The 72,089-nt window shown below is 46.3% G+C and overlaps 1 protein-coding gene and 1 long non-coding RNA gene across 2 annotated transcripts; one reads left to right on the top strand and one right to left on the bottom strand.

The window, feature by feature from the left end:
* Positions 1-11,698: 11,698 nt before the first annotated feature.
* On the top strand, positions 11,699-14,341 carry LOC122371961. Its single transcript, XR_006254797.1, has 2 exons — positions 11,699-12,229; positions 13,932-14,341. It is a non-coding gene; the product is annotated as an uncharacterized LOC122371961 (long non-coding RNA).
* A 7,885-nt stretch (positions 14,342-22,226) lies between these two features.
* LOC122371963 (protein Wnt-8b-like) lies at positions 22,227-69,185 on the bottom strand. Its single transcript, XM_043348765.1, has 8 exons — positions 68,932-69,185; positions 63,648-63,681; positions 62,934-63,049; positions 52,460-52,602; positions 45,372-45,514; positions 42,594-42,733; positions 41,186-41,313; positions 22,227-23,444 (listed from the first exon to the last, which is right to left on the bottom strand). Exons 1-8 carry the CDS (start codon positions 69,012-69,014, stop codon positions 23,224-23,226), a joined length of 1,008 nt encoding a protein of 335 aa, XP_043204700.1. The 5' UTR covers positions 69,015-69,185; the 3' UTR covers positions 22,227-23,223.
* Between the last annotated feature and the right edge of the window lie 2,904 nt (positions 69,186-72,089).

The raw sequence follows: 72,089 nt of genomic DNA, 5'->3' as shown, positions 1-72,089 counted from the left end.
TGCTCTGGATCCGCCAGTGATCGTCACATTATGTAGTCGAATCTGGTTAATTCACTTTTTCAATTTTCATCCATAAATGTGACCACCCGTCCTATTCGTATGTCTAGTGTCACCCGTTAGAAAAACACAGCTTTGTTTTAACAACCGTTGTTAAAATTTACATAAAAGTTGAATATAAACGACAAACAGAGCCACTGCCTCGTCGATTTCGCATTAAAACTAGTTACGTTGCAACACACCTAGCTCCGTTGCAAAGCAACTAGGTAGTTTGCATCCTAACTAGTTAGTTTGCAAACTAACTGGACGGTCAGTTAGTTTGCAACGGAACTAGTTTCGTTGCAAACTACTTGGCCGATCAGGTAGTTTGCAACGAAACTAGTTGCGTTGCATACTAACGGATTTCGCATACTAACTGTAACATTACCACTGACAATGACGTCATCTAAGTGCAGGCCTTATTGCTTCGTCAATAAGCTTAAATTTCATCCGGGTAACTTCCTACTAAAGATGTCAATCGTATACCAGTTTTGTGGTACTCGTATAACGATACCAAACCAATACCGGCTTGATGTTTGGTTCTTCAAACATAACGCATTTGATATTTTTTGGTTTTATGAAGCACCACTTACGTTTAATATGCTCTGAATTTGATAAAAAGTTTTAATTCTATCGAGTTTACGAGTTAACTTGTCTTTCGGCATTTTCCCATTGTTTGGATTGGTATTTGGTTTGGTATCGGTAGCCACTGTTTGTGTCCTTGACAATACTACTTTTCATCGCTGAAGCTGACATCATCTGTCTATCCGCAGACACATGATCACATGGAACGAGAGCACGGGCGCCGCTATGAGCTCCGCCTCCGTGCGACACAAGCTGGGCTCCGCTGACCTTGACACGGCCGGCGACCAATGGCCGCGCAGCGCCAGCTTCTCCGGCCAATCAGCGGCGCAGCTACCAGTGACGTCACGCCAGCCGCCCACCAATGGCCGACAGGTGTGGCTACGAGTGACCAGTCCGATGGGAAAGGCTCCGCACTGCTCTTCCTTCTCCGATGGAGCCATGTAAGTCGTTTTTGAAATTTAAAATTTGTCATACATGTTTGTGAAAGGTGTTTACGTAAAAGTTCAGAAATATCTTTTAATGTTGTTTTTCACGCCGGTAATGGTTTTGAGCGTGTGATTTTAGCGTCTTTCTATTCGCTGAGCTAAGAAAATATCAAATAAATCTTCCAGTTCATTTGAACTTAAGTTTAGCCGGTCTGTATCTATATGTCTCCGGTGACGTCATTTGCACCCGGTCTGCATCTATCTCTCCCCAATGACGTCATATTTAGCCAGTGTATGTCCTTTTCAGGCACATACTGTCCGCCAGGCATTGATCGGTGTCCAATGGTCTCCATGTTGTCTTCGCTCCGTTTTCTGGTCGTGATCAAGGCCAACATTCACCAGAAATGATCCCATGACAGGTAGCGACAACTTTTGTCTTTCACCATGTGATGTGTTACCGGTGCTAAGTATAATGTAAATAATTCGTTTTAATAAGAAGTGTTTATCCACCCACACCATCTGAAATTGATAAGAATTCGCCATTTTGTGACTTGAATAGAAAGACAATTCAACAACTTTTATCGGAAAAAGTTTACTTTAAACTGTACACCAATGCATACGGAATCGAAAACCGAGTTTCTTTTTTCTTTTTTTGAATGTTTTTCGGGATATGTCAAGCGGCGTCTGTGACTGCCTTTCTGCGATACGCCTATGAAACGAGAGAAACAACTGCGAGCATATCCCCGTGGCAGAGCTGACTTGTATTTTCTTCTTTGCAGACACGTGGGTAACAACAGTAGCTGGGTTTATCTACTTCCCGGCGCTCTTCGGTGCTTTCTTGAAGCAAGAATCAAACAGAACACTCGTCTATCTCAATGTTTGAACAGGGTATTTGTGTCAATGTATCCGACGTATCTTAACCCTATTCCTGGCGGGGGGGCCTCAGGAGCCCCCCCCCCTGAGGTTTTTTGGTTATTTCTCCCAAACGCGTTGAGCTAGGAAGCTCAAATTTTCTGACTTTTCCTAAAAGGTTTCTACGCAACATGTCTGAAAATTTTGAGTTGATCTGACCTCAGGTCAGGTCACCAGAGGCGGTTTGGTGACCCTACCTCAGAAAAGTTTGCAATCATGCAAGAGCTAGAGTTTTTGACCGATCAATTTCTTCTCTTCAGGCTTTAGTTAGGGTACCAGTATGTGCAATTTGTATATCTCGGAATTTTGATATCGGTGACCTAAGGTCAGGTCAGTTTCGCGACCTCCCCATTATAAGTCAATGGGGGAAAAATCAACTCCCTGTTTTTAACACTAAAACGGGTCGGAATGGCCCCATATACCATACATGACTTTATATACGATCAACCTTCACTACCTTGAGGTCTGTTTTGCTGTTGGGCAGCTGTGAGGTCATGTGACGTCATCAAAGGTCACCAAAGGTTTTTGGCCAGTAACTCCGTACAGGAACAAGATACAGCCGCGTGGATGGTCTCATTGTGTTCAGCTCGTCAAGACGCATCGAATGATATACATGATGACCTCGAGGTCACGTGACCTGAGGTCAACCTTTGACCTTGACCTTTCGAGGTCAACATATATATCATTCGATGCGGATTGACGAGAGGATCACGATGATGCCCTTAGTTTGTTCCTATCTTGACTAATTCGAAAGTTATTCGAGAAAAACTCTCTCCATATCTAGCGCCGCCATTTTGACTTTTTCGACCCCTGTGACGTCATCTTTGACCTGACCTGAAAATGACCTTGGTAAAAATTGTAGATCTTGACCGTGCGTATCCGATGCCGTTTACCGTTTGTCGCTGCGATGTGTAGTTTTTGAGATCTGAAGGGGGGCCGAATCGGCCCCCCCCCCGCCAGTTTCTTGTCCCGGCGGAGCCCGCCAGGAATAGGGTTAAGGCCGCATAGTCGTAAACTAAGATGTGGATTGCTGACGTAATTTCAGATCTTCTCTAAGCAGTGCTTTCAGGGTGTGTTTGTATGGTGCTGAATGGGGTTTGAGCTCCATAAAGCGTATATTCTACATCTCAGTGGTGTGTTCTGTTAGTCTTGCTTGTCGATATGACGCTTGCCATTCCTGTTGCCATGGAAACTGTGCTCATGAAAATGTGAGGGTCTTTGTGTGTTGTTGTTCAGTCGTTATTTCTGGCACAAATTGTGATCTCAATCTTTCGCGTGATAATGGTTTGGATGGTTTCGTGTGTTTAAACATTATTAACCAGTATAACGCCTTTTGGGCGACTAACGGAGCGAGCGAGAGGGTGGGCCTTGCACGTGCGAAATTGCGAGGGGGTACCTCCAACTGACTTGTGCACGGCACCCTACTAACTGGTCTCTAGCGATGTGCCAAATTTGGGCACAATCGGCCCAGCCGTTCTCGAGATCTGGAAGCGGCACCCTGCACGTGCGCACGTGCAAAATGGGTCCCAACTGACTTGTGCACGGCACCCTACTAACCGGTCCCTAACCGTGTACCAAATTTGAGCGCAATCGGTCCAGCCGTTCTCGAGATCTGGAAACGACCCCTGCACGTGCGCACGTGCAGCAGCACCCCAACTCTGGCACATGTATATGCAGTGCCTAGTGGGTGCCTACCTACATGCCAACTTTCAGCGCAATCGGCCAAGTAGTTACCGAGATATTGCAACAATTACAAAAGTGACACCTCTTCGTTTTGCACGTGGCACGTGCATAAGGGGTCACCCACATGCATCGGGAATAGTCCAATACTTGGTAGAAGGAATGAAGCTACCCTACAAAAATTACCGCGTGTAAATCGGTCAAGTGGTTGCTGAGATATAAGCCTCGCAAAAGCGTGACCACGGCCGGCCGGCCGGCCGGCCGCTCATACTCAGAAATTTCCGTTAATCTAAGGAAAGACTACGCTCGCTTCGCTCGCTCCGTAATGATATTGTTAAAAATTTCTGAACCATTTAACGGTTCACGCAACTTCTACAAATTAATGTTTTAGGAGATGAGTGCATGAATATGAGTGAGTATGTGCTAGGAGTGCTATCGAGTGACGTTTCAAAACTGGGAGGCAGGATTACGTTGAATTCACATATGTTTTCGTGATCAAGTGTTACAAGCCTTATTTTTCATTAAATAATCTCCCATTTAGAACCAAGAAACAGGCATTTAATGTATGCTAATAGGCTGGGGTTGATGGTTATTGTATCTATACTTTCAAATGTTACATATCACTTTTGAGCCAACGCGTTCTTCACAAGTTGTCTTGCTGCAAGGTCACAGCGAATCAGTGCTCGCTCGGTGGCTAAGTTCCTCTATATCCTGCTTCTGTTCGCTTTCTTACCAATGACCTCTGCTGTCATGTATCATGAGATGCCGGATGCGTTTATCAGCTACTCACCCATGTCAGGTGTGATGACCGTCATCCCTATTATGTCAGGCGAGTCATCCATGTCAGCATGTCATTCATGTCAGGCGAGTGAATCATGTCAGCAATGTCAGTCATTACAACTAGGCCAGCATTGGTCGGCTGTGGAGCGCTTACTATGGATGGCTGCTGTAACAAAACCACTTTGCATATTTTGTTTGAATAAACTTCAAATTGTTACCTGCGAGCAAGGCTCTTTGCTAAATGTTCTGCGAATGTCCTTACTAGAGATGTCAATCGGATACCAACTTCTTGGTAGGTATACCGATACCAGACCGATACCAACTTGGTATTTGGTATTTCAATCGTAATGTGTTTGGTATTTTGTTGGTATCATAAGCCCTTACTAATGTATAAGAGGCTAAGAAATCGGTAAAAAGTTGGTATTTCCCTCAGTTTCCCAAGTTGGTTTGGTTTCGGTATTTTGCCGTGGTTTTGGTTGGTATTTGGTTTTGTATCGGTATTCCGATTTTCCGTAATTGACATCACTAGTCCTTACCTATGTTATGTTTTAAGATACCTAAATACTGAGGCGATTCCATGTTTGAATGTTCGATGTGATATGGCTGTGGAAGAATTTGAGGTAATGTCGACTGTTGCTTCGGATTGTCCATGTGCTATGCGTGTGTTAACGTCATCAAAATACATGTTTTACTCATTCAGGAATGTAAACGCTTTCTCCAAACTGAAAACAATGATTTGAACTCGGATTGAAACCAAAACGTTCTATCGCGACATCATTCAACGTAAATTTATTATGCTGAAAAGGCTGTAGCTTCTCATTGCCCCTTTTAGTGCCCATAATATCGGCTTTTGCGTGGATTAAGATTGGCCTTCAGAGACCATCGATAGCATCGTAGACGATTAGTTATCCCATGCTGCTTTCAGTCAGAGCCTTTGCGGCTTTAGAGATAACTGATTTGGGCTGTCGGTGCTTTGGGCTCATTACAGCTGAACACACGCACAACATCACACAGGCTGACACTGACATAGATTCCATTACAGTGACACTGACACTGATCCAGACACCAATACCACCAGTATAACGCCTTTTGGGGCGACTAACGGAGCGAGCGAGAGGGTGGGCCTTGCACGTGCGAAATTGCGAGGGGGTACCTCCAACTGACTTGTGCACGGCACCCTACTAACTGGTCTCTAGCGATGTGCCAAATTTGGGCACAATCGGCCCAGCCGTTCTCGAGATCTGGAAGCGGCACCCTGCACGTGCGCACGTGCAAAATGGGTCCCAACTGACTTGTGCACGGCACCCTACTAACCGGTCCCTAACCGTGTACCAAATTTGAGCGCAATCGGTCCAGCCGTTCCCGAGATCTGGAAACGACCCCTGCACGTGCGCACGTGCAGCAGCACCCCAACTCTGGCACATGTATATGCAGTGCCTAGTGGGTGCCTACCTACATGCCAACTTTCAGCGCAATTGGCCAAGTAGTTACCGAGATATTGCAACAATTACAAAACTGACACCTCTTCGTTTTGCACGTGGCACGTGCATAAGGGGTCACCCACATGCATCGGGAATAGTCCAATACTTGGTAGAAGGAATGAAGCTACCCTACAAAAATTACCGCGTGTAAATCGGTCAAGTGGTTGCTGAGATATAAGCCTCGCAAAAGCGTGACCACGGCCGGCCGGCCGGCCGGCCGGCCGCTCATACTCAGAAATTTCCGTTAATCTAAGGAAAGACTACGCTCGCTTCGCTCGCTCCGTAAAAACAGAGACTGACTCTAGCACAGATTCCATGACAGTGTCACTGATTCTGACACTTACAACGAAATCGACACTCCACGCACACCTACAACAAAACCGATGCATACACAGACACACCCGCATTGCCATCGACACGCAGCTACATCGAAACTAGTGATGTCAATTACAGAAAATCGGAATACCGATACCAAACCAAATACCAACCAAAACCGTGGGGAAATACCGAAACCGAACCAACTTTGATAGATGAGGGAAATACCAACTTTTTACCAATTTGTTAGCCTCTTATACATAAGTCAGGGTTCATAATACCAACAAAATACCAAACACATTAGGATTGAAATACCAAATACCAAGTTGGTATCGGTTTGGTATCGGTATACCAAAAAGTTGGTATCCGATTGACATCTCTAATCGAAACTGACAAGTGACACTGACACTGACACCAACGCCTGTCCGCCTGTCGCCTAGAGACTGACATTTCGAAATTTCGAATTCATCGAATCTCCTCCGTCGACCGAACGACTGGCGGCGGCGGCTTGGCGACGGTCGCCATATGTAGTAACGGCGAGCGGCGGTCTGGCGGCTAGACTGTGCCGGCAGACAGGCGTGTAGTGCGGGTTGCCTATAGCGCCCAAACGTGCTCCTAAAGGCCGTCGCATATGCAGTGGTGTGCTAGAGGACCTGAATGCGTGAGCTTGTGAAATGTGGAAAATCATTGACCCAGGGCTGGGAAAAATGCTGAATCTGCTACATACCAGATATTACGAGAAACTCTTATTAGCTACATTGCCACAAATGTCCCTCACATCATTTCTGCTAAAGAAAATGATTTTACAAGTCAACAGAAATTCTGGACAGAACTTTCCACTACCATTTTCTATCTTTTCTCAAAGTGAGCTTTAAATGTTTTGATTTAGTTGGCTGCACGCACAAAAAAAAGATAGTGTCTTGCTTCTGCCCCCTGTGAATGTTCTTTTTCTTATTTCTTACTCTTTGTAGGAAGCATACAAATACCAAAATAAGTTGCTGTGGGGCTTTCTCAGGGCAAGTTCCAGCACCCCCCGGAGCACCAGGAAGCTCCAGTGAGCCCTAGAATTTTCCTATCAGCATCCCAGCACCTTAAGGATTCAGAAGGTATTAGCCTACTCAGGCAGAAAGTATTTGGAAGAAATCAGGTTGATTTGGCTAAGCAGTCTGGTCAACAATTTACAATCATTGTGCATGCCGAACCCGCTGTACAAATGTTGCCAGTTGTCACCTATCAAGGTTTAGAGGTAACATAATAATTGAACATTAAAGAAGTAAATAAAATATTCTTTTCTGGGCGTTACTTGATCAATATTTCAATCAGATCTCACCTTCTGCGCAAATCCGATCATATCTCCCTATATCTTCACATCTTGCTTTGCGTGCTGGGTGGCTACCTTGCTCTTTAACTGGGTACTGCACGCCGCTATACGGACAACTGTCATTACAGCACTTGAAATAAGGCCTGGAACATCCCACTTCCCTAAACTAGAGGCAAAATGAAAGATACACTTGCCGAAATAATGCAAAAACACCCAGAAACACTCATCAAAACCCATCAAACTAGCCACGAGAAACGACAACTAGAATCGTCTCTAATGCGCCAGAAACAACGCATCAACCACTGCATCAACCAAACACACAAACATAAATGATGTTTTTGTATATTTTTGTAAATGTTTCTTAATGTTACTTACAAAAGAAGGTTATTTGGTGCTTTAAAACTCTTATTCTTTTCAAATATGTATAATTCAAAGAAAAATTCACTTGAAACTGACAAAAAATATTGTATGACGTCATCAAAAAGAATTAAAGACGTTGCAGGATACTGCTTCATAAAAGATGGCTTTTTAGAGCTGTCATGGGCAAAATGAGTTGATTCTTTTCGTATTTTTATTGATCATTGAACAATTCCCTTTTTAAGACAATTTGTTTTGTTTCGTAAATATGTCGTTGGAATATTTCACAAATAATGAAATTCCTTTTTGCAATATTTATAAGAAAGATAGCACATAAAAAGGCGTAGCAGATACCTTTAGCTACACGACTCAGAGTATGAAGAATTAGTTATGGCTACACTGGAAACTGCTACAAAGAGCGGCCAGATTCGTCATAAAATGGAGCACAAAGCTGACGTTTTGAACTTGTGTTGGCTTTACAGATGTTTTGTTCATATTCGCCGACGAGATCACTGACCGGTGGTACCTCTTTTTCGAAAATGCGCGAATTTTGATGTTTTTATTGTATTTTTCTTTATGATCTACGGAAGAGAGAAATGCTGATTTTGCTACAAATGAAGGAACAATAAACCGATATCTGCTACCTACTGGGGTATGAAAGTATGGGGGATTTCCCAGCCCTGCATTGACCTGGGTTGCATGAGCATTGAGCCGAGTAAATGCGTATTGCAAACGAGCTACAGCCGTGAGCGGATATGAAAATCCGTGCCTGGTACGTATTAGAGTTGCAAAATTTCCCTACCGCACTACCGGCATGCCGGTAATTTTTCACTACCGCAGGTTTTTTCGTGGTATCTGGCATGTCTTGCCGGTAGCATGCCGGTATTTTTGATTTTGCACAAAAAAAAATTATCAGCATATGATTCAAACTTTGGACACTAAGAGGCTATTGAATTGTAATAACAGCAATCTTAGCCACTGCAAAATACATTTTGTGGTAGAAGTTCCATTGCTAAGGGTAGGGGTGACACATGAACCTCAGCATTTCACAGGTTTGGCTCTAATTAGAATTGTCAAGAATCTACTGTGGTCTATCAAAGGAAGACAAAGAATACTCATTCATGTTGCAAAAGCACAACCAATTAGTAAGTCTGATGGTAGGTAGGTAATAGGCATAATACAATAACTAAAATAGATAAATGTTCATGACAACATTCCCTAGGCAAAAGGCAGAATCAAAACAACACAAAACACATTGTTCAACTGGCCTTGAGTCCTGGGATGTGGTCTGAGATACTCTACAAAGAATTTGACACTGAAAATCCAGCTGAAAAGGCAGGTGTTAGGTAGCCCTGAGTCTAACTTTGGTCCCAAAATGAAATGAAAATGAATTAAACTGGCATTTTGTCTTATCTTTACAAGAAAACACAACATGCAGACCAAATGAATACAAAGTGGCGCAATGTGGCGCAAAGGCAACCAAGGATTGACTTTTAACCCGCGCCCTGATGGGGGGGGGGGGCATTTTGCCCCCCCCCCCTGTGGTTTTTCTTAAATAGCGAGAAAACGGCGGCGCGCAGCGCCGCCAAATTTTGGGTACCTTACCGGGCATCAATTTGACACCTTCACACAAAACTTCAAGTCACAGGTCACCTCAGGTCAGGAGTTATTGAGGTCAAACTGAGGTCATGTTCGAGCAAAAATGAGCAAAAAACATGACATCTTGAAACGCTCACCAATTCTATAGTTAACAAGCAATTTTAAAGTTCTTTATGTGGTTGTGTAGAGAAAAGACGGCGCTACAAAACTGCTATCTCGGATTTTCGAAATTTTGGGATTTTGACCCCCAAAAATCAAAAAAATTGATTTTTTTAGAAAAACTCAAAAAAATTCCAATTTTTTTTCGAATTTCGAAAAAACCGGAGTATATGCAATAGTCCCTACGCTCTTCGATATACATACCAAATTTTAGATCGATACCTCTTTTTTTGGCCAAGTTATAGCAAAAAAAACTGTTAAAAATTTATGACGTCAAATTTTTGAACTCAATTTTTAGCAATTCTAGACCTCGTAGCGCAAAACGGAGACCACCATTGAACTCCCCGTGACGAGCTGCATCGAATCGATACCCATTTTATGCAAAAATATCAACTTTGAAATTTGACCTAAGTTGACCTGACTTTTACCTGACCTTGACCTGACCTTGACCAAAACGTGACCTAAGCTGGCCCTAAAGTCTGTCTGACCCACATAATCGCATTTGTCATGTAAAATGGACCATAAAACATGTATCACACGACACTTTCATATTGTGACCCCCCAGTGACCTGACCTCTGTGACCTGACCTGGTATCAGTGACCTCAAATAGCAAAACATGTGTTTGAAGAACATTTCTCCACCGATGATTTTCAATGAAATGCATTTTACTCGATTTTACAACGCATTTCTTGAAATGCCTGAAAACGGTGAAAATTCGACCTTTGACCTGACCTGTGACGTCATCGGTTTGACCGAGGTCAATGAAATTGGGTCACAAGGTAGTTCCCCGTTGGGACTATCCAACACCGTTTACCGCTTGTCGCTATGTTGCGTGGTTCTCGAGATCTGAGGGGGGGGCCAAAATGGCCCCCCCCCCCATCAGACCACGTTGCTCGGCAGACCCCATCTGGGCGCGGGTTAAGATCCTCTGTCCCCTAATGAAAGGATGTAAGCTGATGACGTAATATTTATTCATATGCCCTTTTGGTTGAATCACTCAAGAGAAATCAATTTTCTTGTAGTGAATAACACTCACAGTGTTGATTTCATTGGAATTCAATATCGTGTTGGATGATTTTTATGAATAAAATCATTCACGAGGCAGAAGTTTGCAGTCCTAAAACCTTTTTTGCAGTGTTTTAATCAGCTGGTTAAAAACTGTGTTATGGCGCATCTGTTTCGAAATCCTTTATAACCATTTGTTTGTTCCCGCGTTTGAGATGGGGGAGGATATTATATCGTTTTTATACATATTATTTGGTGACTTCTCAGGACAAGTGAGTTATTAACACATATTTTTACATGATTCGTATCTTACTCACGAGCCAGCAAGCCATGGCGGATAGGATGACCTTGGCGGATAGGAAAAAGCTGATGTTGTTCTCGCTTCCTCAGTTCATGAGTCCATGAGTTTGAGTTAGGAATATGGCCGAATCTGTAGTTTTTTATATCAATATTGTGATTTGTGACTATCTATAGTTCATTATTTGGTTGGTACCTGCAATATTTTAGGAGAATGTGGAAAATAAGAACGCTTGTGGCAAATGTGATTGCTGCTCACTGTGCAATCTTCAGAAACACATTTCAGTAATTCAAGTTCTTTTTGTCCTTGCTTTTTTGATGAATGTGTTAATGCTTTTTGTAGGCAATACCTTTTTGATTACAGGATATAATTAAACAGCTGTAGACTAGAATGGAGTTTCAAAATTGTGGTATTTGTGGGGCGAACTCAGCCAACATCAGGCTGCTGGTAGTTTTGGTTGGACAATGGGTGGCTGCTGGGTGGGGCGGCTACTGAAATTGCCAAAATGTTGCATCTCATGTAGGGGTAAGCCAGAATCAAGAATGCAGGTTTTTTGGTATGCCGGTAATTTGGCGGTTTTTTTTGCTTGGGGCGTGGTAGCATGCCGGTATCCCAGAAAATTTTTGTGGGGCGGGGCGGTGCCGGTAGCAGCCCATTGGGAAAACTTTGCAACTCTAGTACGTATTTACTTGCTCATGTAGGCCAGGTAATTCAGGGGGGTTCATTCCCGTGTTAAAGGGGATATTCAAAAGTGGCAATAGGCCAACTGGCTCGCTGATTGGCTGTCAGCCTTGCCACGTCATACTATCCCCTGCTGCACATACCACTATAGAAGCCCGTGGTTACTTTTTGACCTCGTTTAAAAAATATCCTTGAGTTTGATGCAAACTTGAGGCTTTTTATGAAAGTTAGTTTTCGTTTTAAGTGACACATGTGCACGAAACTAAATATTTCACTCTAAGTTTTACAAATTTTGGGATGAACGATAACCGTACCCCTGGTGACGTCATTTGTCGTTTTCCTGATTTACACAGAAGACAGTCCCCCTAGAAAAGGCCTGAATGGCGCATGATACAATGTCGGCGCAAACTTGTTTAGCTTTTGTTGCGGGTTGTATGTTGTATTACCCACCGTGATATTGTGAAAATATATGAAGTTATTACGAAGTTCTTTTGAAAATTTACTAGGCTTCTGTGGCAGGCATTGTCAAATTGATCATCACCATAATATTGACATGTAAATGTCCTGCCATACCTTTCAATTTGGGCAAAACAGGTGAGTATCAGTACACCTACATTTGTTATGTTTATATCTTCAGAAAAATTCCATCCATATCAATCTGTACTGCGGTGTCTATTAGAAAGGGTGTTTATTTTGTTATATTCTCAAAGAAAATGTGCTTGCTGGTTATTCTGGATGGGTGTTCAAAACTAGATATAAAACTATTCTAATTTGGAGTTCACATTAGCATTTGTCAGCTAACTGTTTGTTCTTTTTTAATGAATATGTCAACAAAACAAATATAACTCATGCCAGTCCATTTAAATAGTTGGCTGGATAATTTTATACTTTCTTTGATGCTACAAAAATAAAGATACTGATGTTTTCCGAGCTTGGTGTGCTAAGCGACTTCTCCGCAGCCCTGGTTCCTGAGCCTGTCCTGGACTCCATGCATGAGTGCTTGTTGTAGTACAAAAATGAAATTGTTAATAACTTTGTTGCCTATGCTTTATAAGTTACCATACTGAAAAGTGAAAATAGTAATGCTACCTTGCATAAGGATCAGTGAACTTTCTTTGCACCAATTTACACTGCACATGTTTGCTCATAACTGGCTCATTTTTAATTGAAATCCATAGGAAGCTTGAACAGTGAAAAAAAATAACACAAAATCTTAACAAAATCTTTGGTAAATTGAGTGCGCAGCATGCACCATATCTATTTTACTCTGGTTTTGTCTTTCTTAGCCATGCAACAATGATTTAAACCTGAAAGTCTTGAAACATAAAAATGCCACTGTCAGTGCGGAGATCTGATTCTTCTCCTGCTTCTTTTGTTATAGATTTGAGTCACAGCTTACGTTTATTCTGCATTTGGAACTGTCGCCGCACTTTGTGTAGGCATTATTTCAACCTTTCACTCACATATTGCCCCATCCACTAAACAAGCCATCATATTCCCTCCAGGGGCGGATCCAGAAAAACTCCAGGGGGGGGGGGTCATGAATCGAAGTGGGGCCCCTACCTATACCCAAAATTAAAACTTAACGGATTTCGGCCACTTAATTTTGTGGGCCTATTTTTGTGGTGGGCCCTATTTTTATTTTTTTCCTGTTTTTTTTTTTAATTTTTCCCCTGCCCCTGGGCCCTGACAGAACTGTGGTGCCCCTGAAAGGCCTGAAGTGTCCCTGACAGGCACGTGGTGCCCCTGACGGGCCCAAGATGCCCCTGCGAGGCCGGTGGTGCCCCTGGCTGGCCTGTGGTGCCCCTGACAGACCTCTGGTGTCCCTGACAGGCCTGTGGTGCCCCTGAAAGGACTGTGGTGACCCTGGGCCCTGACAAGCCTGAGGTGCCCCTGACAGACTTATGGTGCCCCTGACAGCCCCGTGGTGCCCCTGCTAGGCCGCTGGTGCCCCTAGGCCCTGGCAGGACTGTGGTGCCCCTGACAAACCTGAAGTGCCTCTGATAAGCCCAAGGTGCCCCTGGGCCCTGCGAAGCCGGTGGTGCCCCTGTGAGGCCAGGGGTGCCCCTGGCCCCTGCGAGGCCGTTGGGTGCCCCTGGAGGGCCTGTGGTGCCCCCGTCAGGCCTGTGGTGCCCCTAGGAATTGATAGGCCGGTGGTAGCCCTGGCAGGCCTGTGGTGCCCCCGTGGGGCACCGCAAGGGCCCCAAGGGGGGGGGCATGACCCATATGACCCCCTTGGATCCGCCACTGATTCCTTCTGCCTTGTTTGTGATATATGTGCTCGTGTCCCTTTCAGATCCTGCATTTCCTACATATCCAAAAGAACCAGTACCCAGTCCGCGCAGCGTAGAAGACCTGACAGATACCGGTGTCCCGTTCGCGCAGCGCAGCGCAAAAGAACCGGCAGACGCCGATGTCCGGCCCGCGCTTCAAGAACTGACAGACGGCAGATGCGATGTCCCGATGTGCCACCGGGGCAGCGCAGTAAACCCGACGGACGCCGACGTCCAGTCCGCGCAGTGTAACGCATAAGAACTGACAGACGTCGGTGTCCCGTCCGCTCAGAGCAGTGCAGAGGACCCGACAGTCGCCAGTGTCCCACTCCCGTCCACGCATTGTAGCACAAAAGAGCGGCAAGGTGGCATGACAACAACCAGTCACCGCGTCTAAATCAAGCTTGGCATGAAAAGCGCATTTACGACTGCGTCTCGCGAGATATCATTCTGCAATCCGGCGCCAGTCTGGACAGATGAGTAGTGCGTACATCATTGTCATCGTTCGATTACTGCGTTTTTACATTTAAATAAATTATTTTTTCCGTCACGCTCGACCTTGTCTTAATGTTTTCAGTTCAATTTGTTGTATATGTTTCTTGTTACGTGTTGGGTGGCCTATTGGGTCTTGTGAAGAAACCGAGAAGTCCCTTTGGGCTATTGAAGTGATCTTCTTTTGGTCTTTGTATTAGACGTCTAGCTCAGTTGGCCGGCTAGTTATTGTTCTTCAGTGAAGAGCTTCGAGCTTATGGACACGGCGCTGAATTTTCAATAAGCGCGAGCTGAAGCGAATCGATATAGATTACTGACAGGATTGACTGCAGCTGGTGTTGGCAGTCGCAGCCAACTGTCATTAGGCTAGGTTTAGCCAGTTGTCAAGCCTCGTCTGAATGTGTGGGCATTTTGGCTTTCAAAGCTCTCAGGAGTCCGGATTTCTTTTCAATTGGGAAGTGCCCTCTCGACAAGCTACCCATGACATGTCAATTATCAATCCTTCACCCGTCCATTCAAAACATTTGAAAAAATCCTAATAAAAGCGTCATCAAGGAAAAAGAAGCACCACAAGGGGCAAAGAGCACTGCAGCTAAACTACAGACGCACCGCACATCGCTAGTAGTGCGACGGCGAGTCCATTTACCGAAAGTATCATAATGTCCGCCTGATTGTCCCAAATCCAAATGCATCATCGAAAAGACGAGACATTTTTCTTCGAAATATCTAAGAACCATTTTTCACTAAACCTATTACTTTTTCCAAAAATACGTTAAAAAGCCTGCCGCCCGCCCGGCGTAATGTATTTACGGCGGGCGCAAGGGGGCCGCTAGGGTCTTTGTGACGTCACAGTAGTTCCGCGCTCCGGCCGGTAGGTGGCGGGCCGATCGGGCCTATTGCCAGTTATGGAAACCGGAGTAGCCTACCTGGTTATATAGCCTTGAGGTAATTGAATATCTAATGCCTGTGTCTGCTGCATATGGAAGGAAGATTAACCCGCGCCCTGCTGGGGGGGGGGTGTTTGAACACTCCCCCTTGTGGTTTTTCGCGAATATCTCAAAAACGGCGGCGCGGAGCGACGCCGTTTTTGGTACACCTTATCATACATCAATTCTACACATGTTGTGAAAATTTCAGACCAAGCTCATTCAAGGTTAGGTCACCAGGTCACTTGAAGTGACCTCACCTCATAAAAAGTTTCAATGTCTGTCATAGCTACACTGAGTGACCGATCGCTTTGAAACTTTCAGCGATTGATGAGAGCAATAGCATGTACAAAATGTATATCTCAGAATTTTGATATCGATGACCTAAGGTCAGGTCAATTTTGCGACCTCCCCATTATAAGTCAATGGGAGAAAATTGAAATGCGCCTCCTTTGGACGAAAGACATTATAAACACTCCCAAACACTGAATTGCAAGTGGTTTAGACACACTGAACATGAAAATGGTGTCCGTGACCCCCTGTTTATGCCCTGAGGTCATCTTAGGTCACTAACAGTTTTTCGCAAATAACTTTTGATAGAGGCATGCTAGAGCGATGAAAACGCCTTATATGTGTTCAGCTCGACGATACGGATCGACTGATATGCAACATGACCTTTTCCGGTCAGGTCATGACCTTGACCTGAGGTCAAATTTTCAAGTTGACCTTTCAAGGTCAAGTTATATTTCATTCGATGCGTCTTGACGAGAGGAACACGATGCCGGTAAAAGTAAGCTCGTACATTGCTTGGGCCAAAAGTTATTGCAGAAAAACTGTTTCCGAGAAGATCGGCTATTTTTGCAGTTTTTGCCCCCTGCAGGCAAAACCGTTGACGTTAGGTCAAATCTGAGTGAGTTACTCAGAAAGGGCGTTAATAGGGCTATTGAATGCGCTTTTCCGCGGCGCTGTAGCTCTACTGGTTCCCGAGTTATGCGTTGGCTTCTTGGAAATTTTCGACATTCGACCTGGAAATCGGCGAAATTTTGCCTTCAATGACCTCTGGTGACCTGACCTTTGACCTGACCAAAAATTGACCAAAGTGATTTCCTCATTATTTTTGACGCTCTTTCGAACACCGCCTTCCGCGTATCGCTACGTGGCCCAGGAGCCGAGTTAGAAGGGGGGGGTGTTCAAACACCCCCCCCCCCCCAGCAGGGCGTGGAAATCCAGGACCCCCGCCGGGCGCGGGTTAACAGATCAGTGAAAAAACAGATCATCGAGTATCAGTGAAATGCTGTTAACCTGCGCCCGGCTGGGGGTCCTGGATTTCCACGCCCTGCTGGGGGGGGGGTGTTTGAACACCACCCCCCCCCCTTGTAACTCGGCTCCTGGGCCCAATCTTATAAACGTCGTGAAATGGATATGGCAGCACTCTAAGGCTGGATATATAGTACGCAATCTTATAAAACTCTGTAAAATCGAAAACACGGCACGCTCCCTACAGCATTGGTAGCCGCCGGTTTTGAGGATGCCCTAGCATGCTTTTAACCGTGAGCAGCTGTGCACATCTCAAAACACCGACAATCATCAGCTGTTTGCGGTTTCAGCGGCGTCCATTTCACGCCAGAATTTGTGGCGTACTTTGACGAGCTTCTCAGACAGTTTAATTCATTTAAGATAAATTCAATGTTTTAATGATATAAGTATGCAATATTTTACGTTATGATATTTTTAAGATTAAAACATCCTCCACATATTAACTCATGGTTTATTATAATGATGCTTATTATACAGACAACGATGAATTTCAAAATATGTATTTTCAGGAACTAAATGCACACTAAAACACATAAAAACGAGTGGTCATCGTTAAATGGATTTATTTTTCAAATTAAAAGGGGATTTTTAAGAGGATTTTAGCACCAGTAATAGAGTTGCAAAGTTTTCCCCAAAGGCTGCTACCGGCACCGCCCCGCCCCACAAAAATTTTCTGGGATACCGGCATGCTACCACGCCCCAAGCAAATAAACCGCCAAATTACCGGCATCCTAAAAAACCTGCATTCTTGATTCTAGCTTACCTCTACAAGAGATGCCACATTTGGCAGTTTCAGTACCTGTCCCACCCAGCAGCCATCCATTATCCAACCACAAATACCGCCAGGCTGATTTTGGCTGAGTTGGCCCCACAAATACCCAAAATTTTGAAACTCAATTCCAGTCTATAACTGTTAAAATATCACCTGTAATCAAAGAGGTAATGCCTACAAAAAAAACTAACACATTCATCAAAAAGGCGAGGACAAAAAGAACTTGAATTACTGAAATGTGTTATGTGTTTTTAAAGACTGGACAGTGAGCACTGAGCAGTAATCACATTTACATTTCACAGGTGTTCTACTTTTCCACATTCTCCTAAAATGTTGCAGGCACCAGCCAAATGTTTAAAATCTAGATGGTCAAAACATAAACAAGTACAGATTCGGCCATCTTCCTAACTGAGGAAGCGAGATCAACATCTACTGTTTCCTATCCACCATGGCTTGCTGGTTTATGAGTAAGATACGAATCATGTAAAAAAATGAGTTAATACCTAACTCACTGGTCCTGAGAACAGTCACCAAATAATTTGTATAAAAACGATATCCTCCATCCTCTCCAACCTCAAACGGGAACAAACACAAGGTCTCAGAGGGCCTGATTTGAAACAAATGCGCCATAATAGAGGCTTTTAACCAGCTGAATAAAACGCTGCAAAAAAAAATTACGACTGCAAGCCACTGCCTCGTGAATGATTATATTAATAAAAATTATCCAACACAATTATAATGAAATCAACAATGTGAGTGTAATTCACTACAAGAAAATTCATTTCTCTTCAGTTATTCAACCAAAAAAGGGTATATGAATAAATACCTATTACGTCATCAGATTGCATCCATTCATTAGGGGAGAGAGCATCTTAAAAGTAATTCCTTGGTTGTATTATTTTGTGCCACTTTGTGTCAATTTGCCTGCATGATGTGTTTTCTTGTAAAGATATGACAAAATGTCAGTTCAAATCCATTTTCATTTAATTATGGGACCAAAGTCAGGCTCAGGGCTACCTAACACCTGCCTTTTCAGCTGGATTTTCAGTGTCAAATTCTTTGTAGAGGTTCTCAGACCACATCTCATGATCTCAGGACTCAAGGCCAGTTTCCAAACAATGTGTTTTTTGGTGTTTTGATTCTGCCTTTTCCCCTAGGGAATGTTGTCATGAACATTTATTTATTTTTTGTGTTATACATATTACCTACCATTAGACTCCTACTAATTGATCGTGCTTTTGCAACATGAATGAGTACCATTACAATTATTCCTTTTATAGACCACAGTAGATTCTTGACAATTCTAATTATAACCAAGCCTGTGAAATGCTGAGGTCCATGTGTTACCCCTACCCTTAGCAATGGAACTTCTACCACAAAATGTATCTTGCAGTGTTTAATATTGCTGTTTTATTACAATTTGAGAGCCTCTTAGTGTCCAAAGTTTGAATCTTTTGCTGATATTTTTTTTTGCACAAAATCAAAAATACCGGCATGCTACCGGCAAGACATGCCAGATACCACGAAAAAACCTGCGGTAGTGAAAAATTACCGGCATGCCGGTAGTGCGGTAGGGAAATTTTGCAACTCTAACCAGTAACCATCATAGATTTTCGGCAGCCACTGCATTATAGAATCGGTATGGGTCTTTAGCCTATTCTCACGTCTCACGTATGACACAAATAACGGGCACTTCATGGCTTCTGATTAGATATTTAAATTAATGATGATATACCTTAGTTTGTCAAAAAATTGTTAATTCCTACTCACTAGTGATGTCAGTTACAGAAAATCGGAATACCGATACCAAACCAAATACCAACCAAAACCGTGGGAAAATACCGAAACCGAACCAACTTTGAAAGATGAGGGAAATACCAACTTTTTACCAATTTCTTAGCCTCTTATACATTAGTAAGGGTTCATAATACCAACAAAATATCAAACACATTAGGATTGAAATACCAAATACCAAGTTGGTATCGGTTTGGTATCGGTATACCAAAAAGTTGGTATCCGATTGACATCTCTACTACTCACTATTCGTATCTCCTCACTTTCTGTCTGGCACAGTTAAGGATCAATGTGTTGTTTCTCTTCCTGCATCTCGATCTGACTTCTGAGCCGAGTATTTTTCTTGATATGCTTTGATATGTAGACTGGGTTCTTCAATCTTTTGAGGAATTGCTTTTTAGCTTTATGTTAGGTAACAGGTACCTAAGGAAAAATAATAAGAAGGAAAATAAGCTGTAACTTGACCTAATTCAGTTCATGTACGTAGTCTTCGAATTTTAGTAGTTTATCTTCAAGAAGGAAAATGTCAAGAGCTTATGACAAGAAGGAAAATAAGCTATACCTATCTTGAATTGATCCAGTTAATGTACGTATCCTGATGCTCAAATTGTAGGAGCTTCATTGTCAACGGCATTACTTAAATTACTGAAACAGTAGCCGAGCTATAATTAAATGACTATTTAAATAATTCTTTAACAAATTTATTGCAATGCCTTAACAGCAAATAAATGCAAATGATAAGTAGAAGAAACACTTTATTCACTCGAATTTCTGAGCGCGAGAATGCCCTCGCTGAAATTTATTTGGTCGGCAACCCACTTTTCAGGAGAATTCTTCAAGCATGTTTGTGTTTTCCATAGTTTGCTATCACGTTTTCCATAAATAGCTTATTCATTACACATATGTGTGTCTCTAAAAGAAATAAATGCCCCATAAAAGTTAAAACACATAACTTTTGCTGTTCGCAAACAGTACGCATAATTTCCAATAGCAACGGCGACAAGACATTGACCAATCACGTTGCGTGTTTCCTGCTGGCGTTGATATGTACTGTGGGCAAAATGGCGTGAATAGAATTACCATACTATTCTCTTTATAAGATTGCGTGAATAGGGTGCCGTAAATAGAGTGGGGTGGAATGATAGTACGCCATTTGGTAGCACAACCTTTATAAGATTGGGCCCTGGGCCACATAGCGATACGCGAAAGGCGGCGTTCGAAAGAGCGTTAAAAATAATGACGAAATTACTTCAGTCAATTTTTTGATCAGGTCAAAGGTCAGGTCACCAGAGGTCATTGAAGGCAAAATTTCGCCGATTTCCAGGTCGAATGTCGACAAATTCCAAGAAGCCAACGCATAACTCGAAAACCAATAGAGCTACAGCGCCGCGGAAAAGCGCATTCGATAGCCCTATTAAAGCCCTTTCTGAGCAATTCCCTCAGATTTGACCTACGGTCAACGGTTTTGCCCACAGGGGGCAAAAACTGCAAAAATAGCCGATTTTTTCGAAAACAGTTTTTCTGCAATTACTTTTGACCCAAGCCTTGTAAGAGCTTACTTTTACCGGCATTGTGTTCCTCTCGTCAAGACGCATCGAATGAGCTATAAGTTGACCTTGAAAGGTCAACTTGAAAATTTGACCTCAGGTCAAGGTCATGACCTGACCGGAAAGGGTCATGTTGCATATCAGTCGATCCGTATCGTCGAGCTGAACACATCTAAGGCGTTTTCATCGCTCTAGCATGCCTCTATCAAAAGTTATTTGCGAAAAACTGTTAGATACCATTCGTGACCTAAGATGACCTCAGGACATAAACAAGGGTCACGGACACCATTTTCATGTGCAGTGTGTCTTAAACACTTGTAATTCGGTGTTTGGGAGTGTTTATAAAGTCTTTTGTCCAAAAGAGGCGCATTTCAATTTTCTCCCATTGACTTATAATGGGGAGGTCGCAAAATTGACCTGACCTTAGGTCATCGATATCAAGATTCTGAGATATACATTTTGTACATGCTATTGCTCTTAGCAATCGCAGAAAGTTTCAAATCGATCGGTCACTCGGTGTAGCTATGACAGACATTGAAACTTTTTATGAGGTGAGGTCACTTCAAGTGACCTGGTGATCTGACCTTGAATGACCTTGGTCTAAAATTTTTACAACATGTGTAGAATTGATGTATGATAAGGTGTACCAAAAACGGCGGCGCTCCGCGCTGCCGTTTTTGAGATATTCGCGAAGATCCACAAAGGGGGTGTTCAAACACCCCCCAGCAGGGCGCGGGTTTATTTTTCATTTTTTTTTTACGTTAGGTCAAATCTGAGAGAATTACTCAGATAGGATTTTAATAGGGTTATCGAATGCGCTTTTCCGTGCTATTGGTTCTCGAGTTTTTTTTCTCGGCGTTTCGGCGTTTCTTTGTGTGGTTTGCTGCGGTCGGGCGATTTTTTCGCCGTTTGCGTTGGCGTTTCGGGCGTGCGTTTTGCACGTTTTGCGGTGTTTACGTTTTGCGGCGGGCGGGCGTTTTGTGTTTTTTTTTGCGGCGTTTGTCTTTGGCGGCGGGCGGGCGGGCGGGCGATGCGGGCGGTTTTCTTTTTTGCGTCGTTTGCGGTGTTAAATTTGTTTGCGGTTGGCGGCCGCTTTTTTTTGTTTTTTTGCGTTGTTTGCTTTTGGCGGCGGTCTGGCGATTTTTAGGCGTTTTCGGTTGGCGGTTAGCGGGCGTGCAATGCGGGCGGTTTTATTGTTTTGCGGCGTTTTTGCGTTTTTTTTTATTTGCGTTTTGCGGCGGGCGGGCGTTTGTTTATTTTTTGCGACCTTTGCGTTGGCGTTTCGGGCGTGCGTTTTGCGCGTTTTGCGGTGTTTGCGTTTTGCGGCGGGCGGACGTTTTTCACAATTCAAAGTCCAAACCTTCGTATGAACTCGCTCGCTCGCTGCGCTCGCTCGCTTGTAATTACAATCCTACTACAGGCATAAGCGCGCTTACTGATCCATCCGATGAGACGAAAATAGAGTACACGTATCACATGATTTATATTACAGGCACACGGTGACTACTGCATAGTAGAACAGTAAGGGTCAAACACATATCCAGAACAGTAGCAGTTTGAAAAGGCTTACCGGGCTTGATGACACCAAGAAAAATATTGTGTCACTATTGTTTGAATGTTTGAATGTTGATCATTACTTGGTCCAGTTTTAATGTCGCATTACTAACGTCCAAAAAGCCGATTTGTCACTGTTGAAAATGTACAGGTCTCTATGTCCATCCCTGAGCCATCGATGCGTGACATTTGCCTCACTATTGTGTCTTTACACGCTACACCTAGTTAGCTCGCCAATAACTTAGTCAATAAATAGGGCAACAGGGCGAAGTAGCCCAAGGGAAAATAAAACCAGACGAATAATACACATAGCTAAAACACATAAGACAATGCTCATCGATTCACATCAAGTGAATTCACTGGACGGAAAAGCCTGATCACGAAATGACTCAGCATCTACCCAAAAAGGTCTAGAAAATCCCGTTCAGCAAGGACCCGCGAGAACCTATCCAGTCAGTTACTAAGCACAAGTAGACCCGTATATGTATTCAGGCTGTGAGGTCGTCACGTGCTCAGTCACATTGTGCGAGTCACAGGGCACGTGATCAAGCATTGTCTTCCCGCCCCCCCCCCCTAGTCGGTCGGTTGGTTGAGTTTTCTCACCCTCATTGTTCAAAAGCTGTCAAAAATTCTCACAGGAGAACTGAGTCGACGAACATAGCCACAAAACACTCAAAATCGCCGCCAAATAGACTAGATTCACCGCACTGCCATCTGCCGACCAACTGCAACACTAGAACTGTCGCAATCTGCCACTTGGCGGCGCCACTGGACACCGACAACACTCCTCCAGATATTCATCCGCCAGGCTCCAGACATCTTGCCCCTGTGTTGTCTTTTAGTGTTGCGATGACACCCAAAACCATTGGTGCAACGTTTGACACGTGCGCCACGTGCACCACCACGTGTGCCATTACCGGCACGTATATTTGTACGACTTTTGCGTGCACGTGTCGCACGTGACCTGACAACACCAGTGGAATTTGCAGTTACACGATGTCTTGACCTCTGTAACCTGGCGTTTGACTCTGCGGCCACAGCGTCGACAGAGGTTTTTACAGGAGCGTCGTTCGGCGTGGGTAACCCCCGGACCGGTGGCACGCGAACACTCCCGCCCGCGCGTGCCAATGTCGCCTGAAAATGAAAAAAAATCGTAATCGTAATCGTACGTATTTGACGGCTTCTGGGCTTCCACATGGTGATAACAGCCCATTCGGAGTTGCAGTTGGGGCGGAGAGAGTGGGGTGCATTGGGACGGATGGGAGTATGGGGACGATAGGGGTCCTGGCCAGTGCCTTTGTTTGCCGTTTGTTTTTGTTTTTTGGGCTGTTGGCTTTTTTCTTTTCTTTCCTTTTCTCGTTTGATCTTTTTCTTTGTTCCTTTTCTTTTCTTTTTATTGTTGTTTTTTTTGTAATATCTCTTTTTTCTTTCTTTTTTCTTTTTGCTTTTTTGCCTCTTTTTTCCTCGGCAAGCTGACCAGGATTACAAAAAAAGCTTATGCATTTATTTGTTTTCCTTCAAACGGCATGGTGCCAAGTTACGGTAAAAATCCTGCTTATCGGCACCGGGATTCGAACCCGCAACCCCCGTCCCGGAATGACGCTCCTACCAACTACGTCCCCAGGGCCACCCTCAAAGACTTAGGGAATAATAACAGATGGATCTAGACTATCTTTTTTAGAAAGGAGATGTTGTGTATAAGCAAGCTCCATTGCATGTTCTTGGCTTTCCTATTATCAAATGATTCTGGAGGGTGGAACTGAAACCAGGGCCCAATCTTACCAATGCCGTGAATAGGCAAAATGCCGTGAATGGAGCCCATTCACGGCAACGGCATATTACCAATGCCGTGGATAGCTATTCACGCCATCTCATTCACGGCATGCGGTCGATGTTTATCCACGGCATTTTGGCAGTGCTTTAACATGGGCAGTGGCACAAGCTGCCGCGAGAGCGGCAGAACAAACGCAAATTATCAGCTGTTTGCGCTGTCGGTGGCCGTTCCATTCACGCCACCTTTTAGTGCCGTGAATGGCGGGTGTTGTGAAAGGGATAGGTCGCTGGGAGGATGTTACTATGCAATATTTGACACTATTATTTTTTTTAAAGTAAAGAATTCTTCATATAATGCCCTTGACATCTTAGAGCGACGATTACACGCATAGCGATTATTTCAAAAACATGTATTTTCCAGGGATAAAATCACAGTCAAATCCATAAAAATAAACATGTTTATGCATTATATGGTCTTATTTTTCAAATCCATACGAGATCGTGGAGGCGATATTAGCATCTGGGCCCAATCATACCAATGCCAAACCTATCAATATATGCTATAATATGGGTGTTTCAGTGTTCACCCCGTCCGGACGTCTCACAAACATCCTTCATGATTTCTAAGTAAATATTTAAAACAATTAAATACCGTAAACTTGTCAAACAAGTATCAGCACTCACAATGCATATTTTACCACTTTCTGTCTGGCACAGACAGCTACAGAGCATGCTGTCTTCATGCGTCTCAATTTGACTTCTGAACTGAATGCTTTTTTCTTGACATGTTATGGTTTTGAGATGTAGACGGGTTTCTTCAATATTTTGAGTAATTCCTTTTGTTATCGTGCTCGTAAAAAGCAGCAAATAAGGCTATAGCTTGAGCTGGCCGGGTGCATGTACCCAAAGTTTTAACTTTACGAGCTGCATTTCAATTGCATTATTCCAATGTCTTAGAAACAACAGCGGAGCTATCACTAGGTCGTTACTTCAATAATTTTATCTCAAAATTGTTGCATTATCCTAACAGCAAGTAAATAGAAATGATGAGCAGCGAAACGAAGTTGAAATCTACTCCACTCGATTTTCTCAGCGCGAGAATGTCCTCGCGGAATTTTACTAGGCCAGTAATCCGCTTTTCAGGAGAATTCTTTAGGCAGGCTTTAGTTTTTCATAGTTTGCTATCACGTTTTCCACAAATAACTTATCCTTCACACATATGTATGGCTCTAAAACAAATAAATGCCCGACAAAACTTTAAATAGAGAGCTATACCTGTTCACAAGCAATACGCACAATTTCCAACAGCGAAGGTGACAAGAATTGACCAATCACATTGCTTGTTTTCTGCTGGCGCTGAATTGTACCGTGGGCAAAATGCCGTGAATAGAAATGCCGTGGCACGGCATTGGTGAGATTGGGTAAATGGAGTGCCGTGGATCGGCCGCCGTGGTAGGCATCCACGGCATCTGCATCCACGGCATTGGTAAGATTGGGCCCAGGGCCCAATCTTACCAATGCCGTGGATGCAGAGGCCGTGGATGCCAACCACGGCGGCTGATCCACGGCACTCCATTTACCCAATCTTACCAATGCCGTACCACGGCATTTCTATTCACCGCATTTTGCCCAAGGTACAATTCAGCGCCAGCAGAAAACACGCAATGTGATTGGTCAATTCTTGTCACCTTTGCTGTTGGAAATTGTGCGTATTGCTTGTGAACAGGTATAGCTCTCTATTTAAAGTTTTGTCGGGCGTTTATTTGTTTTAGAGACATATATATGTGTGAAGGATAAGTTATTTGTGGAAAACGTGATAGCAAACTATGAAAAACTAAAGCCTGCCTAAAGAATTCTCCTGAAAAGCGGATTACTGGCCTAATAAACTTCCGCGAGGACATTCTTGCGCTGAGAAAATCGAGTGGATTAGTTTTCAACTTCGTGTCGCTACTCATCATTTCTATTTACTTACAGTTAAGATATTGCAACAATTTTTAGATAAAATTATTGAAGTAACGACCTAGTGATAGCTCCGCTGCTGTTTTTAAGTCATTGGAATAATGCAATTGAAATGCAGCTTGTGAAGTTTAAACTTTGGGTTCATGCACCGGGCCAGCTCAAGCTATAGCCTTATTTTTCTGCTTTTACAAGCATGATAACAAAAGGAATTCCTCAAAATATTGAAGAAACTCTTCTACATCTCAAAACCATATCAAGAAAAAGGCTTCCAGTTCAGAAGTCAGATTGAGACGCATGAAGACAGCATGCTTCGTAGCTGTCTGTGCCAGACAGAAAGTGGTAAAATATGCATTGTGAGTGCTGATATAATTGTTTAACAAGTTTACGGTATTTAATTGTTTTAAATATTTACTTAGAAATCATGAAGTATGTTTGTGAGACGTCCGGACGGGGTGAACACTGAAACACCCATATTATAGCATATAGATAGGTTTGGCATTGGTAAGATTGGGCCCAGGTGCTAAAATCGCCTCCACGATCTCGTATGGATTTGAAAAATAAGACCATATAATGAATAAACATGTTTATTTTTATGGATTTGAGTGTGATTTTATCCCTGGAAAATACATGTTTTTGAAATAATCACTATGCGTGTAATCGTCGCTCTAAGATGTCAAGGGCATTATATGAAGAATTCTTTACTTAAAAAATAATAAAAGTGTCAAATATTGCATAGTAACATCCTCCCAGCGACCTATCCCTTTCACAACACCCGCCATTCACGGCACTAAAAGGTGGCGTGAATGGAACGGCCACCGACAGCGCAAACAGCTGATTATTTGCGTTTGTTCTGCCGCTCTCGCGGCAGCTTGTGCCACTGCCCATGTTAAAGCACTGCCAAAATGCCGTGGATAAACATCGACCGCATGCCGTGAATGAGATGGCGTGAATAGCTATCCACGGCATTGGTAATATGCCGTTGCCGTGAATGGGCTCCATTCACGGCATTTTGCCTATTCACGGCATTGGTAAGATTGGGCCCAGATTCCAAATGGATAATACGCTCAAATTGTGTCTTACTATGCTGTCCCAGCTAGATGCTGATTAAAATTTGTGTGCGTACACAGTCAAGGAAAATCTTAGAAAGCAGTGCTAGCACTGAGCTGATGAGGAATGAAATGCGAGTTACGCCAACGAAGACAGTTTGGTAGCACATCGAGCATGAGTTGAGCACCCACTTAACAAATTTAGGCCATCATCGGGGTAACGTGCTGGGCATGTCGGGGGACATTGGGACGATCAGCTGTGTAGCATCAGGACACAAAGATGACGCTAAGCTTAGGGAACATTTAGACCACCCGCTCCCCAGAACAGCATTTACAGGGTGGGGCAGAAAGATTTACCTGTTTGAGTTCAGTCCATAACTCAAAAAGTTATGAACGAATTTTGATAAAATTTTGCATGCAGCTTCCCAACTGACTCATGTATCAACATTAAGATCGTTTTTTGCATTTTGTAATATTTTTTGGTGAGCTATGGGGAAAATGACTAAGAGAGCCCAAATTGCGGCACTGAAGTAGGTTGGCCATAGCTCCTGAGACGTTGCCAAACAGCTCGGTGTTGCCATAAAACTGTTTGCAGTGTAATTAAATGACTAAAAAAGAAAGGGTTAGTGTCGACGAATTCCATGCCAGGCAGAACAAGGGATATCTGCCTCAAAAAGCTGGTTAATATCGTGCGCAAGAAGGTGTTTCAAGTTCTAGGCGAAGCATGCACAAACTGCCAAGGGAACTCGGTGTTTCGCCCAGAACCGCCAGGAGAATCATAAACGACGGCTTGAGCTTCATGTCATACAGGGTGCAACATCGGCACCTAATTTCGGCGGCATCCAGGGCAAAGCGGCTACACAGGACCCAAAAGTCATTGGAGGAGATCAGGAGCGCCGGTAACAAGACATTCTTCTGATCCAATGACAACATTTTCATGCTTGAGCCCCAGAGACACTCCCAAAGCGTCAGAATTTTGACAGATGGTCCATCCAGCATTAATTCTGCTATTCGCACCATTTTTCGTCGCCAGAAGCCTGCTGGTGTCTTGGTTTGGGCTGCCGTCGCATCCGACGGCTCAAAAGGAACCTTGGCCTTCATCAAGGAGGCTGTGAAAGTTAATTTACAGGTTTAAGTCCATCTGCTGGAGGAACATAATTTGTCTTGGGTCACTCAGTCGTTCCGAGACGGATACGTCTTCGTCCAGGACGGTGCGCCGCCGCAAACGGCCAACATCGCTCAATCGTGATGGAAGACCCACATGCCTGGGTTCTGGGACAAAGACATTCGGCCATCATCAAGTCCAGACCTGAACCCGATGGACTTCGCAATCTGGACCATCTTGGAGAGGAGGGTGTGTGCAGCGGAACACAGCAGAATCGCCGCCCTGAAGCTGGCCCTCGAGACGGCACCGTCGTATCTTGGCGGGGACACCGTGCGGCGCTCGAGCCCCTCCGCAGAGGAACGTTTCGATGCAGTGGTGAAGGACAAAGGTGACCATATTGAGTCATAATGCCGTCGCTGAGATGTGTACAGTGGATCTAGTAAGGATCTCCAGACGTAACTAGATGGCGTTGAGCCTGAGTCGGGTCCATGTCAAATTCAAGGGGAGGTCAGTACCGAGCTGGGCCCGATGGGGAGATGGGGAGGGGCGAGGTCACGGTGCGGGTGACCTGTCAAACAGCCCCGGCGCAGCTGGGCGCTGCCGCAGGCAAATGACGCATTCCAGCCGGCCCGCTGTTCCATATCGCGGTGGCGGGCCTGGCGGCCGGTAGCCTGGCTGTTTGGAAGGAAAGGATAAAGGCATGGGTTTGCCGTGGCCGGTTCATCTGTTGTTACCTATGACACACTCAAAGTAATGCATATGTGATGTTGGCAATGCATGATGCTGTGGTAGGTATTATTGTTGGTAATGATTGCGATGTTGGTAATGCAGGTGGCAGTGGAATACTAGCGAATGCTCCCAGCGCCCAGTAGCTCAAAGGATTAAGATTATTAATATATCCTGAAATTTTCCTTTAAGATAATTCCAGCACCAGAAAGATCGTTCGCCAGTTTTGGACTGGATGGTGTTTCTTGCGTAGAGCGCCTTTGGGCGAATAATTGTCATGGCCGGCGATTCTTTTTTTTTCGGTAAGACGGGTCACATCGGACTAAAATCAAATTTAGTCGCTAATAGAGGATGAGGAAAAGTGGATGACTATCGCATTTTTTGTGCATTAAGTTTCGAATTAAAAAAAAAACTATAAGCTAAAATGAGTTAAAAAACAATAAAAAAGTTCATTAAAATATATGACCCGAAACTAACTTCCGTTTTGTATGACCATCATTGGGTGTAAGACCCCGGTCCAGCCGGGTTCAACCCGGTCCAACCTGGTTCGGCTCTCTCGTTTACCTTCGGGCTTGGTCTCGTGACATTCACAGACGTCAGACATCCAAGTCAGCAACTTTGGCCGAAACACTATCCATCAAGCTGCGCAGGGGCGCAGGGTGACAGGTGCTCGTAGCGTTGGGGCTGGGTGATCTGTGTGCCGAGTGCCATATCGTGGGTTCGAGTCCCACCCTGCTCTGTTTTATCTAAACACTAACCAAAACCTTTCCTTCTACTACAACACTGACAAACACGACGATTTATCTTTCCCTGATATCCTCATCACAAAGTCAAAATTGTCGCAACTTTATACCTAATATACATGTTTAGATGAGTTTCATAGATGTTTTTGGTCGTTTCTCTGGACCAACTCGTGATTCTTTTCGACCCGATAAAAACCCATCAAGGCTGAGCGTGCCAAAGAATGAAAGAAATTATGCAACTGAATAAAAATTCAGAAAAGCCAAAGACATGCAAATATCGACTGAAAGTATAGGCCCTAGATTTCAATTATCATTGTTTAACATTTATGCTACAAGTTTACGGCGTTGCCTCTCGCTTGCCCGTTTGTTTGAGATAACTATTCCCTTCAGTCGCATTCTTGCTGGCTTCACATGAACAGGATACCACCATACCCGAGTGAGCGGACCTGCAACCAGCATCCCCTCCACTCAGCCGCGGCGCAGTGGCGGGCGGCCCACTCCCGGCGCTACGCACGCTCCACGCCGCGATAGCTGCAGCGCGTCACTCCCCCTCCCTCCTTCCCCCACAATGACCGGTGACCTCACTTCCCTCGGGATTTGGACTCGCCCTACCCCGACCGTAGCGCCACGTGGTGGCTCTGGAGATCTTAAATAGACCCACTGTACGGCTCTCCAGTAAAAGTCTTGTTGGTTTTGCTTTTTCGGATATATCTGGTCCTATAAATGTTTAAATGCATAAGTATCAACCCGGATTATGTGTATGCACATTTACCACGTGACTGTGAAATTTCATCGTTGTATGCCAAATACTTTCCGAGATATCCACCAAAAACCTGATTTTCTGCCGTTTGGGGTATTCTGGCCGCAATCTTCCTGGGATCGCCTATGACATCCATGGTGCCACCTAGCGAGAGGGACGCGGAAACACAGAATCATGAATGAATCGAGCGCGTAGTAAACGGTGTATGGAAGGGAGACTCGGCAGAGGCTATCCGGGTGGCCGGCGCGCGGCGCGCCCTCAGGCATCGGCCGACCCTTTGGACCGCGTGGGGTCAGAGGTCGCGCTCGGGAAGTCTCGGCTCTGGGTTTTAGCGCTGTGCAGTCAGGAAGGGAGGGGAGGATAGCGCTAGCCCGACTGACTAGTATCTCGGCTGATTCGTGTGGGGTGGAACGGATCACAAAACGGGATGGTGGCTAGTGGTGGATGATGGGATGGTGGTTAGGTTAGTGCGTACTGCGTAGAACGTAGCTGAACATGCTTTTTCATGGCAAACAACATTCAGCATAATGTGCGGGATTATGCCAGAACTCATACAAAAAGGAACTAATATTTCGGCCGAGGGAGTGGATGAGAGCCGTGACAAAGCATGACGATGCTGCCAAAATTGGGATGCTTGTTTGCTCCCATTTTTTTTTTTATTATTAAGTTTTAACCCTAACATGCAGCGCTTGATCCGAACTTAGAGGTCCCCGACTGACCTTGGACCTTAAAATCGCACCTGTCCGGTGCGCCACCTTTTCTTCAGGGGCGCTCTTCTTGGTTGTATCTGTTCTTACCAATAACTAAAGCAAATCGAATACAAAAGACATACCTACCTCAAACACAGTTTAATTCACATCTGCTCGTGTGCATACTTGTTTTTACCTATACCTTCTCGCATCATAATATATCACTTCAGTGCTTAACCTTCAACGGAATTTTGGGTTTTCTGCATATACCCCGGCCGAGGGGGGGGGGCGACCTTGACGGAGAGGGACGGAGAGGGCGACCCCTCTCCGTCTTTTTGCCCCTAATTGAGCTAGCGCCTTGCGGATAAAACTGAGCGCGTGCGTCGTATGAGATGCAGCAACTGGTACCCGAGTTGAATGTCTCAGGTCCACCGATAAACTCTGAGGTCAGTATAAGTGCTCCAAGTCGCGGGATCGGTTTTTGGTAAACAACTTCACCTTAAGTGGTTACAGAGCCAAGAGTTTTGCATGCTCAAACGCGTCGAATAGTTTACGCTTTGTTTTTGTTGAGGTCAATTTAAGGTGTTTACCTCAGGTCATGTCAGGGCAGAGCCACTCAGGCCACGAGGCTGACTCAAGGAGTTCATATCGCTTCTTCGATGCGGTAGGTCCTTACAAGTCCACTGGTGGCTTCCCGACTTGCTAGCTCAATTTGATCGGGACTTTTTGGTGAAATCTTCTGTGACCTTAGTGACGTCATAAATGAAGTTGCCTAACTTTAAGAATGGAAAAGTGAATGCTGGGGCTTGCAAAAATTGTATAAAATCGCGAATTCATGCGCTTGAGACAGCTTTAGATGGCTCCCGGCGCCAAAATAACAGTTTTCATATTTCCCAATTGATTAATAATCGTGAGGTTGCGTGACCGACCTGACTTCAGGTGACTCTTAAGAAAAATGCGAGATAGCTACATACAAGTTGTGAGGCCTCTGGGAGATAGTACTAGATCATATAAGCTTCATTCCCCGTTGAAAAGTCCCCTGGCACGAAGGGTGCTGCGACGTCGCGACATTTTGGGGCCTTACAGAGGTTCACTTTTGACGCCATTGGTCAACGGCCTGACCTTAACCTTCGCACTTGTAGGAGGGTGTCGAACAGACCTCCTACCCTCAGTTTTTCGCAAATAACTCGCGCAAAAAGCGGCTGATTGCGGCGAAACTTTCAGTACCCTCGAGTTATTCAATATTACGTCTACCCTATAATTTGCATGACCCTTACTCAAAAGACCTTTGACTTGTGACCTGTGTTCCGAGACCGTGTTTGGCCGGAATCGCGTTTTGGCGTATTTCGAGTAGAACGCGTTTTATTGTCTTTTTGTGGCTTTAAGCGATCAAACATGTGAAAGGATGTTGATCGCATGGATTTTAGTGGGTATCAAGTTCACGTGAAGATCAGTCAGGTCACTGACCTTTGATGACCTTTGTTCACTCTTTCGAGTTCTACATGTTTCTAGGGTAGATTTTGGAGTTGATTTCGCATTTAGAAACCGTTTGAACATTTAAGAAGTTGTTTTGGTTCACTCGTAACATGTGACCTGACCTGACCCGACCTGGCCTAAATGCACGAAAACATCCTCTGTGATCAAAACTAACTTGAATTTCGTGATCAGCACCCCGCAAAACCCTATAACAGCTTCACTTTACGAAGCTCTAACAGGTCCCGATTCCCCGACTTTTGAGTTATATTGACCTGTCAACCAATCACCTAGGACCTTAACCCTCGCCGGCACAGGCCATTTTGCGTTCTTCGACGGCACAAGGGGGGTTGGTACGACTCCCCCTCGCGTTTGGCCCCTGATCGAGCTAGAGCTTCGCGGAAAAAACGAGCGTGCTGCCCGTCACGAGAGGAAGCCGATGATACCCAATTTTAAGGTCCTAGGTCATCGGGTGACCTTCCAGGTCAGGTCAATGACCCAAAAACCGGGAAAATCGGGACCTGTTAGAAAGTCGTAAAGTGTGGCTGCCATGTGGTTTTCCGGGGTGCTGATCACTAATATCGTATTAGTTTTGATCAGAGATGATGTCTTTAAGCATTTATACCAGGTCGGGTCAGGTCAGGTCAGGTCAACCGGTAGGGGTTGTGACGGGTATTCGTAATACGTGTCAACCGCCTCTGACATCTTCGTTACATGTTACGAAGGCACCAAAACTACTTCGTAAATGTTCAAATGGTTGCTAAATTCAAATTCAGCTCCAAAAACTAGCCTAGAAGCATGTAAAACTCGAAAAAGCGAACCGAGATCACCCGACGTCACCAAAGGTCAATGACCTGACCTGACCTTCAGCTGACCTTGAAACCCACCCTAGTGTATGGGAGCAACATCAAATCACATGTTTGAACGTTTGAAACCACGAAAAGCTTGCAAACGCGCGGCTAATGCGAGCCGACATACGCCGAATCGCGATTCCGGCCAAACATGGTCTCGGAAAAGAGGTCACAGGTCAAAGGTCATTTGGATCAGGGTCAAAAAATTTCAGGGTAGGTGTAAAATTGAGCAATGCGAGGGTACTGAAAGTTTCGTCGCGATCGGCCGCTTTTTACGCGAGTTATTCGCGAAAAACCTTAGGGGGGATTGCATCAACCCCCTTGTGCCGGCGAGGGTTAAAATTGGGTATCATCGGCCTTCTCTCGTCAAGGGCAACACGCTCTTTTTCCGCGAAGCTCTAGCTCGATTAGGGGCTGAACGGCAAAGGGGTCCAACGGACCCTCCTCCCCCTCTTTACGATAGACGCTGACAAAACACCAATATGGGCGAGGGTGAAAATACAGCTGCTGTCATAAAAATTCAGCTTGAACCAAAGGTCAGGCTTGCCAAATTTCAGCTCTCGCAGCTATCAACAAAAATAAACATGTGGAGGCAGCACCCGCCTCCCCCCCCCCCGTCCTCTCGGCCACTGCCAGCGAGGTTGCGTATCATACATGTTACAAAGCATCATATCAAGATGACACACCCCAGCAGCCTGAACAAAAACTTATTACCCACGCTAGTCTATCGGCACCATAGCACATGGTCGAGACTGTCGTCAGCCACGGACTCGCACTCGACCAACCCTCTGAGCCCGTTGACTGCGGGTGACCTTGACATGTCTAGACTGATCGGCGGCCGGCCGCTGTCGTGCGGTCGTTACACGCGGAGGGGAGAGAGACACAAAGTTCTACGTTATAGCTGACCTCTGACCTTTCCCTGCGCCCTGGTCACCGACCCCGCTCCATGTCGCTGGGCGGTGGCATGGCGGTGGAAACCGGTTCTAGCCTCTACACATGCCACCATTCTAACCCTCCCCTCCCCACGCTACTACGCGGCGTGGAGTACGCTCGTGCGTAACTGGGCGGAGCAAGGGGTCACGCGATACAGGGGCGGAACTGGTTGCCCTCCCGTTCGCCGAGCGACCAACGACTAATACCCTGGAGAACCGTACGGTTCTCCAGGGTATTAGTCGAACCGTACGGTTCTCCAGGGTATTAGTCGTTGGTCGCTCGGCGAGCGGGAGGGCAACCAGTTCCGCCCCTGTATCGCGTGACCCCTTGCTCCGCCCAGTTACGCACGAGCGTACTCCACGCCGCGTAGTAGCGTGGGGAGGGGAGGGTTAGAATGGTGGCATGTGTAGAGGCTAGAACCGGTTTCCACCGCCATGCCACCGCCCAGCGACATGGAGCGGGGTCGGTGACCAGGGCGCAGGGAAAGGTCAGAGGTCAGCTATAACGTAGAACTTTGTGTCTCTCTCCCCTCCGCGTGTAACGACCGCACGACAGCGGCCGGCCGCCGATCAGTCTAGACATGTCAAGGTCACCCGCAGTCAACGGGCTCAGAGGGTTGGTCGAGTGCGAGTCCGTGGCTGACGACAGTCTCGACCATGTGCTATGGTGCCGATAGACTAGCGTGGGTAATAAGTTTTTGTTCAGGCTGCTGGGGTGTGTCATCTTGATATGATGCTTTGTAACATGTATGATACGCAACCTCGCTGGCAGTGGCCGAGAGGACGGGGGGGGGGGGAGGCGGGTGCTGCCTCCACATGTTTATTTTTGTTGATAGCTGCGAGAGCTGAAATTTGGCAAGCCTGACCTTTGGTTCAAGCTGAATTTTTATGACAGCAGCTGTATTTTCACCCTCGCCCATATTGGTGTTTTGTCAGCGTCTATCGTAAAGAGGGGGAGGAGGGTCCGTTGGACCCCTTTGCCGTTCAGCCCCTAATCGAGCTAGAGCTTCGCGGAAAAAGAGCGTGTTGCCCTTGACGAGAGAAGGCCGATGATACCCAATTTTAACCCTCGCCGGCACAAGGGGGTTGATGCAATCCCCCCTAAGGTTTTTCGCGAATAACTCGCGTAAAAAGCGGCCGATCGCGACGAAACTTTCAGTACCCTCGCATTGCTCAATTTTACACCTACCCTGAAATTTTTTGACCCTGATCCAAATGACCTTTGACCTGTGACCTCTTTTCCGAGACCATGTTTGGCCGGAATCGCGATTCGGCGTATGTCGGCTCGCATTAGCCGCGCGTTTGCAAGCTTTTCGTGGTTTCAAACGTTCAAACATGTGATTTGATGTTGCTCCCATACACTAGGGTGGGTTTCAAGGTCAGCTGAAGGTCAGGTCAGGTCATTGACCTTTGGTGACCTCGGTTCACTTCTTCGAGTTTTTCATGTTTCTAGACTAGTTTTTGGAGCTGAATTCGAATTTAGCAACCATTTGAACATTTACGAAGTAGTTTTGGTGCCTTCGTAGCATGTTACGAAGCTGTCAGAGGCGGTTGACACGTATTACGAATACCCGTCACAACCCCTACCGGTTGACCTGACCTGACCTGACCCGACCTGGTCTAAATGCTTAAAGACATCATCTCTGATCAAAACTAATACGATATTCGTGATCAGCACCCCGGAAAACCACATAGCAGCCACACTTTACGACTTTCTAACAGGTCCCGATTTTCCCGGTTTTTGGGTCATTGACCTGACTTGGAAGGTCACCCGATGACCTAGGACCTTAAAATTGGGTATCACCGGCTTCCTCTCGTGACGGGCAACACGCTCGTTTTTTCCGCGAAGCTCTAGCTCGGTCAGGGGCCAAACGCGAGGGGGGGGGTCGTACCACCCCTCGCGGCACAGGGGCCAAACCTCTGTAAGGCCCCTGTGCCGTCGAAGGACGCAAAATGGCCTCTGCCGGCGAGGGTTAAGGTCCTAGGTCATTGGTTGACAGGTTAATATAACTCAAAAGCATTGGCGGCGGAACGGGGATGGCACCGGGGCACCGTGCCCCCTTTGATTTTGGCATTTTAACATTAGTCCTATGGGCGTTGCATGGAAAGAATGGGACCAAAAGTCGGCAGTGCCTCCCCCCCCCCCCGCTTAATTGAAGGTGTTCCGCCGCTACTGCTCAAAAGTCGGGGAATCGGGACCTGTTAGAGCTTCGTAAAGTGAAGCTGTTATAGGGTTTTGCGGGGTGCTGATCACGAAATTCAAGTTAGTTTTGATCACAGATGACGTTTTCGTGCATTTAGGCCAGGTCGGGTCAGGTCAGGTCAGGTCACATGTTACGAGTGAACCAAAACTACTTCTTAAATGTTCAAACGGTTTCTAAATGCGAAATCAACTCCAAAATCTACCCAAGAAACATGTAGAACTCGAAAGAGTGAACAAAGGTCATCAAAGGTCAGTGACCTGACTGATCTTCACGTGACCTTGATACCCACTAGAATCCATGCGATCAACATCCTTTCACATGTTTGATCGCTTAAAGCCACAAAAAGACAATAAAACGCGTTCTACTCGAAATACGCCAAAACGCGATTCCGGCCAAACATGGTCTCGGAAAACAGGTCACAAAAGGTCTTTTGAGTCAGAGTCATGCAAATTATAGGGTAGGCGTAATATTGAATAACTCGAGGGTACTGAAATTTTCGCCGCAATCAGCCGCTTTTTGCGCGAGTTATTTGCGAAAAACTGAGGGTAGGAGGTCTGTTCGACACCCTCCTTCAAGTGCGAAGGTTAAGGTCAGGCCGTTGACCAATGGCGTCAAAAGTGAACCTCTGTAAGGCCCCAAAATGTCGCGACGTCGCAGCACCCTTCGTGCCAGGGGACTTTTCAACGGGGAATGAAGCTTATATGATCTAGTACTATCTCCCAGAGGCCTCACAACTTGTATGTAGCTATCTCGTATTTTTCTTAAGAGTCACCTGAAGTCAGGTCGGTCACGCAACCTCACGATTATTAATCAATTGGGAAATATGAAAACTGTTATTTTGGCGCCGGGAGCCATCTAAAGCTGTCTCAAGCGCATGAATTCGCGATTTTATACAATTTTTGCAAGCCCCAGCATTCACTTTTCCATTCTTAAAGTTAGGCGACTTCATTTATGACGTCACTAAGGTCACAGGAGATTTCACCAAAAAGTCCCGATCAAATTGAGCTAGCGAGTCGGGAAGCCACCAGTGGACTTGAAAGGACCTACCGCATCGAAGAAGCGATATGACCTTCTTGAGTCAGCCTCGTGGCCTGGGTGGCTCTGCCCTGACATGAACTGAGGTAAACACCTTAAATTGACCTCAACAAAAACAAAGCGTAAACTATTCGACGCGTTTGAGCATGCAAAACTCTTGGCTCTGTAACCACTTAAGGTGAAGTTGTTTACCAAAAACCGATCCCGCGACTTGGAGCACTTAAACTGACCTCAGAGTTTATCGGTGGACCTGAGACATTCAACTCGGTTACCAGTTGCTGCATCTCATACGACGCACGCGCTCAGTTTTGTCCGCAAGGCGCTAGCTCAATTAGGGGCAAAATGACGGAGAGGGGTCGTAATCGCCCCCTCCCCCCCTCGGCCGGGGTATATGCAGAAAACCCAAAATTCCGTTGAAGGTTAAGCACTGAAGTGATATATTTTGATGCGAGAAGGTATAGGTAAAAACAAGTATGCACACGAGCGGATGTGAATTAAACTGTGTTTGAGGTATGCCTTTTTTATTATACATTCGATTTGCTTTAGTTATTGGTAAGAACAGATAAAACCAAGAAGAGCGCCCCTGAAGAAAAGGTGGCGCACCGGACGGGTGCGATTTTAAGGTCCAAGGTCAGTCGGGGACCTCTAAGTTCGGATCAAGCACTGCATGTTAGGGTTAAAACTTAATAATAAAAAAATGGGAGCAAACAAGCATCCCGGTTTTGGCAGCATCGTCATGCTTTGTCACGGCACTCATCCACTCCCTCGGCCGAAATATTAGTTCCTTTTTGTATGAGTTCTGGCATAATCCCGCACATTATGCTGCATGTTGTTTGCCATGAAAAAAGCATGTTCAGCTACGTTCTACGCAGTACGCACTAACCTAACCACCATCCCATCATCCACCACTAGCCACCATCCCGTTCTGTGATCCGTTCCACCCCACACGAATCAGCCGAGATACTAGTCAGTAGTCAGTCGGGCTAGCGCTATCCTCCCCTCCCTTCCTGACTGCACAGCGCTAAAACCCAGAGCCGAGACTTCCCGAGCGCGACCTCTGACCCCACGCGGTCCGAAGGGTCGGCCGATGCCTAAGGGCGCGCCGCGCGCCGGCCACCCGGATAGCCTCTGCCGAGTCTCCCTTCCATACACCGTTTACTACGCGCTCGATTCATTCATGATTCTGTGTTTCCGCGTCCCTCTCGCTAGGTGGCACCATGGATGTCATAGGCGATCCCAGGAAGATTGCGGCCAGAATACCCCAAACGGCAGAAAATGAGGTTTTTGGTGGATATCTCGGAAAGTATTTGGCATACAACGATGAAAATTCACAGTCTCGTGGTAAATGTGCATACACATAATCCGGGTTGATGCTTATGCATTTAACCCTCGCCCGCACATGGGGGGGGTGGTTGCCACCCCCCCCAGGCAGTCTTTCTGCTCTACACTCCCCATTTTTATAGCTAGAAGGCTGATTTTTCGTATAGCTGCTCGTCTATCCTTTCTTGATGTCCACTGAAAGTTTCAAGTTTCTGTGATTTTTGGTTTCGGAGATATGACCTTGTTTTTCAGGTCATGTCATGACCCAAATGGCCAATTCTCAACATCTTGCGTTTGCCATGGGCCTTGTGAGCTTTTGACACCCTGATTTCGGCCTTTTTTGCCAGTCTTACCTCCCACCTATCATGGAACATGTTGTTCGACGATGTACAGGGGTCAAGGTCAGGGTCAAGGTCAACCTAGGTCATCTAAGATAATTGCTTTTTAGGCAAGCTAAATTTACTTTTTGTGAAGTTTTTTGACTGCGTTTTTGGTAAAAGCTTCTCAGATCATGATTTCATGTGATATGGACCCAAAAACAATCGGTGCACACATCAGTATACACACAGACACACACAGACATACAAACACATATAATTGACCTTGACCTAACTTGACCTGAAATGACCTCAGCAGCAAAATTCTGGTCGGATAGTGTGACAAAGAGGTTCTAGCTGGCTTGGCACCAGAAAACAGCATCGTCATCGGTATTTGATAAGCAGCGTACTTGATATCCAACAGTGACCCAAAACAGCAACATTTTTTAGTTTGACCTGACCTGGAAGGTCAATGACTGACCTGAGAAGGTAAAACTGGGTATCATTGGATTCGTCTCTTCCCAAAGAATCTTTTTGGTCTTTACTGCTAAGCTCTATCTCCAACAGGAACGAAATGGCGCGGGGGGGGTGGCAACCACCCCCCCCCCCCCCATGTGCGTTCTAGGATGGGAAAATGGCATGTGCGGGCGAGGGTTAAACATTATATAGGACCAGATATGTCCGAAAAAGCAAAACCAACAAGACTTTTACTGGAGAGCCGTACATGCTACTGCATATATGTGCCAGAAATCAATTTGATATCTTTGTTCAGGGCCGAAATATTTAAGAAAATCAAGAGGTAAATCTTTCTGCCCCACCCTGTATACCGCTATTGAGAACACTTTCAAATTTTCCGCGGGATAACGTTCTGATCAATGATGATAATGACAGCTGATAACGACTGCAACTGCTGATAATGACTGACGTTCTGATAATGACTGCAACAATTCTTTCTCAACAAGGCCGATAGCGGGATATACTCCCCGTTGTCAGAAATCATCCTTCAGTCATTGTTTTTATACCCTGCGCCAGAAGTTATATATCTCTGAAAAGCCATTATTGTTCTCTCTGCGCCGATGTCAGCGCCGCCGGCATTGAATTAAGCCTGTTTCAGATACTGCCAACTGGTGTCACTCTGCATTATGCAATGTTTCGGTGAATTTCAGCAGCAGCAGAACGCTAACAACAATTCCGCTGCCCGAAACAACCATGATTGCACTACATCGGACAACTTAAAAATTTTGTTCAGTCACGGTCTGAATGTGATTAAATTCCGAGGAAAAGCCTGGTGTTCCATGAATATGCATTTAATTAGCTGGGACTAATAGTGCTTTCGAAAGGGACAGCGTCAACCAGGAAATGAATAGTTGGAGTGGGCAGGATATTACGCGGAAACTGTTCCACACCCGTGAAATAGAATTGAATAGAATGTTTAACACTTGCCGAAGCGAGGATCTATTTTTGTCGCAAAATATGTTAGGTATATTATATCGTAGCGTATATGTGCGGCGGACGGTGGATCAGGTAAAACTCTGCAAAAGTACATACAGGCGAGGTTCTTCACAACCGATCTATGACGAACGCACTGTGTTGGCCAAACACTAACTTGAACGTAATTTAAAATACCAAACACCAAAATGGCATTGCTTTGAAACATCGAACACCTAATTGCCCTCAGTGTGGAACTGAGTACTGACTGACACACCACACATTTTGCATTTCTATCCATTGACATTGCCCGTCGTTACGTACCGTTTGGTACCGTTTGGGGCCGTTACGTACCGTTTGGTACCGTTACGTACCGTTTGGGGCCGTTACGTACCGTTTGGTGCCATTACGTACCGTTTGGTGCCGTTTGGTACCGTTTGGTGCCGTTACGTACCGTTTGGTGCCGTTACGTACCGTTTGGTGTCGTTACGTACCGTTTGGTGCCGTTACGTACCGTTTGGTGCCACTGTGCGGCAGAAGTCTGGCGAATCGTCCATGTACGTCAGGTCGGTGACCCGCACACCCTCAAAGCTGACCGAGGCAGTAGGAGAGACGTCGTTACCGTCGGAGCCGAGTGTGAGCCTGAGGGAGAGGTCAGAGGTCAGAGGGCAGAGGGCAGAGGGCAGAGGGCAGAGGGCAGAGGTTAGGGGTTAGAGGGCAGAGGTCAGAGGGCAGAGGTCATCGGTCAAAGGTCAGAGATCACAAGTCGCTGCTCAGAGGTTAGAGGTGAGAGGTGAGAGGTCAGAGGACAGAGGTCAGAGGTCAGAGGTTAGAGTTCTGAGATCACAGGTCAAAGGTTAGAGGTCTGAGGTTAGGGGTTAGGGGTTAGAGGTCAGACGTCAGACGTCAGAAGTCAGAAGTCAGAAGTAAGAAGTCAGAAGCAAGAAGTCAGACGTCAGAAGTCAGACGTCAGAAGTCAGAGGTCACAGTTCAAAGGTAAGAGATCGGAGGTCAGGGGTCAACGGTTAGAGGTCAGAGACCATAGGTCACGGACCAGAGGTCAGAGGTCAGATATCAGAGGTTATAGGTCAAAGATTAGATGTTGCCAATCATAGGTTTATGAAAAGCTTACATCCACGGCCAGTCTGGGAAAGAAATAGATTCCAGTTTAGGGTTATGTTTCAGAGATTATCTATGTAAATGATCACAGCAGAGCATAAGACTGAGCAATCCAACAATAGCCATAATAAGCATATTCCTGTCAATTTTAAATCTTGATAATCACTGCATTGCAGAGCTATTGTTGTAACACGTGATAATGATTTAGTAGCACTGTCCTGCGGCGCTAATGATTTAGTTGCACTGTATCGCGGCGTAAACGAAACTCGCGCGCAATAAGTGTATTTTCGTGCTACGGGCACGCGTCAACTGCGCATTTTCTTTCTTTTGAGCCTAGGCGTGGCCGCGGAAGGGCCAGTGGTGAGATTATGATGAATATTGTAAATAATTATGACCAGATGTATGTATTCATGAGAGCCAATGTATGGTTAACCGTTTGTATAGCGTGTAGAGATATCAGATAGGCCGAATGGTTGAAATAGTGTTCTCTTGTGTTGCAGGATGCCTAGTTTGGCACAGTGCCAGGAATGATCTGCTAGACTGTGACGAGCTCAAGCCATTCGGAACACCCGCGTCGACCTGTCTCAGACACACTAACTCATTTTTGTTATATTTTGTTTACCTTCAGTCCATCATGCCTGTTTTTATTTTCTAATACACAGTAGCACTGACACGAGCGGGTTGTCACCGAGTCGGGCCTCAGATGGTCACAGCATGGTCACAGCTATTATACACATTGTTTGGCTTTTCTGTAGCGTTATGGCTCTCACCGTTTGGCCTTCCTGTAGCGTCATGGGACTCACCGTTTAGCCTTCCTGTAGCGTCTCCGCACCCGTTCGGCTGTGATGGTGAAGTCTGCGATCTGGGTCCAGCATGTTTCCATGCTGCAGGAGCCGCTCACACCGTGACACTTGCAGAGGCGGCGCGTCGAACGGCGTACCAACTGTAGAAGAGAGGTAAAGGACAGTTCAGATCGTGATACAAAGACGCCGGGTCGAACGACGTACCAACTGTATAACAGAGGTAAAGGTCAGTCCACACCGTGACACTTGCAGAAACGGCGCGTCGAACGGTGTACCAACTGTAGAACGGAGGTAAAGGTCAGTTCAGATCGTGACACAAAGACGCCGGGTCGAACGACGTACCAACTGTATAACAGAGGTAAAGGTCAGTCCACACCGTGACACTTGCAGAGACGGCGGGTCGAACGGCGTACCAACTGTAGAACGGAGGTAAAGGTCAGTTCACGCCGTGACACTTGCAGAGACGGCGGGTGGAGCGACGTACCAACTGTAAGAGAAAGGACAGATCAGACCGTGACACTTGCAGAGACGGCGCGTCGAACGGCGTACCAACTGTAAGACAGAGGTAAGGGTCAGTTCACACCGTGACACTTGCATAGGCGTCGGGTCGAACGGCGCACCAACTGTAAGAGAGGTAATGGTCAGTTCAGATCGTGACACAAAGACGCCGGGTGGAGCGACGCACCAACTGCATACAAGAGAGTACACTTAACACCATGAGCTAGATTTGAACGGCAAATATGCACATTTAGCAGTTGACTTACAGATGCTCTAGAAATACCTGAGCATAATACGTAAATACGTAGAAATACGTAAAAAACGTAAACACGACTGCAATTGTGCGGGCCACATCCAGTTTACCTTGCCTTAGGTAAACATGCAGCTCGTTGTAATAAACTCGCGGGCAGTTTTAATTAAACGGAGGCACGCTGCAAAATCCTGAACTCCGTGTAACAACCCCACTCGCTGAATGAAATTCAAACCTGTTGAAGATTCAACCTGCTACGCAACGAAATGCACCACCAATTATGTCTTACACTAGCTAACTACGGTGCTCATAAAAGCTTAATTAGATGAGAACCTTCCAAATCCGGTTGTTTCAAGTTCCACAGGGGCAAGTTACTCGCGATATACGCAGTTCGGCCAACATTGTAGAACCAGGTGGCCTGAGGGTATCGTCAGCAGGATCCGCGTCTGTGAGCGGTGAACAGATACAGTTTCACCTCTGCACGGTGTTCAAATGAAAAAAGTTAATGTGGACACCCATATTATTTCAATGAGCTCGGGTGATTGAGTTTCATAGCGGACCAAAACATTGCGTAATAGTCGTAATGCTGTGGACACCAATATTAATTTAATGAGCTCGGGCGATTGAGTTTCATAGCGGACCAACACATTGCGTAATAGTCTACAGCATTAAGCATTAAAGTATCAAATAAATGTTTCACAACTGTAGAACGATATTCTTAGAAATATAAATAATGGATGTATTATTTTTGTGAATCCATTTTGATTGATCGGAACAAAACCTACAGTTCTGCTACGCATCGCACACTATTCTGGTTGTTGTGCAGTCTCAGCAGTGACTGTTGCTGTGGTGTTACCTATCTCACCTCTCTCTCCCAGTCTGGTTGTTGTGCAGTCTCAGTACTGTGAGTTGTTGTGTCTCACCTCCCGTCCAGCCTGGTTGTTGTGCAGTCTCAGCAGTGTGTTGTTCTATCTCACCTCTCGTCCAGCCTGGTTGTTGTGCAGTCTCAGTACTGTGAGTTGTTGTGTTATCTCACCTCTCGTCCAGCCTGGTTGTTGTGCAGTTTCACCAGTGTTTTGTTGCTGTGTTATCTCACCTCTCGTCCAGCCTGGTTGTTGTGCAGTCTCAGCAGTGTGACAGTGTTTGCCGTGTTATCTCACCTCTCGTCCAGCCTGATTGTTGTGCAGCCTCTGCTGTTGTTTGTTGTTGTCTGTTGCTGTGTAATCTCACCTCTCGTCCAGCCTGGTTGTTGTGCAGTCTCAGCAGTGTGTTGTGTTATCTCACCTCTCGTCCAGCCTGGTTGTTGTGCAGTCTCAGCAGCGTGTTGTGTTATCTCACCTCTCGTCCAGCCTGGTTGTTGTGCAGTCTCAGCAGCGTGTTGTGTTATCTCACCTCTCGTCCAGCCTGGTTGTTGTGCAGTCTCAGCAGCGTGTTGTGTTATCTCACCTCTCGTCCAGCCTGGTTGTTTTGCAGTCTCAGCAGCGTGTTGTGTTATCTCACCTCTCGTCCAGCCTGGTTGTTGTGCAGTCTCAGCAGCGTGTTGTGTTATCTCACCTCTCGTCCAGCCTGGTTGTTGTGCAGTCTCAGCAGTGTGTTGTGTTATCTCACCTCTCGTCCAGCCTGGTTGTTGTGCAGTCTCAGCAGCGTGTTGTGTTATCTCACCTCTCGTCCAGCCTGGTTGTTGTGCAGTCTCAGCAGCGTGTTGTGTTATCTCACCTCTCGTCCAGCCTGGTTGTTGTGCAGTCTCTGTTGTTGTTTGTTGTTGTCTGTTGTTGTGTTATCTCACCTCTCGTCCAGCCTGGTTGTTGTGCAGTCTCTGTTTATTGTTGTTTGTTGTTGTGCTATCTCACCTCTCGTCCAGCCTGGTTGTTGTGCAGTCTCAGCAGTGTGACAGTGTTTGTTGTGTTATCTCACCTCTCGTCCAGTCTGGTTGTTGTGCAGTCTCAGCAGTGTGCTGTTGTGTTATCTCACCTCTCGTCCAGCCTGGTTGTTGTGAAGTCTCAGTACTGTGAGTTGTTGTGTTATCTCACCTCTCGTCCAGCCTGGTTGTTGTGCAGTCTCAGCAGAGCCCGGTGCAGCGGCATGTTCAGCGGCACATGGTCCAGGAACTGCTGGGACATTCTCACTCCAAACTCCACATTGTCGCTGCAGCCTCCCCACTGCCAGTCGTCAGCTGCGGCGAGAAAGGTGAGATAAGGTGAGACGGTGTGAGACAGTGTGAGACAGCGTGGGACAGTATAAGGCAGTGTGGGACATTGTCGCTACAGCCTCCCCACTGCCAGTCGTCAGCTGCGGCGAGAAAGGTGAGATAAGGTGAGACGGTGTGAGACGGTGTGAGAGAGTGTGAGATAGCGTGGGAAGACAGTGTAAGATAGTGTGAGACAAAATGAGAATATGTGAGAGTGTGAGAGAGTGTGTGAAGACAGTGTGAGATAGTGTTAGACAATGTAAGAAATGTGAGAGAGAGTGTGTGAAGACAGTGTGAGACAGCGTGAGACAGTGTGGGACACTGTGAGAGATAGTGTTGGGCAGTGCGAGACGGGATGAGACAGTGTGAGACATTGTGGGACAGTGTGGGACGGGACAGTGTGGGACAGTGTGAGACAGTGTGAACCATGTGAGAGATATCTAAAGACAGGGCAATGGTGTGAGACAGTGTGACACAAAGTGAGACATAATCAGACAGTGTGGGACGGGATGAGAAAGATGAGACAGCATGTCAGATACGTGATGTGAAGAGACTGAAGTGAAGTGATCTGGTTTGGTGCCTGGCGGAGTTCCTTCCAGTACTCCCCCCCCCCCATTGGTGTGAGAAAAGACCGAGAGGCGGAGTACAGGAGACAATCAAATGAGGACGAATTTCAGGTCAGAATCCAGGACAAAAAAAAAAATAGAGAACGCAGGTCAGGACAGGAGGAACTAAGAGAAAACAGTTCTGTTGATGCAATTGAGAGCACACATGTACATAAAGGTATGAACGTCAAGTACTGGCAAGTGGCTACTGGCTAGTACACATGGTTGAGGACAGTTGAGACAGCAGCGCAGCCGAGCATAGCTGTAAATACACCCTCAGGCACTGCGTGAATGCCTGTTTTTTACGGTCACAATGTTGCTGAGAACAGCACGTATAAGCGCACACATCGTCTGCGATCAGGATATTAGCTACACCTCAGAGAGCTCTCGTTAACAGTGCTTATTAGCGAGGAAACATCTGTGCCAGGGATAATTCACTGCTACGGTAAAATAAATGTCGATGGGAGTCACTGCGCAGAAGAAAAAAAAACGTGATTGCTACAAAATCGATGGGCATGCTAGCTTCTTTGCAGAGAACACGGAGTAGCTGACATATAATGGTATTTATCCGCCGTCTCGCTCCCGAGGAAAAGGCTGGCGCGTGTTCCGGGAATGTATTCGTCTGGTGAACATAAGCGACCATTTCACACAGCCAGCCTTTATGAGGTGGCACGCCCAAGATATGACACTTCGATGGACGAATACCTTCCGCAAAATAACAGAACGATATGAATCACTCCGTAGTACGAAATCTAGCGTAACTAACATCGCTGAAACATGTTATTGTCCTAACCACTTGGAACCGCTATTGGTGTATTTATTGAATACAGGTAGGTAAAACGTTTTCGTATACGAGGCGCGACGTAACATCTGCAGCATAGCGCGAGTACATAGGCGGCAGTCGGGGTGGGGGTGGGATGAGAAAGCACGACCGTGCCGCACGCTGTCCAGTGAGCAAAAGAGCCTCTGGCGCCGCCCCGGCCGCCGCGGTGCGCGCGCCTGACGTCACGAGGTCAATCCTCGGAGCTAGAGCGTCCGATAAATGAGTGTTCGGGTTCGGTGCCGGCCCATCCCGAAAACTACCATGTTGTAGCCACTATATTGAAAAACATTGCTCTCCAAGCATGTGATGGTACTGTGATAGTTTTATGCTGGGTAAGTGGTGCCAATATTGGAGAGATGATGCACCTAAAAATTATTAAATGTAAAAGCCTCAGATAAAGCGAAAAAGTAACCTATTCCCCAAATCCAATCAAACGTATCATTGAAATCTCATAACCGGTCGGGAAAACAGTGAGCCGACAAAGGATCTATTTCTCTTGCATGAGAGAGACACAAACGAGCGAAAGGTTACACTGCCCAGAGGCGGATCCAGCTCAGAGTTTTCTTTGGGGGGGGGGGGAGGCAAACCATAGCAATTTATCGATTCTTTCCATGCCTCGTCCATAGGCCTAATGTTAACCCGCGCCGGGCCGGTGCTCTGAGATTCCGCGCCGGGCCGCGGGGGTCTGAACACCCCCTTCTAACTCGGCTCCTGGGCCACGTAGCGACACGCGGCAAGCGGCAATCGAAAGAACGTCAAAAATAAGGACGAAAACACTTGGGTCATTTTTTGGGTCAGGTCAAAGGTCAGGTCACCAGAGGTCACCAAAGGTAAAATGTTGACTATTTCAACATTTTGGAAACTGCCGACGGCTATCTCGGGAACCGATAGAGCTACAGCGCCGCAAAAAAAGCGCATTCGATAGCCCTGTTACAGACCTTTCTGAGTGATGTTCTCAGAATTGACCTCAGGTCAACGGTTTAGCCTCCAGAGGGCAAAAACTAAAAAAATAGCCGTTTTTACGAAAAACGTTTTTTTTTCGGCAATAACTTTTGACTCAAAAGAGCTATGACATTACTTTTGCCAGCATCGTGTTCCTCTCGTCGAGACGCGTCAAATGAACTATAATTTGACCTTGAAAGGTCAACTTGAAAATTTGACCTCAGGTCAAGGTCATGACCTGGCCGGAAAAGGTCATGTTGTATATCAGTCGGTCTGCAACGTCGAGCCGAACACATCTAAGGCGTTTTCAGAGCTCTAGCACGCCTCTATTAGAAGTTATCATCGAAAAACTGTTAGATTCTGTTCGTGACCTGAGCTGACCTCGGGGACATAACGAGGGGTCACAGTTGCCATTTTCTGGTTCAGTGTGTCTATTTTACCTACATCTCGATGTTTGAGAGTGTCTAGAATAGCGTTCGTGCAAAACAGACGCTTTTCAATTTTCTCCCATTGACTTATAATGGAGAGGCCGCCCTGACCTTAGGTCACCGAAATCAAAATTCCGAGATAAACATTTTATATATAGTGTTGCTCTAATCAATCGCTGAAAGTTTCAAGGCAATCGTTCGGTCGGTGTAGCTATGACGAGCATTCTTATTTTTTCTGAGATGAGGTCACTTGGCGTGACCTGGTGAGCTGACCTAAGGTGACCTGGGTCTGAAATTTTCATAACATGTGCGAAAAAGATGCACAAACAGGTGTGCCAAAAACGGCGGCGCTCCGCGCCGCCGTTTTTGAGATATCTGCGAAAAACCGCAAGGGGGTGTTCAAACACCCCCGCCCCGGCGCGGGTTAACCCACGAGCCGCTGGGGGGGCATAAAGTTGCCCCCCTTTACGTTTTGTGAAATATCTCCGAAACCTGAGGAGCTACGAACGTGAAACTTGGCATAGCTTCAAATGAATACCTAGGCAATGTTTGAGGAAAGTTTGGTGGTTGTAGCACCTAAGATGACGTCACAGTGACGTCATAAAGTTTTGCCGTTTTCCGATATGGACCGTTTCTGATGACGCTGAGCATGAAACTCAACTGTAAATGAACTAGACAGCACCTGCTGTCATCCTAAAACATCTAACTACACTTCCATCTAGTTTCTGACCAATAATTGACCCTTTATGTTCGGTCCCATATATCTGATGTATCGTGAGGAATATGAGAGTCGCAAATCTATAATTTCACTTATGACGTCACTGTGACGTCACTTCAAATGGGATCGACACCAAATTTGGACACAACCTCGGCTAGGTATTCAGGAAGATGTGTGCAAAGTTTCGCTTTTCTATCTCTTCGCGTTGCGACGATATCGTCGCAGAAGTAAAGGGGGGGGGCAACTATATGCCCCCCCCCCCAGCGGCCGGCGGGTGGCGCGGAGGCCCAGCGGCCGCCGGGTTAAAATTATGCCGTTTGGGAGGGGCAAATGCCCATTTTGCCCCCCCCCCCATGGATCCGCCACTAACACTGCTGACCACGGTCCTTCCCAACCGTATCGATTGATTCAACTGGTCTCGGCTGCTCCCATGCTTCCTGCACAATTGGAGACCATCCCCGTCAAGAGTCTCCTACATCGATCGTCGCGGATCGACTCGAACCCCGGCTCTCACCACTGTGGGGACTCCAATAAACTACTAAATGAACTACGAGACGCATAAATTGACCTTTGAGCCGTGGCGACGCAACCCACACAAGCTAATAAACACCACTCGATTTTTACGCATGGACTAAAGCCAGGCTTGGCACGGTGTTTTACGACTCATTACAAAGTGCATGTACATTTCGTCATTTTTTTCATGCAAATACAGTTTATGTGGTTGTGGATCAAATAATTGAATAAAATCATAGCCTTCGGCTATCCTTAACCCTCGCCGGCACAGGGGGGGGGGGGGTTGATGCAACCCCCCCTAAGGTTTTTCGCGAATAACTCGCGTAAAAAGCGGCCGATTGCGACGAAACTTTCAGTACCCTCGCATTGATCAATTTTACACCTACCCTTTAAATTTCATGACCCTGACCCCAATGACCTTTGACCTGTGACCTCTTTTCTGTGACCATGTTTGGCCGAAATCGCGGTTCGGCGCATGTCGGCTCGCATTAGCCGCGCGTTTGCAAGCTTTTCGTGGTTTCAAACGTTCAAACATGTGATTTGATGTTGCTCCCATGCATTAGGTTGGGTGTCAAGGTCACCTGAAGGTCAGTTCAGGTCATTGACCTTTGGTGACCTCGGGTGACCTCGGTTCACTTTTTCGAGTTTTACATGTTTCTAGGCTAGTTTTTGGAGCTGAATTCGAATTTAGCAACCATTTGAACATTTACGAAGTAGTTTTGGTGCCTTCGTAACATGTTACGAAGCTGTCCGAGGCGGTTGACTCGTATTACGAATACCCGTCACAACCCCTACCGGTTGACCTGACCTGACCCGACCTGGTCTAAATGCTTAAAGACATCATCTCTGATCAAAACTAACACGATATTCGTGATCAGCACCCCGGGAAACCACTTAGCAGCCACACTTTACGACTTTCTAACAGGTCCCAATTTTCCCGGTTTTCGGGTCATTGACCTGACCTGGAAGGTCACCCGATGACCTAGGACCTTAAAATTTGGTATCATCGGCTTCCTCTCGTGACGGGCAACACGCTCGTTTTTTTTTCCGCGAAGCTCTAGCTCGATCAGGGGCCAAACGCGAGGGGGGGTCGTACCAACCCCCCCCCCCCTTGTGCCGTCGAAGGACTCAAAATGGCCTGTGCCGGCGAGGGTTAAACCTCGTCAAGCTGCAACCCAACCCCTCCCGTATTTCCCCCTTCTAGTCCTGAAGATAGACCCACTGTCTCCCATCTCCCTCAAAAGTCGTGCTCCTGCCTCCTACCGAAGTCGGAGTACAGAAATCGTCATAATATCACATCCCTGCACGATTCGCCCGATCACAGGCTACTCACTCACTAGTGATATCAATTACGACAAATCGTGATACCGATACCAAACCAAATACCAACAATATCCATTGAAAAATACCGAAACCGAGCCGACTCGGGACTATGAGGAAAATGCCAACTTTTGACCAAATTCTCAGCCTCTTTTACATTAGTGAGGATTCATAATACCAACAAAATACCAAAATACCAAATGCCTTGAAATACCAAATACCAAGTTGGTATCGGTTTGGTATCGATATACCAAAAAGTTGGTATCCGATTCACGATTGAAATCTACTCATCCCTCCTGGTCGGTCTGCTCTGACAGGTACAGCCGGCGATCTGGCCAGTGGAGCAGTTTCGAGCCCCCCGATCAGAGGCTACTCACCCCTCCTGGTCGGTCTGGTCTGACAGGTACAGCCGGCGATCTGGCCACTGAAGCAGTTTCGTGTCCCCCGATCAGAGGCTACTCACCCCTCCTGGTCGGTCTGGTCTGACAGGTACAGCCGGCGATCTGGCCACTGGAGCAGTTCCATGTCCCCCGATCAGAGGCTACTCACCCCTCCTGGTCGGTCTGGTCTGACAGGTACAGCCGGCGATCTGGCCAGTGGAGCAGTTTCGAGCCCCCCGATCAGAGGCTACTCACCCCTCCTGGTCGGTCTGGTCTGACAGGTACAGCCGGCGATCTGGCCAGTGGAGCAGTTTCGAGCCCCCCGATCAGAGGCTACTCACCCCTCCTGGTCGGTCTGGTCTGACAGGTACAGCCGGCGATCTGGCCACTGAAGCAGTTTCGTGTCCCCCGATCAGAGGCTACTCACCCCTCCTGGTCGGTCTGGTCTGACAGGTACAGCCGGCGATCTGGCCACTGAAGCAGTTTCGTGTCCCCCGATCAGAGGCTACTCACCCCTCCTGGTCGGTCTGGTCTGACAGGTACAGCCGGCGATCTGGCCACTGAAGCAGTTTCGTGTCCCCCGATCAGAGGCTACTCACCCCTCCTGGTCGGTCTGGTCTGACAGGTACAGCCGGCGATCTGGCCAGTGGAGCAGTTTCGAGCCCCCCGATCAGAGGCTACTCACCCCTCCTGGTCGGTCTGGTCTGACAGGTACAGCCGGCGATCTGGCCACTGAAGCAGTTTCGTGTCCCCCGATCAGAGGCTACTCACCCCTCCTGGTCGGTCTGGTCTGACAGGTACAGCCGGCGATCTGGCCAGTGGAGCAGTTTCGTGTCCCCCGATCAGAGGCTACTCACCCCTCCTGGTCGGTCTGGTCTGACAGGTACAGCCGGCGATCTGGCCAGTGGAGCAGTTTCGAGCCCCCCGATCAGAGGCTACTCACCCCTCCTGGTCGGTCTGGTCTGACAGGTACAGCCGGCGATCTGGCCACTGAAGCAGTTTCGTGTCCCCCGATCAGAGGCTACTCACCCCTCCTGGTCGGTCTGGTCTGACAGGTACAGCCGGCGATCTGGCCAGTGGAGCAGTTTCGAGCCCCCCGATCAGAGGCTACTCACCCCTCCTGGTCGGTCTGGTCTGACAGGTACAGCCGGCGATCTGGCCACTGAAGCAGTTTCGTGTCCCCCGATCAGAGGCTACTCACCCCTCCTGGTCGGTCTGGTCTGACAGGTACAGCCAGCGATCTGGCCACTGGAGCAGTTCCGAGTCAGCGAGTAGGCTATCGCTCCGGCAGTTAGGGCGTCTACGACGGCGGCCTCGCGGGTGGCAGGGCCCGGCTGGTGGTTCCTGAGGAGGGAGAATGATGGTGTCAGTGTCAGTAGCAGTGTCAGTGTGTCAGTGTCAGACAGTCAGTGCCAGTCAGTGTCAGTCAGTGTCAGTCAGTGTCACTATCAGTGTGTCAGTGTGTCAGGTGTCTTCGTCAAATTGAGTGTCAGTGAGTCCGTGTCAGTGAGTCAGTGTCAGCGATTCAGTGTCAACGAGTCAGTGTCAGTGAGTCAGTGTCAGTGCTAGTGTGTCAGTTTCAGTGAGTCAGTGTCAGTGTGTCAGTGTCAGTGTGTCAGTATCAGTGAGTCAGTGTCAGTGTGTCAGTGTCAGTGTCAGTGTATCAGTGTCAGTGAGTCAGTGTCAGTGAGTCAGTGTCAGTGACAGTGAGTGACAGTGTCAGTAGCAGTGTCAGTGTGTCAGTGTGTCAGTGAGTCAGTGTCAGTCAGTCAGTGTCAGTCAGTGATAATGAGTCAGTGCCAGTGTTTCAGTGTCAGCGTGTCAGTGTCAGTGAGTCAGTGTCAGTGAGTCAGTGTCAATGTGTCAGTGTCAGTGTGTCAGTGTCAGTGAGTCACTGTCAGTGTCAGTGATTCAGTGTCAGTGAGTCCGTGTCAGCGAGTCAGTGTCAGTGTGTCAGTGTCAGTGTGCCAGTGTACCTATGTCAGTGTCAGTGTGTCAGTGTCAGTGTCAGTGTCAGTAACAGTTTCGGTGTGTCAGTGTCAGTGTAAAAAAAAAACAATTCAATGACGCAACGCTGCCCCAGCACGAGCCTTATCAATGATACCTAGCAAGCCACATTAACCCGCGCCCTGCTGGGGGTCCTGGATTTCCACGCCCTGCTGGGGGGGGGTGTTTGAACACCCCCCCTTGTAACTCGGCTCCTGGGCCACGTAGCGATACGCGGAAGGCGGCGTTCGAAAGAGCGTAAAAAATAATGACGAAATCACTTCGGTCAATTTTTTGGTCAGGTCAAAGGTCAGGTCACCAGAGGTCATTGAAGGCAAAATTTCGCCGATTTCCAGGTCGAATGTCGAAAATTTCCAAGAAGCCAACGCATAACTCGGGAACCAATAGAGCTACAGCGCCGCGGAAAAGCGCATTCGATAGCCCTATTAACGCCCTTTCTGAGTAATTCTCTCAGATTTGACCTAAGGTCAACGGTTTTGCCTGCAGGGGGCAAAAACTGCAAAAATAGCCGATATTTTCGAAAACAGTTTTTCTGCAATAACTTTTGACCCAAGCCTTGTACGAGCTTACTTTTACCGGCATCGTGTTCCTCTCGTCAAGACGCATCGAATGAACTATAACTTGACCTTGAAAGGTCAACTTGAAAATTTGACCTCAGGTCAAGGTCATGACCTGACCGGAAAGAGTCATGTTGCATATCAGTCGATCCGTATGGTCGAGCTGAACACATCTAAGGCGTTTTCATCGCTCTAGCATGCCTCTATCAAAAGTTATTTGCGAAAAACTGTTAGATACCATTCGTGACCTAAGATGACCTCAGGGCATAAACAAGGGTCACGGACACCATTTTCAAGTTCAGTGTGTCTAAACCACTTGTAATTCGGTGTTTGGGAGTGTGTATAATGTCTTTCATCCAAAAGAGGCGCATTTCAATTTTCTCCCATAGACTTATAATGGGGAGGTCGCAAAATTGACCTGACCTTAGGTCATCGATATCAAAATTCTGAGATATACATTTTGTACATGCTATTGCTCTTAGCAATCGCTGAAAGTTTCAAAGCGATCGGTCACTCGGTGTAGCTATGACAGACATTGAAAGTTTTTATGAGGTGAGGTCACTTCAAGTGACCTGGTGACCTGACCTTGAATTACCTTGGTCTGAAATTTTCACAACATGTGTAGAATTGATGTATGATAAGGTGTACCAAAAACGGCGGCGCTCCGCGCCGCCGTTTTTGAGATATTCGCGAAAAACCACAAGGGGGGTGTTCAAACACCCCCCCCCCCAGCAGGGCGCGGGTTAAATGCCTATAGCGCTACAAAGGTTCTGCAATAATCTCCAAACAAAGGCAATGCAGCTCTCTAGAGACCGACAATCGTTCCCAGAAAAGATAGTGAGGCCGGTTATTGATCTTTAAGTTCTGTGCAGGGAAGCGCTATAGCACCTACATTAGGCAAATGAATGGTAACTAGAGACAAGAAGAGTTATGGAGAGGACAGAAAGCGCCTATCAATAGTAATGGGCGACAGAAACGGCATTAGAAAGCGATGGGGGTGTTACCTAAGCCAATATCGGCGTATCATTATAGAGCAGCTACATGAAAAAGCGATGTAAGACTGCGCGAAAGTACGTATACTTTCGACATAAGAAGTGGTAACCGATATTTGCACCGTTGAGAAACATTGCAAATGGAAGAGACTTTATACATGAATTGAGGATCGTCATTGCCATTAATTGTGTGAATTCTGTGACACATTTGTATGATTATTTATCGTGACCAAAATAAAGCACTGCACAATATGCATATATGCAAATATCTGCAAACTCACAAGTAGTGACAACACGCTACAACAACTGAAAACAACCTTATTTTGAAGTGAGTATTTCTTTTCCGATTCTTGAGGGAGTCCAAATTCGATCTGTAGCCTTTCTCATAAAGCTTTGTCTAGTAAAAAGTAATAGTAAAAAGCACGATTTTACTGTTGACCAGTAAAATTTTGTTTCATAAAGCAAAAATTACTTTTACCTGGAGTTGCAAATTTACTAGGTTACTATAGCGCAGTTTTACTGGTGACCAGTAGGAAGATCCTGGGTTGTGTTTCATAAAAGCACGTGCCGTAGTAAAAAAGTCGAATGACGTTTGCTTTCGTGCTGTCAATTTCACCCTTGCTCTACCTTGCAGTAAAACAGCTTAGGAGTTTTGCTTTTAGCTTTAACTAGGGTGGCCCGCGTGCTCCGCAACGCGAAAAGGGATATTTTCGATCGGCGGGTGTTCGGTTGTTCTTGTGTCGGTTGGGTTATCTATCCATTTCGGTCGATTGCTTTTTGACGGCTAAACGTTTTGGTTTGTGGAAAAAATATCCACCGCATCGAGGTGCCCGTGTCTGATAAGCATGCTTTCCACTTCAGAATCTGTCAAATGTGCTTTATAATTGAGGTGCGTAGTTTTAAGACAAATGAAAGGCGTAGATAATTTTCGCTAAAAATCGTTTTGCAGAGGTTTAAAACATTTATATTTTTAAGAATACTGTTGCTTGTCATGCAAACGTGATGATTGGATCTTGGAGAGAATTGAATGCTCTTTCTAATGATAGCATTTTCAATTGTCAAGCGTATCAGGTTAAGCAGCAAATCCCGTGTATCTTTTTAGTGGCACATTGTGGACAAATACCATTTTAATTCAGCGATTTTTCCACATTGTTTTTGATCAATTAGCTGTCCACAATTTTTCCATGAGAGGCGGTACATTTCTCTTGGCAATTGACGTTGTTTCAACTCTCTCAGTCTGATGGTCACGGGAAAATAAAATAAAATCCAAAATACGTCTAAAATGGCACTTTTTGAAATGAAATTGCCCTCACACTTGCACGTGGCGCGTGCCACCCCTGCACCGCACACTATTCGATTGCCCGTTCGATTCTCTACACGATGCTGTTTTCCCCGTGCCGATCGGGCGCACGGCTACCGAGATATTGCACGGGGAACGGACCCGTGTCGGGCAAATTTAGCCATTTTCGCCCGTTTTTGCCAGCCGATTTATACATGTAAAGTCTATGACGCGAATTTGCACTTTTTGGGCACGCGCCACGCGCTCGCTATCGATCCGATCGAGCCGAGACCGCTCAAAGGCACGTTGTCCATCCTTGTTCTATAACTTGCGCAAATTTCAGCGCGGTAGGTGCAACGGTGTGACCTGTAACCCGCGCTACGTAGCACCATGTCGCGACCTTCGTAATAGACAGAAACTACGCCTTCCTCAAATAGTAATATAGACAAGCGGCTGCGCCACTTGCTTTGCTGCGTGGTAGCAAAAAATTGCGGCACCAGCCAATTTGCTTTCGAATGGTGTTCGTTTCAAATCGATGTGTCGTCTAGAAGCATAGATATGGACGGAAATGTGAAGAGAATTTAAAAAAGAACTATTCTGAGGGCGTTGTTGGATGAAATTTGGGTGAAACGGGGTCATGACGGGTCAAAGGGGTCAGCCCCGGTCGCTTTGGGTCAGGCCAGGTCACATAGGTCACCTCTCGTCCGCTGGGATCAGCCCGGGCCACACTTCTACTTTTGCCTCCACCACTACCCCTGCCCCTACCACTACCCCTACCCCTACCCCTACCACTACCCCTACTACTACCCCTACTACTACCCCTACCACTACCCCTACCCCTACCACTACCCCTACCCATACCACTACCCCTTCCCCTACCCCTACCACTACTACTACCCCTACTACTACCCCTATCACTACCCCTACCCCTACTACTACCCCTACCACTACCACTACCCCTACCCCTACACCTACACCTACCCCTACCACTACTCCTACCAATACCCCTACCCCTACCCCTACCTCCTACCACTACCCCTACCCCTACCACTACTACTACCCATACTCCTACCCCTACCACTACCCCTACTACTACCCCTACCCCTACTACTACCCCTACCACTACCCCTACCCCTACTCCTACCTCCTACCACTACCCCTACCCCTACCACTACCACTACCTACCACTGGGTCATGTCAGGTCACATAATAATTGTATCCAATAAATATTTTTAAAAAAATCAGACTTTAAAAGTTCTGACCCTGCCCCTATTCGTGCCATTCCAATACCCTTAATCGTATTTGTCAGAAATGGCGCATTGTGACAAATGTGGCGCATTGCGGCAAACGCGGCGCATTTTCACCCGGTGATTGAGCATGCATCTTTGCACCAAATTGCACCTTTATCAGACCATATTTGACAAAACTGTGCGATTTGCGGCAAAAATGACGCCCTGTGACCAATGTGACGCATTGCGGCAAACGCGGTGCATTTGTAAATTCCTATCACAAACTGTCGCCATTCAACGAAAATCTACACAATCTCTCGCCACTTTTTATTCAAATTAAAACTTGCCCATCCGCCAATGCGAGGCACTCGCCGCCGATCGGCATGCATTTAGCTCACAAAGTTTGTCGACCCCGGCTCTCAATGAAGATATACGAACCGATCAAAATTTCATTGGCGTTCTTCCAGCGCGCCCCACGCGCGAACCGTGCACCCCAGCGAGTCGTAACCTAGAAAAGGCACTGACCCGCTCTGTCACCTATAAGGTGTGCATATTTCAACCCCCTACGATATACCGTCTGCCCTGTAGGCCGGCTAAATTGAACCCACTACACGGCGTGGCGGACAGACAAACAAACAAACAGACGGATCCTGTTCAAATAGTAGTATAGACAAGCGGCTGCGCCACTTGCTTTGCTGCGTGGTAGGAAAAATTGCGACACCAGCCAATTTGCTTTCGAATGGTGTTCGATTCATGTCGATGTGTCGTCTAGAAGCATAGATATGGACGGAAATGTGAAAAGAATTTAAAAAAGAACTGTCCTGAGGGCGTTGTTGGATAAAATTTGGGTGATACGGGGTCAAGACGGGTCAAAGGGGTCAGCCCCGGTCGCTTTGGGTCAGGCCAGGTCACACAGGTCACCTCTCGTCCGCTGGGATCAGCCCGGGCCACTGTTCTACTTTTGCCTCCACCACTACCCCTACCCCCACCACTACCCCTACCCCTACCACTACAGCTACCCATACCCCTACCCCTATCACTACATCTACCCCTACCCCTACCACTACTACTACCCATACTCCTACCCCTACCACTACCCCTACCACTACCCCTACCCCTACTACTACCCCTACCACTACCATTACACCTACCCCTACCCCTACCCCTACTACTACTCCTACTACTACCCCTACTACTACCCCTACCCCTACCAATACCACTACCCCTACCCCTACCCCTACCAACACCGCTGGGTCATGTCAGGTCACATAATAATTGGATCCAATCAGTACTAAAATATCAGACTTAAAGTGTTCCCAGCCCTGCCCCTATTCGTGCCATTCCATTACGTTTAATCGTATTTGTCGGAAATGGCGCTTTGTGGCATATGTGGCGCATTGCGACAAACGCAGCGCATTTTCACCCGGCGATTGAGCATGCATCTTGGCACCAAATTGCACCCATATCGGACTACATTTGACAAAACTGTGCGATTTGCGGCAAAAATGACGCCCTGAGATAATTGTGGCGCATTGCGGCAAACACGGTGCATTTGTAAACTCTTATCACAAACTGTTTCCATCGAACGAAAATTAACACATTTTTCGCCACTTTTCATTCAAATTAATAACTTGCCGATCCGCCAATGCGAGGCACTCGCCACCGATCGGCATGCATTTAGCTCACAAAGTTTGTCGACCCCGGCTCTCAATGAAGATATAAGAACCGATCAAAATTTCGTTGGCGTTCTTCCAGCGCGCCGCACGCGCGAACCGTGCACCCCAGCGAGCCGAAACCTAGAAAAGGCGCTGACCCGTTACGCCACCTAGAAGGTGTGCAAATTTCAACCCCCTACGATATACCGTCTGCCCTGTAGGCCGGCTAAATTGAACCCACTACACGACGTGGCGGACAAACAGACAGACAGATGGATCCTGTTCAAATAGTAAGATAGATTGTACTTTATGTCTTAATGCATGCCCTGAGTTTTCGGCATAAGCCTTTTATTGACAAATAACAAACTTAATTTTTTCTTTAAAAACATCTATTGTTGCTAAAACCTCACGATAAATCATATGAAAAGTTGGCTCTCCATCCTGGCAAACTGAACGAGGTCAAGCGTATTTCTAGCAAGCTAATGTGAAGTGGAGATATGTTCAAAACGTTCAAAATGTGAACTGCGATGGATTTTCATTGAAGGAGAGACATTAACTGAAAAAGGACAAGACACACGGACAACGGGCTATCACTGAAACATAATAAAGGAAGACCCAGTAACCGAAGCATTTTCGATGTCGGCATAGAATAAACCTATAGAGCCTTGGAATAAACGCAAGTCCAACATTATCCTACTACTTGAACCTGAACCTGAAGTGAAAGAAACGTAATTGGTCTTGTGAGTACAAAACAAATACGACGCTGAATACTTTGTGGGTGCTGAACACTTAGATGCAACTTGAAGCAAAATAGCGCTCACCGCCGTGACCATTGATGGTTCGAGGGGCACGTTGGAGTATTTGTTCCCCTCTGCAGCGCCCAAAGGTACGAACTTACGCATTTTTCCTCGCATTGAGAGGGAAATCAACAACTTTTATAAGAAGTTTGATTTAAACAGCACAAATAGGCATAATATATCACAATACGAGAAATTTTTGAAAAAGCAAAAATGAAGCACATTATTGGGGAGCATGCCTCCCCCAACATATCAAATAACTTCTGGATCTTCTAATGACTTTACCGGTTGGTCGGACGGAGTCATGCATTACATCAGTGATGCCATCCACTGGGGCCATTGTGTGCGACGTTCTCGTATGCCCACCTACAAGCAGCGTTGTAGGTAAGTGACGGTCAGCTACGAGCGGGATCTGCCGGCTATCGAAGTCATGTGCTCAAATAACTAACCGTGCACACTGCACAGTGTGAAGGAGAAGGCCGACGAGCAAATAGCAACTTTGACCGCGGCGCGGGAGCGCCCGTACGAGCTCATATTGGGCCGTACTGGCGGCACGTGGGAGATCTGTTTTCTCGCCCATGTGTTGTAGATACGTAAGTGTCTGTGCGGTTGTGGCTTGTGCGTTTGTAATCTTTGATATAACCATGTGAATATGTAGCTACAACAAAATATATGCAACTGAAATGTGATGGGCATTTTTTAACCCTCGCATGTGTAGGGGGGGGGGTCGGATGGACCCCCCCCCATGGTTTTTCGCGAATAACTCGCGTAAAAAGCGGCCGATCGCGACGAAACTTTCAGTACCCTCGCATTGATCAATTTTACACCTACCCTAAAAATTTCATGACCCTGACCCAAATGACCTTTGACCTGTGACCTCTTTTCCGAGACCATGTTTGGCCGGAATCGCGATTTCGCGTATGTCGGCTCGCACTAGCCGCGTGTTTGCAAGCTTTTCGTGGTTTCAAACGTTCAAACATGTGATTTGATGTTACTCCCGTGTGTGTCAAGGTAACCTGAAGGTCAGGTCAGGTCATTGACCTTTGGTGACCTCGGGTGACCTCGGGTCACTTTTTCGAGTTTTACATGTTTCTAGGCTAGTTTTTGGAGCTGAATTCGAATTTAGCAACCATTTGAACATTTACGAAGTAGTTTTGGTGACTTCGTAACATGTTACGAAGCTGTCAGAGGCGGTTGACACGTACTACGAATACCCGTCACGACGCCTACTGGTTGACCTGACCTGACCTGACCCGACCTGGTCTAAATGCTTCAAGACATCATCTGTGATCAAAACTAACACGATATTCGTGATCAGCACCCCGAAAAACCCCTTAGCAGCCACACTTTACGACTTTCTAACAGGTCCCGATTTTCCCGACTTTGGGTCATTGACCTGACCTGGAAGGTCAACCAATGACCTAGGACCTTAAAATTGGGTATCATCGGCTTCCTCCCGTCACGGGCAACACGCTCGTTTTTTCCGCGAAGCTCTAGCTCGATCAGGGGCCAAACGGCAAGGGGGGGGGGTCCAACCGACCCCCCCCCCTACACATTAGAAGCTGGCAAACGCCGCACACATGCGAGGGTTAAAGCCACGTACAGATTTGGTACGGACTAGGCTAGCCGAGGCAGGGAAATCCAACCCAGGGAAAGTCTAGTCCAATCCAGTGCCCGGGTCTGAGGGGTGTTTCCCTTTCCTTTGCATTGCTCTGTAAATGAAGCAGCTACCGAAAATGAAATTTTAGTGACCAGACGAAAGGTCGCAACAAAATAAATCTCCACATTAAAAATTGAGCTCGAGCCAATTTAGGTCAAAATTCAAAGCCAACTTGATTGCAGGGATCCTTAACTTAATGGCAAGAAGCGCACGGAATGCTGAAATATTTTAAAAGTGGGTGTGCCGTGGGGGCCTGCTTTAAAAACTCTGACCCCCTTCCATCGAAAACAATATCTAGTTGCGTCAGCTATCTCTAAAGATTAAATCGCATGATTCATCAAACATTCGCCGGTTCCTTCATGGCATAAACCGATGTTATTTGATAGCTCGTTCAATTATCGATACGTGGATGCTGGTCCCGTGCCGATCATTGGTCTAGCTACCAAGATATATAGCCAGAACTGCAACGGTGTCTACCGCATTTCGACGGTCAAAATAAAATTAAAAAGATATCTTCCACACGGAGGTCCCATGACTCGTTTTCAAGCGTTACTGAGCTTCGAAATCTTACTCTTTTACTAATTACTTTTCACTATTGTTTATGAGACAGAGGGCAACAGTGATTAGTAAACTTGAAATCACTATTCTACTATACACCAGTAATAGTAAAAAAATGTTTATGAGAAAGGCTACGTGGGTCAATTCGTTTCATCTTCAGTCTGACAAGTATGATCATCCATCGCGGGATGGGAAGTGTTCAGTTATCATATACTATCTGTGCCTCAGTGATCCGCCGTATGCGCTAAATGCGTCAGCAGTTATGTAACCGCCAAACGTACTGGGCGCTGCGTCTCCGTCAAATGCATTTGACAAATCTCCGCCAAAAGCATTGAACAAATCTCCGCCGAAAGCATTGAACAAATATCCGCCGAAAGCATTGGACAAATGTCCGCCGAAAGTAGTGGACATTATGGCTCTGTCTATAGACCTCTGTATAGTGTACGCCGTGTGTTGGTCTACCTTTTGCCAAAAGAACTAAATGCCACCGTTCCGTAAATCCTATTGAACGCTGCGTGTTCTACAACAACATCTGACCTTATAGCTCAGTCTCCGTGGAAGTCGACGTCATGTTACCGCCACTGGTATCTGACCTTTAATTGGATTGGGCACGTCCAGTCCGGAATCGGCCAATTAACTTACTGATGGTAGAGCTGTAACACCACTTGCTCCCTGGGTGACTTTTGAGCTGAACTTTCCTCTGCAGACCGAGGTCCGGCCCTGTGTTGCTTCACTGACATTGCGACACTGAATGACTGGAGATAGTTTTTTTTATTCATTGCATTTTTTCAGAAACTCCATGGTGTGGGGCAGTGTTCAGTCATAGTTTCGTCCCATTGACTGACCTTTGGATTTTGGAGAACTGATTTGTGGCCGCAAGTTTTAGTCCTCATTCATTTCCTACCCTACGGTCCATCTCCTGTTCCTCCCCACTGACTGACCTTTTGAGGAACTCCTCTGTGGGACAGTTCCATTGGTGCCAGAAGAACTGTTTCTGACAGTGGGTGTGGGCCAACCGCTGACCGACTGCCATGTTATCGGTAAACTCCACACCCGCCTGAGGGCATAAAGGTCACAAGGTCATAGGTCACAGAGGTCACACAGGTCAGCCACTGGACCACCGCCATGTTATCGGTAAACTCCACACCCGCCTGAAGACACACAGGTCACAGGTCACAGGTCACAGGTCACAGAGGTTACAGGTCACAGAGGGCACACAGGCCAATTGCTGACCCACTAGCTGGTTATCAGTGAACTCCATACCCCTGCCTGACGGCATATTGAGGTCACAAGGTCACACAAGTCACAAATGTCACACAGGTCACAGAGGTCAAGGAGGTCACAAATCATAGGTAAAAAAGGTCGCAGAGATCACAGGTCACAGGCCATTCGTCACAGATCACAAAGATCGCGGGCTACAGCGATAAGGGACACAAAGGAATCAGATCATACATATAAATCACAAGAGGTCAAATATCATGAGGTCGCTCACAAGTCACATATCGCAGGTCACTGGACAAGGTCCAAGGTCACAGAAGCCACAAACACATGCACCTCAATGAAGCTATTTACAGCCAATCCATTGGCGTCTCGGTGACTTTATTGTTCTGTCCTTAGAAAGGAAAAAAGGATAATATTTGTTGTCCACTACTCACCGAAATACCAGTCATTAGAACATTGCCCAGCGACCTGAAACAACAAACAAAACAATTATTAGCCAGTGATTCTTGATAGAACATTAGATATCAACTGAGCACGAGCAGGTACATATTTAGGAAACATCAAGATGCCCATTGCCCATTAGAAGAAAAACAAAGTCATACAGCAAAAACAAAGATGTTTCACTTTCGCTGGCCGAAACGGGACGGGTGTCGTCTCCCCCCCCCCCCCCCCCCCACCTCCCCCAAGTTTCGTGATAGCTCTGAACACGCTGGCGATAGAGAGCTGAAACTTGACATGCCCGACCATGATTCAAGCCCGATCTTTGACACCGACCGCATTTTCAGGTCAGGTCAGGTCACTGACCTTTGTCATAAGTGAACCTCTGCACGGTTCTTAGATGTCGCAACTTCGCAACGCCCCCATTCCTAACGTAGGTAACTTTCACAGGGAGATCAAACTTACAGGGCCTTGCATCCTCTGAGTCTAGAGGTGTCACAGCTTGACATATCTCAGTTTTTTTTCCAAGAGTAAGCTGAGGTCAGGTTAGTCACGTGTCACCTCGTCATTACATAGTTACATTATAAACGTGGGTAGGTAATAGGTATAGTCATTGGAAGAAATATGGAAACCGCTATTTTGGTGCAGGAATGATTTTAACACGCGCACTGCAGGGGGGGGTTGTTTTCAACCCCCCCCCTGTGGTTTTTCGCAAATTGCGAGAAAACGGCGGCGCGTAGCGCCGCCAAATTTTGCATACCTGTTCTCACAACTTTTGCACACCTTGAGTAAAAATTTTGACCCCAGGTGACCTATGGTCAGGTCACCAGGTCAGGTCAAGTGACCCTACCTCGAAACGTAAATTTCGAAGTTTGCAATCCCACCAAGCCCACAGTTGTTGAGATATGATCTTGAAACCCACAGGAAATAGTAAAGTCATCACGAGCTACAACTTGTATATCTCGGAATTTTTATATCGATGACCTAAGGTCAGGTCATTTTTGCGACCGGCCCATTATAAGTCAATGGGAGAAATTTCAACTTACTCTGAATGCCATCCTATGACTTCAATACGCTCAGGATCATAGTATTACAGGTCCCTGTTGGTGATTTCACCGAAACATATCACTTATGACCTTTGGAAGGTGATCTCCAGTTCATCTTAGGTCACCTGAGGTCACCAGCGGTTTTTCTTCAATAACTTGAGATTGAGTAGAGATAGAGACTCCGTTCGACGTTTATCGTGTTTTTCTCGTCAATGCGGATCGAATGATATGCAACATGACCTATTTCGGTCAGGTCATGACCTTGACCTGAGGTCAAATTTTCAACTTGACCTTTCGAGGTCATATTATATATCATTCGATGCGCCTTGACGAGCTAAGAACGATGGCGTTCGAATCGATCCTCTGTCTTGTGTGCAAGACAAGTTATTCAAGAAAAACTACCGCGAAATTCCTGTTGTGAAAATCGTAACATTTTGTCTTCGGTGACCTCTGGTGACCTCGTTTTTGACCTGACCCAAAAATGATCTTAGTATTTCTTGTCGATCTCATCTTAACCTATCCAACGCCGTTTACCGCTTGTCGCTACGTTGCGCCGTTTTTGAGATCTCAGGGGGGGTTGTTTTCAACCCCCCCCCCCCCTGCAGTTCGTGTTCGGCTCAGACCCGCTGCAGTGCGCGTGTTAACTATCTCCAATACAAGAAATCGCGATTTCATGCACTTTTTGCAAAGTTCCATGTTTCACAATTGCATTGTTGACATTGCGTGACGTTATGTACTACGTCACTAAGGTCCTAATATGTACATTTTTCGTCAACAGGGGCATTCCACGTCAAATCGAACAAAAATCGGCTGTTTTGCACCTTACCATCAGCGATTTCATTATAAATTTGTGAGCGAGTTCCTGTGTGGCCCCGGACATTACATTGATGTTTTTTGCACATTCTGACCACAGGTCTTCTAAATATAGGGCATCAAATTTTTACAAAATGTTGCATCTTCATATTTTTGAACGACCATAACTTTGGTTATACTTGTTTGATTGGAATGAAATAAACCTTACTGTTTAGGTAATTTCTTAAGCATTTGTTTAGAATTGCACCTACTTAAATATATGACCTTGAAAGTTGCTTAACTCTGTTCTTAAGCACAAATATTGAAATAGCAAAAAACACGTCACCTTCGATTTGGCTCATTTTCATATATTTTATTGCCTACCATATTCTTAACAACCTGTGAAAAAATTAGAGTGGGCCATTCATAAGTTTTGAAGAAAATTGCACATATGCAAACGTATGTTAGCACGCGCAGTGGAGGAGGAAGAGCGAATTTCGCCCACCCCTCCTGTTTTTCGCCAATATCTCATAGGATTAATGCGAAATTAATTATGGCTACCTGTCAAGAATTGAATTGGACATCTCATCGTGCAAGCAATAAGAAAATCGGTTCACATTTGTTCTAGTAATAGCGGTGTAAAGTGAACATTCTGTCGCCGCAGCGACGCGGCGGCTCGGCAGCCGGCGCCGACCGCTACGCGCCGCCTGAATTGTAGACTGTGCCGGGACGGAACGGGACGGTTCCGTCTTTACATCGCGCTCCCTACCGCTGATTACGTTCGATTCACGTCAAATTTTGTGAGAAGACTAAGAAATGTACAGGCAATCTTATGGTGAAAGAATTTTGAAAATCGGTTGGTAAACAATGGAAATATGAACGTGTAAACACAAAATTGTGATTGCTGCGTTTCCCGCATCGGCCGAGCCCGCCTCAGCCGGCGACATGTTACTCTTAGCAGGCCTCTAACTGCCATATTTATTATTGGATTAACTAGAAATTCTACATACATACTAAAAAATGTATGTTCTTTCGTATAGTGAAGATCAAAAGACGTGAAGATATCGTTGCGTGATAATATTTTCGTTGAATTTACTTCATGATGCATTTCCACACGGCTCAAAATTCACCGCAAAATACCGTTTGCCCGAGACACTTTTACTATGGAACGGGAATGCTTGACTACGATGACTATGCATTTCCATTCTCGCAGAGTCTGGGATTTCACTAATCAGCAATCATTCATTTCAGAAAGTGTACACAAGCAAGCATGTCTTGACTCTGTCTTTCAAGGTCACGCGCGGTTGCGTGATGTTGATGCATGAAAACGGCGTTTGCCGCGAAAGTTATGAATGGCCCACTCCAATTTTTTCACAGATGGTAAGGAACATTGTGACGGACATAATATGTAAAAATTACCCAAATCGAAGGTGACGTGTTTTTTGCTATTTAAAATTTTCTGTTTTAATTCAAGGTCAAATGCATTTCAAGGTCACTTCAATTTAATTTTATAATTAAAAACCAAAGCCTTATCAATTGCCTATAAGACCCTGTTAATATCATTTTGATACCAGAAAAGGAACCAGAGTTATAGCCATTTAAAAAATTGATGTGTGGCATTTTTCGCTATATTCGATGACCTATATCTCAGCGATACGTTATCAAATTTCGAAAATATTATACGTAACTCAGTTTTGAACCATGCCCAGTCTGCCTACAAATTTTCAGAAAAATCGAAGGGGATGAAGGATTTTGGTGTTTGATTTGACGTGGAATGCCCCAACAGCTTCCGCTCAAATTGGGATAGGGCGAGAGGGGAAATCCACCAATGGACTCGGGAAGACCTGCCGAATGAAATGTTTGCGATATCACCTCCTTTGACCAAGTTCGTGACCTGGGTGGCTCTGACCTGGCCTTGGCACGAGGTCGACCCATTAAGTTGACAACACCCAAACAAAATGTGTAGGTACTAGTGATGTCAATCGGATACCAACTTTTTGGTTTATCGATACCAAACCGATACCAAGTTGGTATTTGGTATTTCAATCCGATTGGTTTTGGTATTTTGTTGGTATTATGAACCCTTGCTAATGTATACAAGGTTGAAAAATCGATAAAAAGTTGGTATTTTCCTCATCTTCTGAAGTTGGTTCGGTTTCGGTAATTCCTGATGGTTTTGGTTGGTATTTGGTTTGGTATCGGTATTCCGATTTTCTGTAATTGACATCACTATTAGGTACAATCGACGTGCCTGAGCACGAAGAACACGCTGGTGCCAAAGTCGCGGCTCTGCAACCATTTTTGGCGAAGTCAATAAAAAAACGAATCAGTACTTTGAGGCACTCGACTTAATCTCGAAGGCTACCGGTTGACCTGAGACTCTAAAAACGGGTACCAGTCGCCGCGTCTCGTAACGGCGCATACATCCTTTTTTTCCGCGAGGCTCTATTTTAATTAGGGGCGAAACGGCGAGGGAGGTTATACCCGCCTCCGCCTCCCCCCCTTTCCACGCCCCCTCGGCCGGGGCGTATGTAGAAGCCAAGAGGTCCGGCGAGGGTTAGGAGTAAGCATTCATTTGCAAAATAATTACTCTGTGAGCTGCATACCTACATTATCATCAACACTATTTTACCTTTAGATGAGAAGAAAGTGTTTATAAATTGCAAATTTATAACTGCGATGGACAGGTAAAACAATAGCGCTATTAGGGATATGCATGCAACATAGCCCATGGTAAATTATTGACACTTTCTAGTATCCAGCTCAGTACCAGTCATTCTTTTTTCAGAATCGCCAAGCTTTCCAGTTGGATTTCACCCTGATTTGTCTGCTACTTATAAATCGACTATTTTTCTATCCATATTGACAAGCAACATACGACTTTTCCAATTTCCTGTGCTTCCTTTTTTCGTGGATAAATCGCAGTGAAAAGGATAGATAAAAGAGTGGCACCTGCTTTAGATGCACGCTCTTCGTCGATGCATTATTGATGAAGTATTGTCGCTCAGCTTGACTATAATCTTACAAAGCCCTAAATATTTATCGATGGCTGCAATCTATGAATATTCGCTTCCATCCAGGGCTTATGATCGGATTCAAACACAATCCCAAACGATGTTTATGGGAAAGTGAGTCATAAGTGCACCGTAATAGCTACGTCGTAAATCGCAGTATTTGTTGAAGATTAAAACACACACGCAGAAATCAGGCGGAGAAATTGTGGAGAAAATCATCAAAGCTATAACGGGCAAGTAGTTGATGTTGGCCATAAGAATTCACCGATTTTCGTAATCAAACTTCCCGGATTATCACATCATACTACATTATATAGTTACACATTTCTCCCTCTCCTGTGTCTGTCATCAACTCGCACCTGACTGGTCAACTAAATATGATTCAATGTCTCCTCAACAGAAGAGGGTCCAGCTCATATTTCACTTACCATGCCAGTGCAGACGATGTATAAAAACTCCAGGCGAACGCACAACACCACAGCCACCTCCTGATCACCACACTATAACCCATCACTGCTTAGTTAAATAATAAATACTTGTATAAATAAATACGAATAAATACAACACCAAAAGGTGCACGCGAACGGCTCTCGACGCACTTCCGCGCGCTGGAGAGTTGGAAGAAAAACTGCCGCCCAGCAGCTGCCGGCCGGGTCAGCGGCGACCCGAGACGTCCACCAATCAGAGGGCAGCATTCCAAGGTCAGGGCTCCTCCACGCACGCTAAAGCCGCAAAACTACGACAGCCTGCGTAGGAAATTCCGATCAAACCACGCACCATATCACCACACCACACAAAGATTTTATGATATCTGTCCGTTCATCAACCCCAATGAAACATGATATGATTTTTGATATCCCCGTCCTGCACAGACCCCTGCCGCGCGTGTGAGGTCCTTGGCCGGCATCTGCCCGTGTGTTAGCGGCGGGTTCAAAGGGGCCGCCCGACCCATACCGGGGATACCTTGCCCTTTCACAGGTTAAGTGAACACGATCATTTCTCCTTTCGACGCCGCCCGGGTCGCGTTAGTGAGACACCGGGGGGTCGGGTAGAAGGGGGGGGGGCGGCGGCGGCGGGCCCCCGGCGGAAGCAGCAGGGTTTGTGGGTTTTGCGGCGGGCGGCGGGCGGCGGGCGGGTGGTCAGCCGGCAGGCGGCATGTCACGGAGGTCAGACAATGCGACTGCTGGTGTACCCCGCCGTCTCGCTGTCTCACTCATTGTCTGGTTGATTGTCTGGGCGGTCCAGCCATCCACCGCACCAGGATCGACCCGCGCCGCCATTGTCACCTTGGCGCCAAGATTGTCTACCACCAGACATGACCTTTGTGAGGTGCTGACGAGAGAATTGTCGCCCAGAAGTGTTGATTGAGAGGTTTTGTCTGATGGAGTCGGGGAGATGATGACTGCGACTCATTGGCGCCGAGAGAGAGGTGCAAATAGAATTGACAATCTGAAGAGAGAGGGTAGCTGAGGACCCTTGGATGTTACCAGCTGTTACCAAATGTTATTAGCTGTTACCAGGTGTTACCAGGCCGCCGCTTAGGTGGTCACCTGTCGAATGATAAAGCCAGGGGTGGAGGAAACTTCGGTAGAGATGCGAAAATAAATGTACTTTAATTATGCTGATGATTGCGTATAAACAGATAAGTAGATGTTTATGGGTATAATCAACAGTCTTTTAGAATATGGAAAAACTTAGCTAATAAGTCCTAACGTCAAATACCTACACCCTTCCTTCCCATAAAAGTAAATATCGTAAAGCAACATTGTTATAGTTCGTGAAGGATATATTTCAGTTATATTAGTCTTGAAATAGGTATTTGGCTACAATTATTCGCAGCAATATTGAATAAAGACGTTCCTTCATAAAGCTGCAGCATAAGAGCAGACGCTTTAGTCATGCGTCTGCTTTTGATTGCTTACGTCTTTCTCCTTCATTTCGTTTTTTTTTTTCGTCGTGCAATGAATAACATACGAAGGTTTTTTTGTAGAAGTAGGTATTCGAAGCTGTTGTTCATGATTTTACTGAAAAGAAACGCGACCTAGGATTACTCAGTGACGAGGGCACCATTCACGTGTAGACACGTCCAGTCTAGGTATGTGGATTTGGGCTGCCCACGCGTTCGGCGGATTTACATTGATAAGGATAAGGAAGATGTAGATAACGGTAACGATATTTCGTTAGCGGGACGACCTAGGTATGTATTTATTTTTACGACTAACTAAGTTTATATTGACTGAATACCAAGTTGCACGGATACATACTGTTTTTTTTTTTTGATTGAGTTAATGCTTGATTGTGCGATTCTTAGCCGTTTTCTATCACATATTTAATTTAGTCACCAACACGTTCCCCATATCACCTATTTGCATTGTTCGAGCGCGCGGATGATAAGCCCAGTTTAGTGCACGCTTCCGATTTGGTGTATCAAATGATAAACCATAATTTGGCGCGAAAGTTTGCATGAGTTATCGCATTCCCTATGTAGGATAATGATTTGACGTCGGGCGTTTGGTGCTGAATTAGGTGTGATTGATTTGTCCGTCAGTCACCGCCCCCCCCCCCCTCCTCCCTTTGTTATCCCGCAATTGTAAGGAGGTGGCCAAATATTTATATGCTGATCGTGCTATCAGCCCTGATGAAATGTATTTGAAATGCAAAGTGGCCTGAGTTTCACAGCTCTGGAAAATAATGACTGAAATGAAAGGCGGCTTTGTACGGCTCTGTAAATTGAACTACAAATAACAAAATCCATATAACTAGTTTGGATTTGCTCAGGGGGATGTCGTCCCGGTTCTCCCCATGTATTATTCGCCAATCAGCTTAACACTACCAGTGACGTCACTGGTGGACTGCCAATCGGGGCCGGCCGGCCGGCCGGGCCCGTGAAAGGCCAAACGCAGACGTTTTCAGAAAAGCGTAAGCCGTATAGATACAGTCGTGGATGGAGTTTTGCTGTAATTCGGCTATCCAAGAGTGCGTCAGGGTACCAGGACCCTGATAAAGGTCATAGTGAACCGGCATCTGATAAAACCCGCTCACGGCTTAGCAGCCGACTTCGACCCTTCGCCCTCGTAAAGCACAAAGGCTTGCCGGTCATCAATCCACCTGCATCTCCTCCCAGTTACTGCAGCCGTTTTGGAGCGGCTCACACCATTGAGCCGCTCCATCCGGCGTTGCGCGTGGCCGACTGCCGCTCCGATGCCATCCCCGGCACCGACACCGGCGCGGCGAAGCTGACCCATGGGGGGGGGGGGGCTGCTAATTAGTTGAGCCGGAATTGGGATAGAAGCCGGTATGGGATTGGGATAGCAACTCAGCGAGACTAAGGGATTGTGTTGTGCCTTCGGTAGGCCCCCAAAATCACCGGTGTAGTGCCCTCAGGGCCGCCGGTTATGAAGCCTTTGGAGGCACTGGTGTGGGCACTCACAGGTTGAGGTACCGGTGTGAGGCCCTCAGAGGCATTGGTGCGGGGCCCCCGAGGTGCCGCTGTAGGCCCTCTGAGGTGCTAGTGTGTGGCCCTCAGAGGCGCCGGTGAGGGTCCTCACAGTTGCCATTGTGGGCCCTCAGAGACACTGCAGTGTGG

This window comes from Amphibalanus amphitrite, unplaced genomic scaffold (genome assembly GCF_019059575.1).
Source record: "Amphibalanus amphitrite isolate SeventyFive unplaced genomic scaffold, NRLGWU_Aamphi_draft 001299F_arrow, whole genome shotgun sequence".
Lineage (NCBI taxonomy): Eukaryota > Metazoa > Arthropoda > Thecostraca > Balanomorpha > Balanidae > Amphibalanus > Amphibalanus amphitrite.
Note: the sequence above shows the minus strand (reverse complement) of the source record. Positions and strands in the feature narration are given on the sequence as shown.

What these genes read in the sequence shown, in the direction of transcription:
- LOC122371963 (XM_043348765.1), bottom strand. Translation starts at nt 69,014, where the DNA reads ATGGGTTATAGTGTGGTGATCAGGAGGTGGCTGTGGTGTTGTGCGTTC. An exon ending in ACAACCAGGCTGGACGAGAG is followed by an intron (nt 42,734 to 45,371) that starts GTGAGATAACAC and finishes TCTCTTCTACAG; the next exon opens with TTGGTACGCCGTTCGACGCG. An exon ending in CCGCACAGTGGCACCAAACG is followed by an intron (nt 23,445 to 41,185) that starts GTACGTAACGGC and finishes TTTCATTTTCAG; the next exon opens with GCGACATTGGCACGCGCGGG.